The sequence below is a fragment of the Punica granatum genome, chromosome 4 (genome assembly GCF_007655135.1).
Source record: "Punica granatum isolate Tunisia-2019 chromosome 4, ASM765513v2, whole genome shotgun sequence".
NCBI lineage: Eukaryota > Viridiplantae > Streptophyta > Magnoliopsida > Myrtales > Lythraceae > Punica > Punica granatum.
Window position 1 is genome coordinate 12842484 of NC_045130.1, and position 62396 is coordinate 12904879.

Here is a 62396-nt window from a genome sequence, read left to right on the forward strand (position 1 = left end):
CGAATATTTATTTAATTATATTAGTAAAAAAATTACACATACAAAGGTTTAGAAATTAGATCGATTAATTATAGATTGAAATTACTAGGGGTGCTGGCCGGCTGGAAGCCTCCACCGGCAATCTCCCCAAAGGCTTTGACGCTTCTCATTAAGCTTAAAGGTGGTGCAATATGTTGATGTTACGTCAATGTGGCCCTTCTTTTTTTTTTTTTGGGTAGAGTCAATGTGGCAGTTAATGATATAGTTCTTCTGTGCAAGCTTGTTGAAATTTTACTTTTCACTAGCGCTAGAAGCCCCGCACTGCCGCAGGTCGAGAAAATTTTTCATCATTTTTTGTCTATCATAGTAGCATGTGTAATAATAATTTATATATTGATTATTATTAAAGTCATGATAAAAGGTATTTATGTTTGAAAATCATACACTTTTGATGATAGTAAATCATCATGATTTTCAATAAATATTGTACTAATTAATATTTCATACGAATGATGTAAAATTTAACATTACTTCCCACTAATGGTAATTTAAATTATCAATAGTTCTAATTAGAAAATGATGACCAAAATATAAAACAAAATATAAAAGGTCTTAGGAGGTTCGTTACTTTTGATTGGACAAACTTTACTTATAGTAGGGATTTGATATTTATTGAAAGCATTTCGTTCTCACAGCTATTGTCAATAGTCATGCGAGAATTTGTCTTAATTAATAACAAGGTATAATCAGGCGGTCATTGAAAAATAAGGACATTTTTAATCAATGTGGGTTGATTTTATGCCATATGACGCTTTTTCTTTAGGCACTGTTTCCCGTGCAAGTTTTGTAATTAGCAAAAATTCACTATTGGAACATCTTCCTTTAGTGAGTTGACCTAGATTGAACTTAAATAAGTTTGACCAAATGAATTTGTTAGATAGTAGGCGGCGTACATAAAAAAAAGTACATCAAAACAAAAAGATTTTCATATTGAAATCAAATAAAAAATTTGGGAAATATCGTAAAAGAAATAATAATTAGATTAATAAGGGCCATTGAACTTCAAGATAGTAGGCAATGTACCACGGGAAAAAGTTTTGTATATACAATTAAAACTATATTTAAATTAAATTAAGAATTTTTAAATTAAAAAGAATTTAAATTATTAAAAATGTATAGAATACTTCATTATATTATGGAAGAGAATACTCTTTGTAGGGCTACATGCACGATATGTACATGGCCAAACTTATCTTTCTCGTATCTTACAGGATAGTCACCGGGGCCATTGGAATTGTCCGGCGAAACTCTTATACCATTATTATTTAAAAAAATGTGGAAAAGACTAAAAATTAAAAAATTTAAAAGAAAGATGTGAGAGTATAAAAAATATGCTACTCTCTTTACCATGCATATGGACCCGTTTTAATTTTTTACTGTAACATAATTTGCAATATTACTATTCATGCACCTTTTTCATCCGATAATATCCTCCACAAACGAAAACTCCTAACTTGATTAAATTTTCAGTTTGCTAAACTCTATGAGATGAACCTTTCTTATAGTCAAAAAAAAAAAAACTCTCAAAAGTAGAAATTTTCGGTTCCACAATACTTCTGTTTGGCTACTGTCCTTTGGAAGACCTTCATGAGTTACACAGTAATACTATTACATTTAACTGATTGAATGAGATTCATGATCCTCGAGATAGATACGGATTGGACCAATGAATATGTATTTAATACATCCCAACTGCGAATTCTAGCAAACAATACATTTACACGACTCTATCGACCTTTTCCACAGCAACACCCTTGAGCCTAAAACTAACCAACCAATCATTTTCGATCAATTTCGGTGAATCCAATAGTTGTGACACTAATTTGAGCAGACCAAATTGGGTAGTTCCCACTTCTATAATATCTCCAGATGAAACTACCATCACATTCCAAGAGAAACAAGGGAATGTGAAGCGTATATTGTTGACAATTGTCTTTCAAAGCGGTAGCATATACAGCCATTGCATATTCTAAAGATCTTGCAGAATGACCCAGAGCCGCACTAATTTGAGACCGACTTGGAGATTTTTTTTTCAATTATAAATAAGGCTCGTAGACCTAGTACAATAAAATAAAAATTTTAATTAACTAATAAAGGAGTACAAATAGTCTCACTCATGCCTATCGAACCTAAAATCTCTTTGTTACCAGACGAAAGTTCGTGTCACTGCTTTACACCATCTTTTGATGAAGAAACTTATATGTTTGAAACCCACGGACCATCCTACAAATCCATCCATGTCCATGCTGATATTGACCTATACCATAATGGGCACATTTTCCGGAGAGTCTTCGCATTTCAAGTGTCATGTGCTCCGATGGCGAGCCAGTCCTACTTCTAGAGTGAATGTGAAAGAGTTCTAATCAGTGTCGATATGCACATGACCTATCATTATATGCTTTTTTCATCTTCAGTGCCATCATGAATGATAACTCCGCGCCGCCTCCCGAAGTTATGGTGCTCACATAAGGTCGTTTGCAATAGTAGCCACGATGGGAACCTTTTTCACAATTGAGGTGTGTGTACTGCAGTGACCGACCAAGAGAGGGAGAGAGCCGGAGAGGGTGAGAGAGAGAGAGAGAGGAAGAGAGAAAAATCAGGGTGATAAAATTGTAATTATTGGTTATATTTACAACTTTATCATTTATCTTGTGATTTATATTAATTAGAATTATATCAGTAAGAACTTTTTGAAAAATTGAAAGTGAAACAGAAGAGGTGTCCCTTACTTTAAAATTTAGTTTTCATTCCGTGCATTAAATAGGTTCCCTGCGCATATTTATTTATTAATTTCTTATAGAAAATCCTAATATTGAATTATGAGGAATTTCATTATATAAAGTTATGATTATCCTTGATTATTATTTAAAGCACTTCGAGTATTTTTATCATATCATTAATTGATTATTTCAAATTAAATTGCAATTATTTAAAAAAGTTCATACTCTGATTTTTTTCTAATAAGATTTTGTTTGGACTTGTATTTTTCAATTAAATATATATTGAAAACTATTACATCTAAATAAAGTATAAGGTTCGAGTCTTATTAATGGAGAAAATCCACACTGATAGAGTTTTACCCCTTAATGGACCAATTTGACTTGACTGGAATAGTTATGACCGATTGAACTTCGAATACCATGGTACATACCCAAAAGAATTACATTCACGTCATATCATTTCCAACAATAGACATTAAAATAAGAGTTAATTGCCATTTTGATCCTGAAACGATTTGCCAACCTTCACTCTAGTTCTTTTTCTACTGTCAAAACAGTCCTTAAAAGTTCATTCCTTCATAAAAAAAAATTTCGGACTTCAATTAACCGTTACGAAATGCTGACATGGCATGTGACGCCGTTAATTTTTTTCAGAAACAAATTAAAATAATAAAAGAACGTATTTTTGGCCAGGCTTTATATCTAAAAATTGAATCCAAAATCAAAGGGATTATCAGTTTTGGCCGAGCTTTACATTTAATTTTGTTTTTGTTAAACTTGGTCTTGACAAGACAACGGGTCACGGGTTAACCAGTCAGGTCAGGCAAGGTTTTAAAACATAGATTTAATAGTGAGATGCTGACTAAAAATAAGATTATAGCACTAATCCTCCACAAACATCGAGTGATATTCACTATTAACTATTAACTTTAACTATTATTAACTTTAATTAACAAAAGATTAACTAAAGATATGATTATAGGTCCCACTCTCCTTTTTCATGGAGATTACCTCCTTTTTTCCTATTCTCATAAGTGAGCCTCATTTTTTCCCTCTTTATTACCCTCAAATATTTTTATTTTTTTTTATAAAAATACATTAAAAGGTTAATATTAATATGATTATAACCTTTTTTTTCAGGTATTGCAGTCTCTCTTTATCCAGATTTCTCTCTCCCTCTCTCACAACCTCTGCCCAAACCCTAACCGCAATCCCTATTGTTGGCATCCAACCACCACCATCGGGATCGGAAAGTTGGAGTCCTCTATCTTCTAGTGGTCTCCACTCTCCATTCTCAGTGCCCCTCCTTTTCTCTCTTCTCCTTTTCTCCTTTCATCCCCTTCTCCTTCATCGGACAATCGAGAAAGGCTCGAAGGCATTGCCGCTCGATGGTACTACTACAGACTGCGATGACGAACTCCCTGCGTTAGTTGCCCACCGATCCAGTTGCGGGTCATGGTGTTCCTCATGTGGCTGCTCCCTACCTCAATTTGGCGGGGTCTAGATACCATCCTAAGCATGGTTGTCAGAATCGCGATTCGAATCGTAGAATCGTACGATTCTACGATTCAAGGAGGATCACCGATTCTGATTCAGCTAGGTGAGTCGAGATTGTAGAATCGGAACCGAATCGCGTGTTGAATCGTAGCGATTCTACGTTCAGGCTGGATTCGGCCCAAGCCCGAGCCCAATAAGCGGGCCGAAGCCTGGACCCGAAAGCCCAAACCCGAAACCCCTCTCCCACCCGCCCTTCTTCCTCTTTTCCTGTCATGAAACCCTAATTTCTCCCCTGCTGAAGTCCTTCCAATTCGACCTTCGAACGTCTTCGACGATATCTTCGATAGTTCCACCTACTTGCTTCGATTGACGATCCACCACCTTCTTCTTCCGAGAAGCTAACTTGTCCAAGCTTCGATTGCAGTTTGCGGACCTTGCGGTTACTTCCCTTGCCTTTTTTCCAGGTATGAAAAGTGTCGAGTACTTTTCCTTTTACCCCAATTGCACAGCCCTTTCGCGGTTGAATGGATGTATCCTTCATGTTCTCTGCTATTTCCTTTCGATTGAGTTTGATGGGTTAATGTGTTTCCGATGCTTTTGTCGTCGAGGTTTATCAGCATTTCTGGGAATTCTCAGACTTGCGAGTCGCGTTACTGCAGCCAATCTTACCCGAAGTCTCATCTTATTCCTCTTTGCCGTTGTCTTTGCTGTTGTTGAGCTCGCTGCAAGAAATCCGGGTCAGTGCATCCTCGACTCAAACGGCTCTGTTTTCCCTTTTAGAGTCCCCATATGTGGTGCCATGCCGGCTTACAGTCTTGTTCGTTACTATCTGCCCGTTCTTGTCATGTGTGGTTGTCCGATATGTGTGTTTGGATCGAACCACTTACTGTCAAGACATGATTTACAGTATCAATTTGGCCCATAATTTGATGGGAAGAAATCTAGCGGTTTTAACTAATCTCTTCTGTCATTTATTTTTCTGATATGAGTGCAAGGTTATTAATGGTTCCAACTGGAAATTCCAAGATTAAAATATTGAAATGCTGATCTTCATCCTGCGCTGATGTCTGAAAACTTATGTTATCGGTTTTTTCTCTGTTATTTTCTGTTCCCTGTCTCTTCTTTGTAGGTTTGTGTTTTTATTTGAATGAACAAGAATTAATTTTTTTTGCTCAGAAAAGTATGTTACATATATATATGTCATTTTTTTTAATTACAAGTAGAATCTTACGATTCACGATTCGAATCGCGATTCACGATTTTACGATCCTCGACCGATTCTAGGTAGAATCGCGATTCTGACAACCTTGATCCCAAGTCTTGCCGATTGTTACCACAGTTCTGATCGCGAATCTTGTCAGTGGCCCCCCAAATCTTGCCCCAGTCTCTATTCTTCACTTAGGCCCTCAGTCACGAATGATCCCAGTCTTCGTAGGCCCCAGTCGTGGTTGGCCCCAAGCACGGATGACCTCTGTCATTGTTAAGGCGGCTTAGCCTCTCTGCTTACAGCCTTGCAACAGACCATCTCTTTCTCCTCTCCGTTTTCCAAGGGTGCGCGAGGTGTCTCCTTATGGAATAGTCTCTCGTTCCCGCTAGGGCTACGTTTTCTCCCTCTACGAGCAGATCTAGAGCGGAGAGTGCCAACAGCCGATGCCTATCAACATCCTGACCTGGCCAAGCTGCCACCCCATCTGTCATGCGTCATCCTGACCCAACCCCAATTGTCTACTAACTTGCCTGCCAGCAAGTTGTTCGCCCTCACTAGCAGCTGACTTGCCTCTCGCAAGCTACTTGCCCCTATAACCAATACCCTTGTCAACGCCAGCCTGGTAACGCCTCTTCCAGGTCTTCTCTATCCGATTGCGTCTCCCATTTCTTCCCTGTCCAGATGTTTTCTGCTTAGTTTTCTCCTGGCATGGGCACTTCTGATGGTAATAAAATGGGAGTGGCTTCTTTGTCTTTGGTATACCGCTCCATCACCCACGCCCCTCCACCCCTTTGCGTTAAGGAATTGTCTCGCTCAGTTAGAAATTAATCACTGCGAAGTAAAATGGTAGATGCTGGTTTGATTGGCAGCCCGGTATCTTCCCTGGCTCGGTCACTAGTCTGAGCTGATCGAAATCACTAAATTAGGCTTGGTTTGACTACTTGGGATTGGGTCTTAGGGCTACCTTACGTGGTCACTGGTTTGAACTGATCGTGGTCCCTTAACGTTTTTGGTTTCACTTTGCTGGATTGGTCAACAGCCTTCCCCGGCCCTATCGGATTAGTCAGCAATTTGGTGTCTTCCCCAGCTCGCCGGATTGGTCAACAGCCACCACCAACCTAGGCTCTAATTATTCTTGTCAGTAAAGTTTTGTGAAGATTTTCCATGACGCTTGAGTTTGGCTCAAGACTCCCTATGCTTTGCTTTGTTGGCGATGTATCTTATGAACATTGTCATCAGATGGCTGAGTTCTACGTGGAACATGGCTTGAGGACCTTCCCTTGGTTTAGTCGGGACTCATGTGTGACGGTAGAGGGTTTTGATTGGGATTTCGGAATGCTGCTACATTGTTCATGTACTTATATTGTTTGGTGTTTTCTTTCACCTTAATTCTGTTAGTATGCCTAGGATGATTTGATTTTTTTTGATATTGTAATATCGATTTCTTGAGTTTTTTGTCATGTACTCATCACTTATAGTCGTTTTATGTTATGAATAAATCCTCAAGATTCACGAGCAAAAAAAAAAATGAGTACCTTCTTTTTCCTATCCTCATAGGTAAGCCGCATTTTTCCCTCTTTCTTACCCTCAAATATTTTTGGATATAAAAAATACATTAAAAGTTATAATTAATATTAATATTAGTATAACTACACAAAAATATAGGTGTACAGTTTCATCCATAAATTGATACTATCGGGGACGGACACAAGATAGAACTCAGAGGTTCGTGAAAGAGGGAATGGGAAGAAATTTTTTTTCATTAAAATTGAAATATAATATATAAATTTTCTTAGAAAGTCATAATTTCAAGAGAGCAACAACTGTCCCCCAACCTCCCCTCAATCCATCCCTGAATACCTATAGAATATAAAATCCTATATATAATCAAATTATATTTATAAAATATAATTAAATTATCATTATATTTTAGGGTAAATTACACTGGTGGTCAAAAAGTTTCACTAATGTATCAAGTTGGTCCAAAAAGTTTTTTTGCTACTTGATGGTACAAATGTTTCAAAAGTGTAACATGATAGTGCAAACCGTCAAATCGCAACTAACGTCGTCAATGACGCTGACATGGCCAAAACAGTAACCTCTCTCTCATGAGTGCACTCAAATCGACTAGTCGTCAAACTCATCCAACAGTAACCTCTCTCTCTCCTCTCTCCATCTCTCTCTCTCTCTTCTCCTCTCTCATCTTCTCCCGTTCATCCCCTTCCTCTCAATTCGAGGGCGTTCTCGTCCTCTCTCATCAGAGATTTTTCCTCGCTCGTCTCTCTCCTCTCCCCCCTTACTTCTTTCTCTCTCTAATCTTCTTCTTCTCGTCTTGCTCTGCTCCTCCCCCCCTCCTCCTTCCCTTGCCCTGTTCCAAAGAATCAAGAAGAAGAAGAAGAAGAAGAAGAAGAAGAAGAAGAGAGAGAGAGAGAGAGAGGTTACTGTTTCGGCCACGTACCTGACACGTTTGCACCACGTCAGCGTCGCTTGACAGCGTCAGTTGCGATTTGACGGTTTGTACTATCATGTTACACTTTTGAAACATTTTGTACCATCAAGTAGCAAAAAAAACTTTTTGGACCAATTTGATACATTAGTGAAATTTTTTAGACCACCAGTGCAATTACCCCTATAATTTAATATGCTCCCGCTGCAAAGTGCTGGATTTTACCTAGTATAATGCCGTTTAGCAATAAAACTAGAGAAAGTCGAGCTTCTAATATATGGTCACAAGTAAACAGAAGCTTCACATAAGTCTCAAATTTGGGGAAATATAAATAAAAGGAACACACTTTGTGATAAATCTAAAAGCTGTATATCTCGACGAAATACAATACGAGGATTAATTCCGCGGTCCCTGCTGATCCGCACTATGCTGATTCACTTGATTATGACACTCTGAAGAAGATTAAATGAACCTGATTTGGTTGCATCAACATGCAATGCATGCATTAATTTAATAAATTGCCTTTTTAGGACATATATAACGGATTTTCACAAATTACAATCTTGCTTTTTGGGGATCTTTTCGCTGGACAAACAGATTTGGTGGCGATAGTCGTACTAAGTTGGTGATGGACAGACAAATATTTCACTTAACCTTTTTTGGTGAAGGCTCGAAGAAGCAACAAAGTGTTGTAGGCCCCTCTCTCCATGTCTTGTTTAGTAAATAATTAAAAACGTAAGATTGGGAAGTGGACAAGTCAATTTGTGAATAATATTCTAGACAAGGCCTTTTGCTTTTGTTCCTTTTACCATGGTACTTGGTTCCAGCTATGTACAACATCCCACCATTGGAAAGGTGAATCATGTATGAAATGGACGTCCACCTTATTCGAAAAAAATTAAAAGGTTCAGGTCTCCACTCGATCGCGGGAGATGTATTATCTGTTACCGTGAATTTATCAAGTGGTTGTTTTTAGTGTAAAGTGACGCACGGGACATGGCAAGCAGATCTACAATGGGATCAATTCCCACTAGAACCGATGGTGTCCTATATCAGTTATATCACTATTCTAACAACCCAATCTGGTCTACTAATTAAAATATAATCAAAAGAAATCTGAACTAATATAAATGGCAGGGAATTTCGCCATTCACAAAATATTAACACGAAATCTAAGAAAAAAAAGTCGAGCTACTTGAACAATCCAAATATATGTCAGACCTTACAATTTTACTTAAACATTAAGGAGAAATCTTTCGATGGGGTTAACTTCTAGAATTCATATTATGTATATATATATATATATAGAGAGAGAGAGAGAGAGGATGACGACTCTCTCTTTATCTCCAATGTGACCTTTCCTGTGGATATCTTGTTGCGGCCAGAAATAATCTATATTTTGGGGGCCTTATCAAGTCAGAGTCAAAAGGACATTTCCTGAACAAATTATTGGCAACAGCTTGTAATTGGTCCCCTGTATGTCAAGTGATATGGATATTTTTTCAAATTTGGGAGCTTTGGAAAAAGGAGAAAAAACAAATATTGTATACAATGGGCAAAACCATGGTCTTTCTTTGCGCCCCAGTTTACAAAAAACCACTGATGAATTATAAAAATAAAAAGGACATATATATTTATATATGTGTAATATTCCAAGGATGGAACAAAACGGTCGTTGGGAAATTATTTATAAATTAGCACATAAAGAAGGGAGTTAAATTTTGTTATCTGAAATGGGGGCCATATATATATACACGCATGTTCTCACATTTAGTCTCGTTCCACGTAGAGATTATTCAGTGATCCTACACCGCCATTTGATGTGAGAAAGAACAAATTAAATTACAATAAATTAAATAATAAGTAATAATCACTCGAATAATTATAATAAGTCTTATTAATTAAAGCAATTTTATTTGTTCTTTTTCATCACATCATTTTTAAAATTTTCTCCTTTCCACAACATGCTTACTTGCATTTATATATATTTTTAGTAATAAATGAGCCACATAAGTTTAGTACAAGAAAAAAAATTAAAATTAAATAAAGTGGTACATATATCTCACTGGTGATGATCGAACCCAAGACCTATTGATTCCGGGCAACGTCTTGTGCCACTGTGTTAAAACTCATTTCCTCCATTTATCATTTATTTATTGATCCCTCCCCTCTCAATCTGATCTAGCTAGCTAGCTAGGTCCTTGTAATAATAATAATAATAATAATAATAATAGTAATAATAATAACATTTTTTCGGTTGCAATAATAATAATAAATTTATTAGTATTATTATCAATATTATTATTGGTGAATCACAATAGAACCAAGGACAGACCATATAGGAGCACGTGGGAATTAATTAAGCTATATTCAATCTTAGCAATTACTGCAATATATGTCAAGTGAGATGTCAGCCACAATTTGGGCACCAGTCATCCCACATGCATGCATGCATTGAGTTCAGTGTGAAAATATATTAAGCGTAAAGAACAATAACTACCTCTAAAGTTTAAACCCGTGAACGTGAGTGCGTTAGAGGTAAGAGGTTTCATAAGCACTGTTTTACTATAATATAAATGAGACCAATGTTCAGTGAGTAATTTTACAATCATGGTTCAGGTAAAAAAATTTCGATCATGAATGTGATTAATTTTCAACAACAGATTAATATGTGAACAAGAAGATTTTTTCTACATATACCATCTTTCAATCATCCGTTTCAATTTAAACCCATCTCAAATGTATTTGTTCCATTTTTTTCCCGGTGAAAATATGAGATGTGAGTGTGCTGGTCAAAAATAAACTTTTTTTACATTTGGCTTAATTCTAGCAGTGAAATTTTTAAGTAAATTTTCCCTTGTATTACGAAAAATTGTAACTTATCATGGAGTCGATAAATATTTCTCAACATTTCTGCTTTGGTACTTTTCCATTAGTAACGCACTCCCTGGCGTCCAAGCTTACATCTCATTCATAATTTATATACGTTTCACTCTGAGTGATCGTGCTACCAATGTTCACGAACTGCGTTGCTTTTGGTAGCCAGGTCAGGGAAGGATTTTAAAACGGGGTTGGACGGGATTTTAATCTTATATTGTCGTTATCCTTAATGTGTGTCCCGATTGTTATCTCATCTCAATCTCCGCCCTTCATCAAACACAGGATAAGAATTTCTTAAATCCTATCCTACTCCATATCTTGGCCACTAAACACAATGTTGACGTTTTTTTATCTTTATCCAAAGTAACTTCTTGCCATATCCTAGCTAGATAAGGTTATCTTTTCATATATGATATACCCCTTTTCATGAGTGGTTCATACTATATCCTTAGCAATAACAAAGTCAAGAATTAATTCTAATTTGATCTCACGTAGTTAGGTCATCAGCCTCTGTAATGAGGTTCTACTTGAATCATAATACATACATTTTGTGCTATGTTGTGCTTATGGAAGCTAATTCTTTGCAAATTGTGGGTTGGAAGCCACATGAAGTTGAAGCTCCCGTAATTTCCTTTGACTTTCTTCAATCTGCTATAAATAAATATATATATATATATACCTTATATATAAGTTTAATAAATCCTAATTAATTAAGATTTGAATCGAATCGATCCACTGAAAGATATTGCTCCACGTGTATCTCACGGCACTAAAGCCATCTTTTGGAGTGAGTTCAAGTCTTGCTGGCTGGCAGGTAAACTCCGAGCCACTCAGGCATTTTTATTTCTCCTTTTCTTTCTTTATTTATTTTTAAAAAAAAATTGTTAGATTCTGTTTAATATTTTTGCTAAAGTTACTTTCAACTTCAAGCAGCACTAAATGTAAGTAAAAAGAAAAGCAGCATTAACACGAAAAATCTTAAAATTGAGAAAGGGATCATGATCAGTGACACAAGGTACAAAGACTCAAATCTAAAGATCATGGGTTCAATCTTCGTCAGTATTAATAGGATTTATGTGCTCATTTATTTCTTATATTTTTATATTAAGATCACAGGCCTCTCTTATCACAAAAAAAAAATTAAAATTATACATAATCTCAACAACTTGGTCATTTCAAATCACTTCTTAATTAATTTCTAATAAGACTCTTCAATTGTGACCTTACTTATGGCTCTAGGGTCAAGGGTCCATTTTTTTTTTCCCTAAGCCAACGGGTCAAGGGTCGTGAAGCCTGTTGCATTACATATTATATATCTCTCAATCTTATTTTTCCTTTTTTTTTCCTCCCTCTCTCTCTCTCTCTCTCTCTCTCTCTCTCTCTAAATTTGAACTCATGATGTGCCGTACACCTGTTAGACACAGTCCATATGATTAAGAGATAGATAATGATATAAAGACTTTGACTAACAATGTAGTAGCTAACTAAAAAAATCTCGTTTAATGAGAATTTCTCAAGACTTTACAGGCAGTGCATGGCTGTTCTTTACGGTCTTGTTGGGACACCCTTCAGTCAAGTTTCAAAGGCATGCACATATATATATGGAATCTAGATATAGCGAGAAAAGAGGCATGCAAAATTTTATATAATATTAAACTTTCTTTGTTGAAACTAATATTAATTAACTTTTAGATACTAGGGTTAGTGCTGGGTTAAAATAATAATTTTAATTCTCATTAAAAAGAAAGATCAATTTTCTGATGAGTTTTAATTTGTAGATTGACACTCACGTTCATTGGGAAATTAAGATGTTTGGAATTTGATTCTCATAAAACGTACTTCTCCCCTTCTAGATATGTAAATCTCCATTGTAATTTATAAAAACTTTTATTTTCTAATTATCGAAAGAACTGGATTTTCTTTTGATATGCCTGTAAACCGGTTGATTCGTTTACTATATTTGTTGTGAAGTCTTTTTATCATTTTATGTTACATTCACATGCAATAGAAATTAATAGTAGATAGCTACAATGTCATATGGAGGGATAATAACTTAAGTTCTTACAGTGCAATATGGATAAATTTGAAAAAAAAAAGTTCTTATTTATTTATTTAAAATACGTTTGGTCAAAAGGTACAAATACATGTACGTACTTGGTGTACTGTTCAATAATTAACATTTTGTCAGGACATTAAGTTAAGTAATATATACTAATTTTTTACATGATTAATGCATGATAAAGAAGAGCTTCCTTGCATGTGTACGAGACTAATCCGATTGATTAGCGAGAAGTCAAAAACCAGACAAAGCCAGTTGGATTGAGGGCAATTGACGGACTATTAAATCCATTGACTTCTCCTCCTTAATCATCCAGCAGACAGGGTCCACTCAGGTTTGGATCTAAAATTTCAATCGAGGACGTACGGGTCCTTAGGGCCCATTTCGAGGTAAATTCCTAAAATTAGATGGCGGGAAAATCAATATTTCAATAAAAAAATTCAATGAACCATTAATTAGTAATAGAGCAAATGGACCATTTGGTTCCTGACTTTGCAATATTACATCAATTGGATCCCTACTTTATTTTTTACATCAGTTTAGTCCCCGCATTTTCTAATTTGCATCAAGTAGGTCCTTGTTCCATCACTTAGGTCCCTCATTTGCAAATTTGCATCAATTTAGTCCTCGAGGAAAAGTGCTACATTGAATAGGTCCATAATTACATCAGATGAGCTCCTAATCACATCAAATGGGTCCCTCAACTTTGAAGTCACGTCGCTAGAGAGATAGTGTTAAACGTCCGTTAAGTTTTCAGGGACCTAGCTGATGAAACAGAAGATCCAATTGATATAATGTTGTTTTCTTTTTCCACCAAAAAAAAAACCAGTGGAGAAGCTTCGATAGGGGCTGCCTCGCCGATGACCTCTCCCCATACGAGGTAGCCGGAGGATACTGAACCCTCTGGCGACCTCCACTGGGGGGAGATCGCAAGTAGGGCTCCCCCACCTACGATCTTCCAAGGCCTCGCCTTGGGGGAGGTCGCCAGTGAGGGAGCCCCCATCGGAGCTCCCCCCTCTATTCCCAGGGGGAGATTTCGATGGGGGCTCCCACCTCAAAACTTTTTTTTTAATGATGTCGTTTTGAATAATTGACTCAAAATGACTCTTTTTTTTTACGTTTTCTTTTCCTTTTTTTTTTATGGGAGAGACCCTACCAGAGCTCCTCTCTCTGTTACCCCTCTTTCAAAAAGAAAGGAAACAGAGGGTGGAGCTCTAGTGGGGGTTCCCAAGCCGAAGCTCCCTTTTTTCTGTCTTTTTTTGGTTGGGTGGAAAAAAGAACGAGAAATAGGAAAATAAAACGAATGAAAGGACTTTTATATGTAATATTGGACTAAAATGATGTAACATTGTCCCCTTATTTAATGTCGTCAGTGCCTAAAATTAACGGAGTGACTTGGAGGACCTTATTGATGTGAAGAGAGATCCAACTAATGTGACAAAGGACCAAACTGATACACAAAGAGGAGCTACATGATGGATTTTTTTTTTCAGTTGAAGAACCTAACTGATGTACATCACATACCAAATTGATGCAATTATTTTAGTGAAGGACCTAAGTGATCTAATAAAAGCCTGCTCGATGCAAATTGAAAAATGCGAGGACCAAATTGATGTAAAAAATAAGTGAGGGACCCAATTGATGCAACATCGCAAAGTTAGAGACCAAATTACCTATTTACTCATTAATAATATGCTTTTGCTACAAGATAAACAAATTTTAATAGGAGCGGCTATCCATATTACAAAGTCTGACTCGGTTCTGCCGATTGTAAATCTCCTGCTCTGACTATTGGATCTAGACCATGTTAATTTGGTTGCTTTTGAAATTACGAGGGTGTCGTTCATGACCAAATTCCCGTAAATTGTTTAGATCGCGCGTTTTGTTTTTGAAACTTTTTTAAGTTTCTTTTGACAAACTCTAAGGCCCCGTTTGATTTATAAGTTTGATTTTAGAATCATGATTTTGATTTTAACTCAACACACTACACAACAAAAATACACGTTTCCCAAGTCAAATTTATAATCTCATCTCATTTGTCCTTTTCCACAATCAAAATCAAAATCAAAATCAAAATCAAACTTACTTTAACTCTAAAATCAAACGCACCATAATGATCTGAACTTTTTTTCTTTTTCCCCTCAGAAATAATGAGATTATTCCGTTACTTTAAAAGAGTACACAAAATGCTCAAGAAAGCGAAGATAACAAGAAAATGAAGATAACAAAAATGAGTATCGAAGTGATCCTCCGATGTCAACGTCGGTTGTATATTTTCATGGTATCCTTAATGAGCGTTGATATATTGTGCATTAATTTTTGCCAAAATGAACAAATTATCTACGTCTTCTTAAATCGTGTATCTCATGCAACTACAAATATTATCAGCCTCATTCTGACACCAAAATAACGGTATGCAAAAACCTAGGAGCCGTTTGGATTCAGAATTAAAGTTACTTTGATTTTGATTTTGATTTTGATTGTGGAAAATGACAAATGAGATATAGTTATAAATTTGACTTGGGAAACGTGTGTTTTTATTGTATAGTGTGTTGAGTTAAAGTTAAAGTTAAAGTTAAAATCAAATTCTTTGAAAACAAAGGGCTGCTAAAGTCTGAATAAGTACATCATCAGGTGGAACCGAGGTAGAGTTAATTTTGTCAATTAGGCCATGATTCATTATTAGAATCAAACTCATGAAGCCTATTTCCTGACCGCCCAGATACGTGCCATTTCAAATCTGGAAATGGGCCCTGACCTAATTTATTGATATAAGTTTATTACAATTTGATTATGAAAATATAACCGCAAAATCTATGGTATGCATGATTTTGATAATAGTCTTGTCTTGGTATACTATAAAATTTCTGCTGTGCTTATAGACAATTGGACACATCTCCTACTCAAAAACACAAGTTAATATGTTGTAACATCTAACCTCTGAATTTGTGATTTTCTACTTTATCTCTTCAAGTGAGAATTTTTTTTTTTCCTTTTACCTCTCAACATACGTGTAACTTGATTTAAATTATTAAATGGAAGACGTACCCGTGCACGAGGTCTGCAGAAGCACATGGTCAAGACAATAGCTGTTGAAATATTGAATTAGCTGAGGAAATAGGATAAGATGTCTGACTGGAAATTCGGTCAAATCAATAAACTTCAATGAAATAATCCAAATTTACAAAAATAAATTCAATTAATTAATAACGTTGCTTAGAAACTCCGGTACAGTTGAATTCATAAATGGATTGACAAGTGTCATTAGGAGAATATTCCTCATGACTTAATTAAGCTTTTTGGAAGAGTTATATAACATAGGATCGAGTGCATCATAGGAATTATTGATGATCCCGATCGAGATAAAATTTAGTTTGCGTCTCAATCTCAATGTAAAATTATATATATCTTAAGTTGAATGATCAGTTCTATGGTCAATTTGTATCTATGTTTTTAATGTTATCTTAGGACTATAGATATATAAGAGAAGTTTATTAACTAAGCACATATTGATCGGGACCAGAAATTAATAAAGTGGAATTAAAGTGCAATTCAATGCCTCTGCCTTTATGTCACGATTTCATTTTATTGGTGATTTTTCATTTTCCTGTATTGAACATATTGTGTTTTCGACATGAAAAATTAAAAGAATACCATTTGGAAGTAAGTAGGTCCATGGACGGGCTCATGCATGCCTCGTACGGGGTGGAAAGACCATTCGGACGTAAGTAGGAATAAGTTGCGGCGATACCACATAAGGTTAGAAAATCTAGTGCCAGCACTGATAAAATCCGCGGGAATCCATCCCACAGGTTGATGCGAAGGTACGCAAGCGATGAGAAAAGGCCTAGCTAAGAGTAGATCTTGCAAGCACTCGATCGAGAGTTTATTTATGATTAAAGAAAGTCGATGTGGGCGCTCGAACTAGATTTGTGTAAATTGACGTGCATGCTAAATAATCTAAGTGAAACACGGGCCATGAATTCCGGTTATTTTTTTATTTTAAATTTTGTTTACCGCCATTTTTATATTTTAAAACGGGAAAATTAACTAGCTGGCAAGACCTAATCTTCTACCCAGAGAACCTATTGATCCATGACTCTGACCGTTATGCCAGAGGAAGTTCAGATTCTTCTTCTAGGGTTTGAAAAAGAAAATAATGTGTGAGCTGTATTAATATTTTCGTCCGAAATTAACTTCTAAGTACATCAGATTCAGATCATTCTTAATTCTTTTACATTGTATTGTGGGGGAGATTTGAAAATTTGTACGCGCATTTCGCTCCAATTTAATTGATTAATTATATAAATGATGATATTCTTTGACATTATTCCATTGCACATTCGTGGGAGAGTGTCGTTGCGTAATCGGTTAAGCTGGAAGCTTAGATCCGACCAAGAGAGTAGGAAGAGAATAGTGAACACACAATAGATGATGAGGTTTGATACATTATCTTTGGTATTTGAGCAAGTTTTAGTTATTATGCGTCATGTGTGGGTGAGTTCCGCAGAATGTTACATCATTTTCCATGGTCGATGCCGTTTTATTCCATTCTATTGATGTCTATCGAACATGTACTTAACATCACTCATGACATGCAACAGAGAGAAGCCACTTCCTCTATCAATGCAAGCCACAGCAAGTGAAGAGACAACTTTTGCGAGTTTGAAAGCAGGTTTTACGTGAAGAAGACCTGGCTCCGCATTTTGTGCTGCCGGCCCCTTGCTTCGATGATCGTCACAAGTATCTACCTATCTATATATAATATATAACAAGTATCTACCTATCTATATATAATATATAATGCCGAGATGATAGCAGGGTGGATCCCGTTACTCAAATTTGAATAAATATCGTTGCTCGAAATTTGTCTAATTGTCAAATTCACAGCTCATGCTTAAGGGACTTTTGATCACCAGTCGGCAAGAGGATGCTTTACTCATGAGAAAATGTAATAATTAGTCCGGTGATATTTTTCAAATTCGATATACCAATTGCTTTATAAATACGAAGCAAAAATTCATCATTTTACATCTTTTTTTTTATTCATGATAATTTTCCAACACCTTAAAATCTCCCATTTTTCTTTGCACCAATGCATATTACGATATATATTTTTCTATAAGGAGGATTATTCGGATACCTCTGACTAATTAGTGCAACCAACAATGAACTCCCTGCAAACTCATGGGATAAGTCCTCTAGCCACACAGGTCTGGGTTCATATTACAGAATCATTGACTCTTACATATGATATCAAATATAATCATATGGCTAGATTACATATTAGTTTGATAATATTTAGTTCTTTTCACATTTTGCCATATTGATTATGTCTATTTGATAAAAATATGATTTTTAACAAATAATTTTTTTATATCTACATATACATATTAATCATATAATTTTTTTCATATAAAAATTGATAAAAATTTACTGCACAACACGCTGATGCCAACTAGTGTTAACATAAAAATAAAGATTGCGCGGGTTCTAAGGCTAGTTAAGTATTAAGCGCGTATGAATTTTATGGTAAAACTGGATCTGTTTCTCGGCCCACTTACTGTATATGTATAGTTTGGTCCAAAACTAGAACAACCCCAATTTTCGGCCCATTAGCCCTATATAATTATCCCTAAAAGGCCTAAGGTGACCCACAATTGAGCCCCAAAAGAGTCGAGGCCCAGGATAAGAGCTTATCCAGCTTAGGCCCAAAAGCCGGATATTCTACGTTCTCCCTAGGCCCAGGCTGGATTTAATCAATCATCAAATAACTATCTAAGAGTGTGTGCTATTACAGAATGAAGTGGACCGAAATTTGCATGTATCATCTTGATTTGTAATAAATATAAAGTCAAGAAATCAATTAAATAGAGGGTTTTTGAGACTTATTTTTGTATATAAAGAATTAGAGAGGGAAAAAAAAATTTAAGTTAGTAAGTTGACCTAAAAATTTCTCATATGAAAGTTCGCATGCTATAATTACGATGTCACACAAGGTATTCATTTTTCGATCTAGAGGAATGGATAAAGATTGTACGTATTAACAATGCGCATCAATCGGGGGAAAAAAAGTATTAACAGTTTCTATACAGGTAACTCCGGATAAGGTTGAGCTTCGATACAACTCGAAATCCGATCCACAATCTGCCTCATACTCGGTCTCCCTTCAATGTTCTCAATCAAAGTCGAATTTGCCAAATCAACCAACACCTTCAGCTGCTCTACATTTGCATTGCCCTTAAGCTTTGGGTCCAGCAGCCCGACCAATTCTCCCGTATCTCTGCTCTTCCGCTGCTCCTCTGTCCACTCGGGCAGGGTCGTCGACCCTTGCATCGACTTAAGCCCTGTGATAAGCTCCAGCAGCAACACCCCAAAACTGTACACGTCGCTTTTTGGAGATACAAGACCCGTCCTGACATAATTCACGTCTATGTATCCTAATGAACCTTTCACGATGCATGGAGTCTGGGGGAAGTAGGTGTCGTGCCCCAGCTTGCAGAGCCCAAAATCCGCGAGTTTGGCATGGTCATTGTCAATGAGGAGGATGTTGGATGACTTGACGTCCCGGTGGATGATGGGCGGATCGGCCCCGGAGTGGAGGTAGTCAAGGGCCCGGGCTACGTCCAGCGCAATGTTGAGGCGGTTCGACCACATAAGCGGCCCTGCTGCCTGCCCACTGTACGTGTGCATTCTATCGAAGAGGCTCCTGTTCGGCACGTATTCCAATAATAGAAGTTGCTCTCCTACATCAAGATGGAGGTGGAATTTAGATAAATTTCATAGATAACTATAAATCAATAAATAAAGTTAAAACGCTCAAAATATAATTTTTCTTGATGAGACCACAGATATTCTCAACTTATGTACTCATTTGGACGATATCTTGAATCAAAGTCCATTTTATGTGTTGACTCAACTGACTTACCTGCCTCCAAGCAGAAGCCCATCAGTCCCACCAAATTGGGATGAGAAATCCTCGGAGACCTCCCATCTCTCTCCCTCCATCACCCTTTTCACGGCCCCAAGCCTCCCGTCCCCCAGCTCTGCCAGGTACACGAACGATGTGGCTCCAACACCGATCCTTATGCGGAAGTTCCGGGTCGCCATCTTCATCTCCTCAAGCCCGTATGTCCTGATCACGGCACTACAGCAAAGACCGCGGTTCCCTTGCTTCGATTTCTCGCCTTCCTCTGCATTCCCCCGGGCCTCAAGACACAGCGCGAATTTCCTAAGGGCTACGGCCAGGAGAATCACCAGGAAGATTGCCCCGAGTATCAGAAAATTCCTCGGGTTATTCGTGGAAAATCCTAGGAACCACATAGTTCAGTTCTCTTCATTCCTAGGACTTAATTTCCCTCAACGCCATTTCCTATGTGGGTTCTTCTCGTATGTGTTTTGACCGTACATGGAGCAACAAGAAGCAGACGAATTTTATATAATGAGGAGGAAAAAAAAAAAGATATAACCCAATGAATTGCACGAAGGATTCGTCTATTTATAGGCTCAACGACATAACTAGGAAACAAATGATCTCAATATATCAGCAATATAATATCAAAAATAGATATGTTTCAAAAATATCAACTAGTCTAATTGATTGATGCGATCTTATTTAGAATTTCTAATTCCCATATATTAGAATCGAGGGGACGAGAGGAAGAGGTTTGGTTTCAATCGAAAATGATCGAAAAGATTCAGTGTCTTGGCATGTAGCATTAGAGAATAAACCAGCAATTAAGGGTCCTAACAGTGTCCTTTTCGGTTTGTCCTTCTGTATCCGCATTTCATGATGAAGCGTTATGGATCTCGGTTTTTGTCCGAACTCTATTGTATCAGATTACGGCTCAATCATGAACTTGAACGCCAAGTGAGAGGATCATTTGGCCGCGTGCATACATAATCTAATTGATATTCTTATATTCCTATACGAAACAAAATTCCCTTCTTCAGTCTACGGATCGATACATCTCATCGCATAGCTGGCCGCCTCTTCAATCCCATCAATGTATTCCGCCAGCATTATTTCATTTTGGGGAGGCCGTGTGCACCCAAAACGTTACACGCTCGACTGAATTTTAATTACGTCACCGGTAATTTCGGACATACGCGTTCTTGTTGTTTAAATATCGATATTAGTACTCTCGTGCTTTACTTCCTTATCTGAAACACCCTTCATGTTGCCTGCTATAAGTTCCAAGTTTTCCGTAACTCGCTAGTATTCAAACCCGTGCGTTACACGGTTTTGTTTTCAGTGGTAATTAGTCAAAATTTGTAAAGATTAATTTACTTTTCAAGAATAATAAATTTTTGTACCACTAACTAAAAATTTACAATAATCCTAATAATTATAATAATTTAAATGGTTTAGTGGCAATTTTGTGACTAATTATTTTTTTTTTACAAATTACAACAGGTCCATCCTTGAAAAATAGCGAGTAGAGGAGATTTTCATACATGCCTCTTTTCTTTCAGTTTTTAACCTTTTTGTATTTTATTACATGCTTTTCCCTTTTTTCCTCAATTTTTAGCCTTTTTTATTTTATCAAATAATTTTCTTTTTTTCATTTTTGGGATAACAAGGGTGTAAGGGTTTAATCAACTATTCCCCATGATTCTCATTAACACCCTACAAGTACAGTAGACATATTAATTCGACCACTAAGAAGGGGTCCAATAGGAAATATTCTCTTACATGAGCGTGAAGTATACATGTTTTTCAACATTGCTTTTAACTACTTTTCCCATATTTGTACCTGTTTCTTTAAGTATTTTCTCTCATTTTCATATGCATAGAGGAGAATACATTCGTGCTATGCTTGGCAACATAAAAATTCATATCAAAATCACGTTTTTTGACTAAATGTTGATTTAAAGTAAAAAAAACATTTGTTGAAATATATAGTACATGGTTAAAAAAAGTAACAATTTATTTATAAGTTTAAAGGAAGAAAAGTGGCTAGCACTTTCTAGCAACATTTGTTGAAACATTTCTAGCAAGTACTAATTTTCTTTTCTTTTCTTACCAAAATATGTGTTCTAGCCTTCTAGGCTTATGTGAGCAGCGAGAGAGGTCATATATATGTAGTTTCTTGAGAGTTAATAATTTTTTTAAAATTATAGTGACGCATCAATTTGGTTATTTTATTTAACATTTTTATTATAATTATAGATGTTAAAAAAAATTTGAACACCATTTACTTATTTAGACTATTAAATATAAGTTCTAAAAATTATTGCATTTTAGATTTTATTATATCTATCTATATATAATAAAAATAAAATTTTGATAAACAAAAAAGAGATATTAGTTTTTATATCATGTAACATATATTAATCAACGTACCTTATAAAAAGTTCAAAAAATTTTACTAACAATTAAGAGCTTCTAATTTAGTTCTATTAGTATATGTTGAGTTTATATATTATATTGAGTATTGTATGAATTACGATTATGATATTATTAGCCAAAAAATCTTAATCCCACGGCACTGTGCGGGCACTTTGCCCTAGTCTTATTTAAAAGGGTAAATTACAAAAAAAATCCAAATTTTGTAAAATGTCTCAATTTTGTCCTAAATTTTGTTTTGTAACAAAAAAAACCATAAATTTTCTAAAATGTCTCAAAAATGACTTTCGTTATAACTTCCGTCAATTTTTGCTGCTGATGGTGGGTCCCTTTAACAGTCCACGTAGGCAAAAATTGACGGAAGTTATAACGGAGGTCATTTTTGAGATATTTTAGAAAACTTATGGTTTTTTTGTTACAAAACAAAATTTAGGACAAAACTGAGACATTTTACAAAACTTGGGTTTTTTTTGTAATTTGCCCTATTTAAAATACATCCGACTATTATTTAATTATTTCACATATCATATTCACAATAGGTATTATGTGCAAATATATAAATTTTATTTTGAAAATAATATTTCATTATATCCTTATTTTCATTTATTAATCATCTTTTACTTTTTATGTGATCTTAATTCATAGAATTCATGTTTTACACTATTTTTTTGAAATCGCTATTCAAAATCCTTATTTTCACACATAATTTTTTTTAATATGCTCGTAAATTTATATAATTAGTTGATTGTGGTAGTTTTATTTATGCTTAATTAATTTTAGAGAGTGAATAATTTTAATATCTATTTTCATATTTGTTTTTTACAGCCTCATTGTTTCCAAAAAATTTTAAGTGTAATTGTTATATATATTGATAGCATTTATTGCAGAAAGGTAGTCAATGTGTATTATTTAGTAGGTAGTTGCTTATAATAGTTAAAGTCTCTCACTATTTTAGGCTTATTAAAATGGATTAATGAATATCACCAAATAAAAATATTATCAATTAAAATTATCAAAATTTTAAAAAATAATTTATTTCCATGCATTATTACGAATAGCGATACTTTCTAATAAATTAAAAACGCATATAGTATAAAGAAATAAAAGTTTTTTTTAATGAATTTTGGGTCATTCTAACCTCTATTTCGTATTTTGTTGATTCTTATTTAGGCTTTTTCAATCCATTTTAACTTGTCATCATTTCATAAGATTTTCAATCCGAATGCAACTAATTATATTAACCCGATTTGATTAACTTTTTTAAGAATATCATATAATCACCTTTTGTAATGATTTTTCTTTTCTTTTTTTTAATTTCAATTGTAATTTGAAATAATACAATTGTGTAAAAAGTTGAAGTACAACCATCAATAATTTTGGGAACCAACTCCCTTTCATTTTATCTTGTAAAATACTTTTTCTTATCCTTTATTTGATTTGAATTTTTTTATTACAATTATTAGAGAATTCAGCTGCATTTAATAACATTTAGTACACTCCAGTTAATTTTACTATCTATAATTTATAGATATAGATGTGGCCTGGCATGAATATGTAAGGACCACTCTGCCTCCTAAACTTTAACTTAAACTTGGATTATTGAGCATATATGAAACAAGGTCAAACTTTAGTACCTAAACCCCAATATTAGATTTAGGCCAATCCTACTTTGATACCGACTGATGGACGGAAACCAAAATATATATAGACTGCATCTACGTACTTTTGAGATATGAGGTGAATAGAGCACACGTCTAGACTCTATATAACTGTAGCAAAATATCTCAAATGACCATAAACGAGATCGCAATTCTGAAAGACTTCTAACAATATAAATTACTATGAACTATATACTGAGATAGCCCTAAATGCTTATAGTTTAAAAAAAAAAAGAAAACCAATTTATCATAATCTAATTAGAATTGTTACATTACTGAATGAAATAAGATTGCTATGTTAATTCCATCTAATTAGCTTCGTCCATAGGCTATAAATAAGTCATATCCTCGGACACTGATTCTTTTTTCTTTTCTTTTCTTTTCCATTTTTTCACCTCAAATGCCTAATTTCTACTTCCAGATATGCGTCAAAGGGAATTGATAGGATGGACCCTATAATTGTTATATTACTTATAAGATTCTTTAATATTTCCATCTAAGTTTCGTCCATAGGATATGAAGCCAATGCTCGTACCTTGGATTTTTTATTTATTCACCTCAACTGCCCAGATATTTTACCCCAGAATGCCTCGAGGGAAATGATAGTACAGGACCATTCTTTTAATTAAGAGCTTGGAAAAAAAAATCTCCTCGATAATTAATATTTCATGTCGAATGTCAACTTAATTTCATTAGCAATTCTTTTTCCTAATTCATTAACAGAGTTGTTCATTCAGCATAAAGAGAGTTATCAAAGTTTCCCTAGATTAGTTCTCTTGATTTACATAAAAAAAAAACTCTACAACTTTTATGGGACAGGTAACTCCGAGAATGTGATCCATACGGATAGCCACAAAGTTTATATTTTATAAATAGTACACACTTTGATCATTTATGATGACTCCTCGAAATAAGCAAAGACTTATCGTCAAATGTCTCTTCTATTTTAAAAAAAACTACCCGGTAGCGAAGTTTATCTAGGGGATGTTTTCTCCGTTTGACTTCGGCAATTCGATCACTTGTTGATATAGATTTATATTAAAGCGGCTAGTCAACTATAAAAGCCGGCCAGATCGATCTCGAGGGGATTGCAGAAACATGGACCATGTGTGATTGGTCAGATCTTCCTCATCATCTTTACCGAATTAATATAATTCGCAATCAATCAATATAAGTTAATTCAAGCGATTCAACACTTATTTTTCTTAAGTAAAGTATCGAGTTCGAGTATTGTAAATAGAAAAAATTCTTACCGGAGAGCTTTACTCCCTTAGTGAGCCGACCCGGCTCGAACTGAATTAGTCGGGACTCGGTGGACTTCTGCATATCTGGGCATACAAAAAAAAATGGCAATCATCTTAGTTTATGTCTTGAAAGATCCCTTTTATATTACTACGAATTCGAATATGACATGCCATTTCATGTATATTAATATCATATGGGGCTGTGCCGTGCGCTGGAACACTAATAAATATCATTTATTATATAATAATAATAATAATAATAATTAATTCAATTTAAAAAGGAAAAAATTGTGGAAGAACAAAATAAAGAAATTTTTTAAAATAAGAAAATAAAATGTTGATTGTTTTCAAGAAGTTGAAATAAAATTAACATCCATTATCGACTCGTTCAGCTCTTTGAATTTGAATCTTCTTAGTGTGCATTAGCATAAGATGTTTTCTTTATATGGTTTCAATAATAAAATAAAATTGACATAATTTATTCACTTAAGTAAAGAAAAAACATTGTAATGGTGTTTGATAACTACTAAATTTAATAAGTGTTTAAAAGTTAGTACAAGTTAATTAATTAAGGAATTGAATGGAAAGAGAATAATAAGGATGAGAAAATTTTCATGAGTGTTTAAGTGCACCAATAATAAAAAGTAACTCATTTTATCAAGTGAATTCCAGTCTCCTTTTCATTGAACGATTAATTACATAGAGCTGAGGGTTTTACGTAGCAAACAAGTCTTCACTCGCAAGATTTATATATTATAGTTGATAATTGATAAAGAGGGTATCACCGTAAAATATGGAAAATCCCTAATCATTTAATTGATGAAGTAAAAATATTAACAATTTTTGTTAATCATAATATTTGATAATAATTTCATTAAATAAGTGTTCAAAAACAAATTTTAAGTTTGTTATGAGGAAATTCGAATGGAAGGAAGAGTGGGAGTCCGAAGATGATAGAGTGTTTAACCTAATGATCAAGTGGAAAACCAGTTTTCCGTTTAAATGAACTTTTGTTATAATTTATTTGTATTATATTCAATGAATATTTTTGTATATATATATATATGTGTGTGTGTGTGTATTATACATTATATATAAAAACGGAGACAGTGAGTTAGCACGCCATGTAGGGCGGAGTAACATTTACACCGAGTAACATTTCGTTTGACAAGTAATAGAGAAGTGATCACTAGTGGCTCAATATAGCATGTTGTCGGAAAATTCTATGACGGTACGTACTCATGTATTTGAAGGCTGAGATGTAATTTTGGAATTTCAAAAATAAAACTTCAAAATATTTCAATAGTTGAGATTTTCTGTATGGTACATATACCTCTAATTGCATGTATTGTAGACTAATCCCATGTCACCTCACCTATGAAAGTCGAAAGGACAAACGACTAAGGCTAAATATCTATATTTATGACCAGCTAAATGTGATTATTAACCGGGCGGGTCCGAGTACCACCGGCCGATCTCTGACTTTTTCGGTTCAATTTTTCTTACCCCTAAAACCTGCCCAAAATGACCATTAGATTTTTCGGGTTCTGTTTTTTCAGTTCAGTTAGGTTCAAATTTTTTCGATTTTTCAGACTATGCTTCATTTGGTTTATTAGTATGATTTTAAAATCACACTTTAACTTAATTCTACCCACAATAAAATAAAATAATTCATACAAAGTCAAACGGTGACCCCATTTATACCTTTTTTTTCCACAACAAAACAAAATAACTCATACAAAATCAAAAAGTGGGCTTCATACATAACCGTTTATACAACTCTTTTTCAAAATCAATATCTAATTTTAAAATGTTACTTACAAATCAAACGGAGCAATTACTTACTTCCCTAGTTTATAGGTGGCAAAGCTGCACTTAAATTCCACCTGTAGAGGGGAATGCGCTTAAATTATGAAAAGGAATTATATACTATAAGTTGGGAATATTGATTCAGTCAAAGAAAACAAAGTTGGGATTGAGTTAGTACTTTCTGTTGTGGAGGTAATCGATATATTGAACAAGTTAACTTATTTACAAAAAGTGAAAGTTGAAAAGTCTTATATATAGCTCTAAAGAAAAATAAAAATTCACCATTTCACTCTCGCACATCTCAAGAATAATGTAAAATATATAAACACCATCAAAGATGGCATATCATAATGATACACGTCCTCACCTAATAATTAAAATATTTCAGATTCAATATTTAGTGGGACTACCATGCTCTTTTATTAGATGTTTAGAATTATCATTTCATTGTACTAGTTTATGAGTCACTTTTAATTGAAAAAAATAAAATATCTAAACACCTATAAAGGTAATTGTCCTCAAATCTATACTCTATATAAAAAAAATGTGAACTCAATAATGTATTTTTACACATAGGGACTCCAATTGATCCTCTTCTCTCTAATTGTGCCCCCACTATTTGAATGAATCCTACCAATTGTGTTTCGTTATTCCAAAATTACTTTTGCTCCTCTCCGACGACATCCTAAACTACGTGTCCAATATAAGATTCATGATAGCATTTTTTTTTTGTCAATTTAAACATGCATGATAATTGGGGGCAGAAAAGGAGTACCAATATTTGAGATGGAGGAAGTATAAAAAAATCTCAACTCATAGAAGAGGAAATCAAACCTTACATCTGGTTCAAGGACCAAAGAGAGATCAAAGTCGATGCATGAGATCAATGTAGCTACATATGAAGCCCAGGCATCCTTTGTTTATTTTGATATATTTATTTGTGGTTTCATATAAAATGGCATCCTCACTCAGTGTAAGTGCAGCCTGGAAGTGCAAGAGAGTTGCTCGTGGCTAGGGAAGTTGATCATTCAAAGGAGACAATGACTGCCAACCAATTTCAAGCCCAAGCACGAAGGAGATCAACCATGAAAAAGGTGGATGCAAGCAAAAAAATAGGACTGTAGTCATCTCAAAGGAGTTCAACTGGAAAATAGCGGCTCCACTTCTTTATTTTTGCTTTGATTAGCATTAAGTGTGAAATTGTATTTAGTTTGCTCAAAATTACTCTGTGTTTGGTTTGTGTTTTGAGCTGCATATAAGGATGTGGATCAACTTTCTTTTGTTGTGCTGAAGTTGAACTTCCTGAAGCACTGGTATGAACTTCCTGCAGCATTATGAGTTATAATGAATATCTGCATAGTTTTTTGTTGTATTTTGAGCTGTGAAAAAGAATTTCCTGTAACATTAGTATGAACTTCCCTTAGCATTATATGTGAACATCCTGCAGCATTATGCAAATTCAATATTTAGTACCCTCCAATTGACATTATTTAATCTTATTATGATTATATTTCATCTATGTTTGGCCATTATTTCATCCTATGATCATGTCTCATCTTATGAGCAGAAGATTAACAACTATGGCCATAAAAGATTAACCTTGTATTTCATTATCAAGAAGGGAGTCGAGTGCATATATACTCATATAAAACAAGATATCCAAAACTAACAGAAAACAAGCTTACCGCATCTACAAATGAAACCATATCACGCCTTATTATTTCATAAGTCATCATACTAAATTTACACCCCAGCCACATCCCAAACAAGATTCCGATCATAATAGAGAGGCAAATTGCATTCACAACTACCATAACATCACAAGAATGCCTTTTTCGGTGCTTTAACTCCTCCTCCAATTCTTTAATCTTTAATTTCATATACTTTATTTCTCATTTAGACGAGGAAACTTCTTCTTAAGCAATTTCTGAGATTGATTTCTGCTAAATAGCTTCAAATGGATGGTCAATCCACCTAAAATAGCCACACTCTCCATTTTCCCGGTACGTTGGCATCCAACGAATCTTCTACATGGGTTGTTTGTTGTGCATGATATCTTTTGTTGAACTCGCAATCCACAGCTACATAAGTGCGTGTTGCTCCCATAAAAGATTGAAGATACTTTCACAAGCAGATGCCTCTACTCTTCCATGGTTTCCTCTGGAAGCTTGCTTTCTTATTCCTCATCGAATGATAGCTTCCATATAGCTTCCATGCCAGTAATCAAAGAACTTTCAATAAGCAGGAGAGGATTTAAGGGTTTCAATTGCTTTGTTCCAATTTGGGGATTTTGGAAGTTTACAAAATTTAGGGTTCTTACTCTCAATTGGGTAATAAGCGGGAACTAAGTTTTTCGTGGTTTTTATTGGGGTTAATGTCGAATCGGGTAAAATGATATTAAGTAAATGGGTATGGTGATATCAGGTTGGGTTGATAAGGGATGCCATGTAAGCGAAAATGGATCAGATGTCACGGATCTCACAGCGTTTTATTCGAGTCAACAACTCCGTCAAGGTCCGTAATAGAAAGGACCAAAACTATTACATTTTCAAATGCTTTAGGATTGCTTTTTGTAAAGTAAAATTTATAGGACTCAAGTTTAATAAACAAAATTATAGGACCATCCCTGCCTTTTTCCCCGATTTGAAACAAATATAAAATTTGTGATTCTTTAAGGGAAAAAAAAGTAGATATAATGGATCTAAGAACAAAATATAAACTCATGATTTTACAATTATATCCCCAATTTTCTATTGTGTAATTGATTGATATGACAAGCACGTTTTGGTTTTCTTGTATTCGACTTCGTACGATTTTCTATCTCATTTCATCTACCAAATATACATATACATATAGATTTTCATTACAATTTTATTCTTATCTCGATTGATTTTTTTTTATCACAAATACTATTTCATCGAACATAACAGAACAATCTCCTCCACTTTGCTAAATAATGCCAAAACATCTTCTGATGTTTATTTAAGTCAATCAATACCAAAAAAAGGATTCTTACAGCCAGGAAAAAGAAAAATAAAAAGTATGATACAGTTACGCACGTCCTGATAATCAAGAGGTTTCAGATTTAATATTCAATAAGATAATTTCTGTCCTTTTATTAATTGTAAAAGTTTATATTTTGTTGTTTAGGCCTAGGTACGTTGTTTATAATTGGAAAAACAAAAACAAAAGGGAAAGGAAAATGAACAGGAAATGGGAAGTGATTAATTAATATAATATTTTAGAGAGAGAGAAAGTCAGACAACTATGGCGGTTGACCTGGCGAGCCTGGGCTGGTCTAGTGAGCTATTCACTGATCTGTACTTCTTCCCCGCTGAGAGGAGGAGAAGGAGAAGGAGAAGGAGAAGAAGAAGGAGTGAACGAATCCTCCATTTCGTTCTCCGTTGTTAGGGTCTCTTGGGTTTCTTCTTCTTGGATGGCGAATTCGATGGATCAGTGAGTTCTGGTTCAGAGCTTGGAGAGGGAAATGACGCTGAAGGACACCTTCCAGGAGGTGGCCAGCTCGAAGCCGCTGTTCTTGACGATATACACGACTGTCATCGTCGGCATCGTCGTCTCCTCCTTCTACGTCTTCTCCGCCGTCTACTCTGCCGAGGACTCCTCCCCTAACTCCACCACCTGGGTCTCCTCTCCTCCTTCTCTCTCCCGTAACCCCCCCCCCCCTCTCTCTCTCTCTCTCTCTCTCTCTCTGCTCTTTCTTTATTTGGCTTGGCTAAAAGTTCCGGCAAATTCCTATAAATGTGTTTCATCTGTATATCGAATTTTGAGAGGAACTAATTTCGGGTTCTTTTTTAATTCCAAAAGGAGTTTTGTAGCTTCTTCGTGATTGATTTTTGTGCTTTCTGAATAATGGTTGCGGCATGGTTATGAAACTATTCGACAATTTGGCTTATCAAGAACTGGAAAGATTGCTTCAATTTATGTTGCTTGCTGCAGTTTTTCGTTGCTAGAATTTCTGGATGTTCCTATGTTTAGATCAATCTTCTGCTTTCGGTCGATTACTATCATTGGAGTAAAACCTGAAGACTATCCTGCGAATTGCGAAATGAATCTTCTTTCGAATATCTTGCATGTGTCCTGTAGGCGAGAAAAGCTGTAACTTTGGAAATCGTTTACTCTGTTCATGGAGCAAATGCTGGCTCTTGTCTGCTGTCTCCATGTGACTTTGTTTCTGCAGATGCAGACTTTCATCAGGTATCCAATTCTTCACCACTTGCAACAGCGGTTGCCGTTCCACCTCCTTTGGGGCGACCCGTTAGACCCATATGGGGGGTTCCTCCGCGAAATAAGAAAATGCCTCCCTTGAAGACATTCCGCTTGACCAAAGAATTGGTTCAGGAAAGGGCTGTAGATAACGTCATTATAGTGACTTTTGGTAACTTTGCTTTCATGGATTTCATCCTCACTTGGGTGAAACACTTGACAGACTTGGGTGTTTACAATCTTCTTGTTGGTAGGCAATCTCACTGCTTCATCAGAGACATACTAGTGATTTTTTCATTTCTTGAATTTGTAATAGCTGGTTCACTCATTGCCTGAGCTTCTCTTAGTTGGGTAACTTAAATTGTTATCGCAGGTGCAATGGACACAAAGCTTTTGGAGGCTTTGTATTGGAAAGGCGTTCCAGCTTTTGACATGGAAAGCCACATGAGCACGGTAGATGTCGGCTGGGGTTCACCAACATTTCACAAAATGGGGAGAGAAAAAGTTCTTCTCATAGATGCGATCCTACCTTTTGGTGTTGAATTATTGATGTGCGATACCGATATGGTTTGGCTAAAGGTATTTTATTATTTTTTCTAAGCAGTTTTCGTGCGAGATTTGAGTCCCTCTTGTCTAGTTCATTCTATTACTTTGCGTCTTCTGCTGTCTCGGTGGTGAATGTCAACGTTTTAAGTCTTTCACCATCGCATTAGTCAATTTCAAGGACAGGGAAATAGTGTAGTAGTACATATGGAAAGCACCTGGGTATCATATGATTGGTCAACTGCATGTTGTTGAGTTGTTTTTTTTCTTCTGATTTCCCCTTGGTTACGTTTGAATTGGTTTTGGCATCCCCTTGGTGCTTATCTGGGATATATTTATCTTTACCATTTAAAAGATGAACAAAATATAAATTACTGTAAGGCTGGTCATGGTGTATGAAGCTGAACACAGCGTTTTTGAAACAGTTTGATCAATTTATGTAGCTGAGACAAAAATGCATTATTCGCATCTGATTAGCAGCGAATTGACAAATACGTGAGCAGAGTTATGAGGAGTAGTTGAATAGATTCAAGGTTTATTCATATGATGAGCAAAAGTTGTGGCTTTTTTATGTGCTAAATACTGTCCAATGGAATTTGATGAAAAGTGAGTTAATTCAAGTTGAAGGTTCCAATGGCATTAGTCAAAGACCCAAAAATATGATGAACTGGTCCAAATGGACTATTTTCTAAAACTCTTAGAGAAGATTTAGCTTTGCATTAACTGGAACATTACTGGACGATTCATGTGTCTGCTCTGGTGGATTCTTAAAATCATAAGTAGAAAGACATAAATTTTGTAGACCTGTTAAATGGTTACTAATATATGGGCTTTATTCTATTTGAATCCATTAACACAAGAAACAGGTTTTACTCTTGCTGTATCACAAGGTTTTAGGCTTTAAAATTTCCTTGACTTTGCCTCATATTCTTTGTCAAACAGAATCCCCTTCCATATCTTGCTCGATACCCTGAAGCTGATGTGTTAACTTCAAGTGATCAAGTTGTTCCAACAGTCATTGATGATAGTTTGGATATCTGGCAACAAGGTGATGATAGTCTGTTGTGTGTCTCACATTTTCATCAAGACCTGCAAGATCCATCTTCTCCGGTTGTCTCGTATACCTTATGAGGAGAAGTTCATTAGACTACAAAATATTTACAGCTTGCTGAATAATATTTGCAGCTTTCTGATTAGTACTAATATCTTTATATATAAATGCCAAGTAAAAGTGGTGCTTGGGGATTGCCTTACAGAAGACAAGTTCTCTTCATTGTTTTCAGTGGGTGCTGCTTACAACATTGGAATTTTTCACTGGCGTCCAACGGAGTCAGCAAAAAAGCTGGCTAGAGAATGGAAAGAAATGCTTTTGGCTGATGAAAAGATATGGGATCAAAATGGATTCAATGATATAGTTCGTAAGCAATTAGGACCTTCTGTTGATGAGGACAGTGGATTGGTTTATGCTTTTGATGGTAATCTTAAGCTAGGAATATTGCCTGCAAGCATCTTTTGCAGCGGCCACACCTATTTTGTCCAGGTGAAGGATCTCTCTCTCTCTCTCTCTCTCTCTCTCTCATCCCTCTCCTTTTTGGGGTTGGTGGATATGGCTGGGCTGGGGCTGGGCGCTTTGTTCAAAGTTGCAGCATTACCTTTTCAATTTGCCTGTTACTGGTACTAAAATACATTAGTTCTTGTGGTTTCCCTGTAGTGAGTAAGTGCTGAGGTAATAAAATTTAATACAATTAAGACTTAGAAGTCGGGCAGACATTGGCTAGGGGGACAAGCGAGGAAGAATAAGGGTTACAGATCTATACGGACCAATTAAGTAAAAGATCCATGATGTCCCTCCACTGTTTCTTGTCTTTCCTCCTTTTTGTTCAATCATTTTTCATCCTAAATTATTCTTAAGCATTTTGTATATAGAGATTTGTTAAGCTCCATCTAGGAATAGAGCATAAAATGTTTATGTTAACATTCTCTTAATCATTTGCATATGCGCAGGCCATGTATCAACAACTAAGACTAGAGCCTTATGCTGTGCATACCACCTTCCAGTATGCTGGCACTGAAGGGAAGCGTCACCGTCTGCGTGAAGGCATGGTATTTTATGATCCTCCGGAATATTTTGATGTACCAGGTAAATCATTGTCTGATACCAAGGATCTGGCTGATTTTAGAAAATAGAGAGAAGTTTCGTACTTCTTCATTTTTCTAGTTTTTCAAAGGAAAGATGTAAAGAATGCCAGATCGTGTTTACTGAAAGATATTATTTTTCCTGAACAATATTAAAGTGTAAATTTGACCTGTTATTCCCGTATCATAATCGATTCTTAGAAAGAGAAACCGCTTGGTGTGTGGGGGGAACATAACTCTGTGCATCCACTAGCCTACATATACTGTATCTATGCATAGATGCACCATGGTGGCTCTTTTCTTACTATGGTGGCATTTGGATTGAATATAAATAATTTCTCATAGTTAAAGCTATTTCATGAAACTCCGCAGGTGGTTTCTTGTCGTTCAAGCCTTCCATTCCAAAGAGTTTGTTATTTGACGGGGAGCACAATATTCAGTCCCATTTCACTCTGATAAACTACCAAGTATACATTTAGAAACCCAATCCTGATATGTTTTCCCATTTGTTGAACTTAAGATTGTGCTGATTCAGTAAATTGTTTATTCAGATGAAGCAAATAAGGACAGCTTTAGCTATTGCTACGGTCTTAGACCGAACGCTGGTGAGAATACCTTTAGTCCTTTGACATTTTTCTTCTAGGTGGTCTTTTTGCTATATATATTGATGTTTACAGGCACACAAATACTCGTAAAACATTAAGATGTATACCATGCAATCTCTGTGCCGGTTGAGAATATAATTGTCCGGTGAATTGTTAGATTGATGAGAATTTCCGGCCAGTTTAGCCCTTACTTTAAATGCATATGAAGAATATAGTCATGTGGCTTTCTTAATCTCTTGCATTTATTTCAGGTTATGCCTCCTCTATGGTGCAGAATGGACCGACTATGGTTCCCTCATCCTGGTGTTCTTGAGGGTTCTTTAACTAGGCAACCTTTCCTTTGCCCTCTTGACCATGTATTTGAGGTACAATAATTTTCGAGTTTGAAGTAATCACTAGGATCTGTTTCCCCATTAAGCAAGATCAGCCACACACGCACACACGCACACATAAACACAAACACCCAACCCCCCCCCCCCACCCCCCCCAACATACCTTGATGAGTGGCTTTCCTTTTAATGAGAATCACCACTAATCCCCACTCAAAAAAAAAAAAAAAAAAAACAGCCACACCTTCTCTTGATTCACTCATGGTGTTTGATGTATACCATGCAATCGTTGTAGGCCAGGAAAACCTTCAACTTATCCATCTATCCCCAAACACTTCTCTTTTATGCAAGTGTGAGCTCGTTTATTGCTTTTCTAAAGTTGGCTTCTTAATGAGCATCTGTAATTTACTTAATTGCAGATCAACATAATGTTGAAAGAACTACCAGAGGATGAATTTGGCCCGCGGATTGGTATTAGAGAGTACTCTTTCCTTGACAATCCACTGATGCCCAAACAGGTAATCTAAAGGCACCCTCCTATTGAACATTCACTACAAAATTTCATCGTCAAATCACACTACGATAATTGCTTATCTTGCCTAAACTTCTCAGGTGAAAGATTCCTGGCTCGATGTTCAATTATGTCAAGTAGGAAGCAAAGATTGTCAATTATCAAACAGCACAAATTCCAAAGGAGTTCTCAGACTTCCAAAACATAGCAATGAAGAGACGGTACGTGTACCCCTTCTAGTCCTTTCAGAAAATTCTTGACCATTACACGAGTAATTTTTACATATATATATATATATATATATATATCGCACAAATATGATTTGGTAGTCAAAGTGACTGTTTATTTGCAGCAGGACATTTTTTAGATAGATACGAGCAACAAGAATCAAATATTTTATCCATAACTACTTTGATTGATAACTCATTCCTTTTCTGCAACTAATTCTCATTTTTTAGTTATAGCAAAAGCCACAATCAGATTAGGCCCATGAATCTCTTGATTTTTAACTTTAAATTCCCCTTCCCCCCCCCCCCCCCCCCCCCCCCCCCCCCCTATTGTGCTCATTTCCTTCATGCCCCTTGTCAGTTTTTGATTCTACAAACGGAACTAAATTGCCCAGATCAATGGAAACTCGGCTAACCGCTACATCATATGATATTCTTTAAATGGTGACTCTCTTTGTACATCTTTCTAACTAGCAATCAAACAGTTGAAGGGGGTGTTCTCTAATTTCAAAGACATCAGAGTGATTCAGTTCTCCTCGATGCAAGATGCTTTCTTGGGTTTCACAGACCAGGTATGCTAATACTTCATCCCACCATTTCTCATCTAGATATTAACCCTGACTCAGTTATTAAATTGAAATGTGTATCACGTTATCAGGCTAGGGAAGATAGATTCAGAAACCGAATGAAGCGTTATGTGGGGATATGGTGCTGCACAGCAGATCACGATCCGGGGCACATATACTACGATATGTATTGGGACGAGAAACCCAATTGGAAACCCGTTCCCCCGCAAACTGCAGAAGAAGATCACCCTCCTTTGTGAGAGCCTCTTACCACGGTAAGAAAATCCATTGCCCTGCTTAGAAAAGAAGATACACCTAGTTGGGGACTATCGGGTTCCATTCAGGCGATCTATATGCACATACATAGAAGAAAGGAATGAAATATAACTGTATCCTCAGGAATAGTTCATTCAGCTTCTTAAGAGACAAGGTACGCAGTTTTCCCTTTTATTATTTTTATCCTTTCCTTTGTATGTGTAGGAGAAAGAGGTTCACTTGTAATCAGTCCCAATATTATTATTGCTCGCACTCGAAGAAACTCAATGTGAATTGTGAACTGGGACGAAAGATAATAAACTTGCTGATCTATTCAAATTCCATTCTTAAATATCTGTAATTGAAGCACCGATTCCTCTAATTTTTCAGTGAGTTTGTTAAATTCTGAGTGATGAGGATCTCTGGTTTGCAGTGAGTTCTTCAATTCCGATCCTACCCATTAAAAATGTAGTCAAGGAACGTTTCCAACGACAATTGTGACAATTACATGACAGCTGCCCTATCGCTTTATTTAAGAGGCTGCCCCAACTCTTCACTTCAGATGCTTGCCATTAGCTTTTTTTCGATAATGAGCGATGTCCAGGCTTCTCCAACTGATCCCCACGGCCCTTCGCTTTAAACACTGTGGTCGACAATATATACCTTGCTCTCCACTTAAGGGAACAGATATTGTAGTCAATATATTTCTGGCAAGAAGCAGAATAGAATCATATATGTTATCTTGAAATTAATATTTAATATAAAGAAGCCATGGCGCATAACTCAGCCCCAACCTCAAGTACAGAAATATCTTAATTCGAAATAGTAAAGGAAAACCAGATTATAACAGAAATTAATTACTTAAAAAAAAAAGGGAAATTGTGAAACAAATTATTCTATATCCCATGAGGAAACGTCACAAGTTTGAAAGGAAAACTTATAGAAGCATCCCCTACATACCATGACTGATGTTTCGAGTCAACCATCGGTTCTAAATCCCCCCAGGCAATGAGAAACATCCTATCAACCTTCTAGGCATGAGAGTGCCGAGCGCATCATTAGGTCATCCAACATCAAGCATCAACGGTTAAACGGAACATGAACTTCGCTTGCTTGAGAGTTCAGATGTCACATTCCAAACATTTCTCGTTGCTTCCAATCTCCCATTTCCAACATGCTTCATCCACTTGGAAGAATCAGCAAAACCTCAGGACGGCATCCAACTCCTTTTCATCAGTGCAGTTGTATCCCAAGAGATATGCTCGTGCTGTGAGATTAATAAAATAGTAAGAGGAATGAAAATTTGAAAAGAACACCAGGGGAGGTGGTTGAGGGGGGTGGGGAAGTTGATTTACCGAAACGACCAGATCCCATGAAGGGCTCAGCTTCGTCTGTCACACCACCTGTTTGCTGATCCTGAAACTACCACGTTTAAAAGGAATTAACTACTTAGCGAAAAGACCCAGAATTTTGCCAATATAGTTGATAACGAGACTTCTCGTTCAAAAATATAGTTGATAACTTGATATCATAACAGAAGCAACTAAGTACATGTTGTACTCACGTTATCTGGTTCCATTTCAGCAGGTGATAGTAATCGGTCAAAACAGTGACCCGATATAGTACAGACCAACAGCTCATTGGCAGGATCCATAACAAGTTCTCTGCATGTTTCATCACATACTGCAATAAAGGAGAGCAAAACATACTTCCTCTTAATACTAAAGTCATTCTTGCCAATGAAGAAAAGGGACATTGACCAAAACTTATTTTAGTAAGCCAAAGATGTTGTACCATGAACATGTCCAGTCTTCTCACATACATACACGTCTCCAATTCGGTTGTAAGAGCATGTTTCACCAGAACAAGCATGATTTAAGACCACTTTATCAGTGAAACCTTTGCTGGTTTTCCACATAGAGACCTGATCTGCCACGGTCTTGTCTAGGATTATCCTGTCATCATTTACCTTTCCCAGAAAATACAAGGAATTAGAAAGTCCTACTTGTAAGTACCAACAATTTAATGTCTAAGGAAAACTCAGATTCAAACAAGAAGCTACCCCTCACCCCAAAATAAAAAAAGAAAAAGAAACAAAAACTTGCAGCTCCCACCATTATATTTGCAAGAAAATATAAAGCAAACCAAAAACACTAACACCAAAGCTGGGATCATCAAATGGTTTGTTTCCCACTAGAAAATAACGCAGTAGTTTCAATACGCCCGAGTAAGCTGCTACCTGCGAAGGAAGGGGCGCTTGGCTCCTCTTTGCCGCCTGCATTTGAATGTAGTACTCCTTAAACTCGGACTGGCAGTTCCTCACAAGTTCTATCATGTCTTCTTCATCGCGCTGCAAAAAAGTTCATTTATGCAAGAGAGGGTTAGTACCACAGTTGGATCTGATTGCACATGAGAAAAATGCAGGAAGAGCTCATTTTCTTCCCACGAGTTTTATGACTTAGGTAGAATCTATTTGCAGAGAGATTGAAAGAGAGTCAGGATTCCCTTATCTAATGAGAGAGAGAAGACAATTAAACAAATCAAAACATGAAAGTACCTGAATGTATAGCTTCTTCCATGCACATTGTCGCATCTTATTTTCCGAGGATAATAGACCCCACCGAATACAATAGCTGCAAAGATGACATTACCAAGAACGGAAATGAATTCTATATATGCATACAAAATTGCAAGAACAGGAACTATAGGGTCACACCGCATTGAAGAAGATGAATACTAATATCTGATGGATTCGAAATGGTGACGAGAAACTAATATATACAGATATCATAAAAAACGTTCATCCGATAGGCATAATTTCTTTTCTTTTCTTTTCTTTTTCCCGGTTTCAAAAGGAAATTTGTCTTGGGTTAAAATATTCATGGGGGAAAAGAAGAAGGAAAAACTCACAGGCGACGCCATAGGGATTCATCAGATGCTGCAGAATTCAGGAATTTGCAGACCATCGAGCACGACATAAGATCCTAAAACCAATCATACCACATCGAAATCATCCGACTTACTTATCGCCAAAAATCAACAGAATAACATCGAAAAAATGAAAATTTGCAGGGATATTATTCAGACCTCAGAAGGAAGGAATTTGAGGATGTGAGGGAAGAGTTCAGGAGGCAATTTGCTAAAGACCCCAGAATCTATCCTCTTCGGCACCACCGTCCGGTTCCTGCTGCTGTTGCTCTCGTCGTTGTCTGCACTGCTGCCGGCACCATTTCCTCCTCCTCCTCCTAATCCTAAGCGAGGCCGTTTCGCTTCCGGCTCATCTGCTTCTCCAGCATCCTGCGACGGAACGAAACAATCAAGCCACAGCTGTAATTTCCGCGGGGACGATCGACAGGATTTTAATCAGAGAGGTGAGAAATTCCGAAATTCGGAGGAATACCTCCGAGAGGATCTCGGATTCGAGGAACTGAGCCAAGCTCTCTTCATCGTTGCTCAGCATCATCGCCGGGAACTCGCGATCCTATGGGCCGTTAGTTACCGATCCGACGGCGGCCGCTTTGCCGGAGATTGGTCGGTCACGAATTGACCGATGCATACACGGAGAGACGAGAGAGAGACAGCAATCGCCATTGACGCTAGGGAGGAATCTCCATTCTCTGGCTCAGAGATGGCAAACGGGATTGGGCCAAGCCCATTAAGAAACCAGTCCAGCCCATTAAGCCCGTTATCGCTAACACAGATGTTACTCCCCTTGTGGATGGGCTAGGCCTAAATGATGAGTGGGCCTCACGAGGCCCAATTATGTTTCCTTCTCTATCTCTTGACCCGGTCACCGACTCGGCAACGTCGGTTTTCTTCATCCTATATACATGCCTGATCTCGTGATGACATGAAAGTTCTCTGCTCTCTCTCGATCATCACAGCTCGTCACTGCCGCCAGCCGCTCTCTTCATGGTTTTCTTGAAATTGTCCCTCCCCGGTCTGCATTGTCTTTGCGATCACTTGTTCCTGTTAGTGTTAGTGTCATAAAGCTCGACAAGGAGAACAATTTTCCGTCGCTTGACTTATAGACTTGACACCAATTTCAGCCAGTTAATGAGCTTTGTAAATGGTTCTGGGGGCAATCGTCCGGTCAGAAGCTCAAATTCTTTCTCTGTTTTTTTAATCCGTTTGACCGATTTGGTTTGGTTTTACTTTTTCTTTTTTTCCGTGATTAGTGTTGGATTTAAGCTTAGTTTGGGAATGCCAATGGAAAATATCAAAATAAATTTATTTAAAGTATTTGTTGATTTTATAATAAGGCAAAGTGCTTGAAAGATATTGATTTTTGAAGTTTAAATAGATGATTAATTAATTAGTACTTATACAGAGTAAATAAACGTGTTTAAAAAAAATCGCCTTTACAACTGACGAATTTCTTGATGTCAGTATCTCCAACAAAAGCTCTATTGCTCTACTTTTGCTTTCGCTACTTTTGCATAAAAGACAGTGGAAAGGTGCTTGTGGAATCTCCCACTGAGTTTTGAGCATACTGTTATTCTTTGCATATATGATAGCGATGAATTCTAAGTTTTGTATTGCTTTTCGGGATTGTGCAGCGTGTCAAATTTTTCAAGTGAAAGATGTATAATGGGATCGGATTGCTGATCCCCAGAGGGTCCGGGACAAGCAGTTACCGTTCAGGATATTAATTTCACATGAAAAAGATGAATAAATATTCATTAGTTTATATGAGACTTTGGTACTAAGACTTATCAACTTAAGTTTTTTTAAAAAAATTGGTCCGATTCTGTATACGTCCATGGAAATTCAATATGATATCGGAGTCTAAATTAGGCGTATGCGCGCGTGTGCACCTCATACCACGCCAGGCCCAATATGTCCGAGTGCAGCTAGGAGTGCGCCTCATATTAGTCCTCTCTCGCCCAAGCACGGAAGATGAGCTCAACTTGAGGTCAATTGTTTAGGGCGGATGTTTAAGGGCACGTGACAACGTGTAGGTAGAAATAGACCACACGTTGCACGTGAGGGCAGGTGTTGATGATATTAATCCCGCATTGAAAAAATGAATTAATATTTATTGGTTTATATGAAACTTGGTACTAAAACTTATCAGCTTGAGTTTTTAAGTGGAAATGAGCCCGAACCCTTATAAGTCAAACGGAAATTCAATATGAATGAAAAAATAACAATGGGAGCCAGATTACGCGTGTGCATGCCAACTCGCGTGTGCGCAACCACACCACGCCAGGCCTAATATGTTTGAGTGCAGTCAAAAGTGCGCATCGTATTAGTCCCCTTCGCCCGAGCGTGAAAGATTGGGAGCCCAGGTTATACGCATACGAGCCAACGCGCGTGTGTGCACTCACACAATGCTAAGCCCAATATGTTCGAGTACAGCCAAGAATGTACCTCATATTAATCCCCCTTCGCTTGAACACGCAAGATTGACAGCCCAGGTTACATGTATGCGCGCCAATGCGCATGTGCACACCCACACCACGCTAGGCCCAATACGTTCGAATGCAGTCAAGAGTGTACCTCGTATTAATCCCCCTCGCACACGGAAGATGAGCATGTTACACGTAAGAGCAGGTGTTGGGAATTATAAAATCTCACATGGAAAAAATGAATAGGCCCGAATCTGTATAAACCCAATGGATTAAAAAGTCAATTTGATAAGTCTTGGTATCCAAACCTCATAAAATGCAATTAATATTAATTCCTTATTTTCAGGTGGGATTAATACCCTCAACATACATTCAGAAGAACAAATTCCTCTTGAAGCCGAGGAATGGGAGGGTTGCTGTTGAGCCCACCAAGGGGTTCAAGAAAGATCCGGGCACAGCTGGAGTCTCTCGTGAGCCCAAAGGAGATACTTGAGCACGATCGGAAGGGGCAGTTTGAGCTCAAGCTCGTTTTGGTCAAGGAAAAGCTCGCTTTGCTCAAGGACTAGCTCATTGATCAAGGATACACCGGAAGCTGAAATTGCTGGGAAGCTCGAAGGGGTTTGGCGGGCACTAGAAGCGATTGAGGGTCTTGAAGGATCCAGCAGCAGGACTATATCTGACAGAAGGTGATCTTTCTTTGTTTTTTGTTTTTTGTTTTTTTTCATTAGCACACAACATAAAACAGTGTCAGCATAACATGAAAATTGTCGTTGCATAGTGCTTTAATGTTTGTTGGTCTCTCTTTCAGGGTGTCCGATACTCAGACGCACTGATTTGCTACTATAAAGGAGAAGCAGATGGAATTATTGCGGGCTGCTCTTGGCATAGGCCCTTGCAAAACCAAACTAGGAACAGGTGCAAGAGGATCCTGCAAGAGCCCGAAGAAGCAGACACCAACATTGGAGATGGGAACATGCGTTCTTGGATAGGGAGTATAGCAGGAAGAAGCAGGATGAGAAGTCAAAATCTGGAAAAGATGATGGAAGAAACAATGTGAAGAACAGGAAGGCAGATGGCCAAGATTTATGCACGAGTAGTTCAGAGAGTGATGCAGATGCTGAGAGTAGTGGATTAAGGCACAAGAAATCAAACAAGCAAAGAAGTTGGAAATATGATTCTGAAGAATCTGATTCCAGTACAGATCATAAGGAGGCTGACGGATACAATAACTCAAAGATGCACAAGAAAAGCGAAATTGAGAGTCCATGCCGCAGTGAAGCCGAATCCGCTCTACCCAAAACGAGTTGCTAGCTGGGCTAACGATGGTGGGATCTCTTTTGTTTTTTTTTTTTTTTTTTAATTGTTGTTAGCTTATTATTCATAGTTGTTTTGCCTTGGCAAGAGCATGTCAATTTATTTGGATTCAATTTTGTGGTTCCTAATATATTCAAGAGGACTATTCTGGTATTCCCTTCCTGATCATGGTGCAGACGCGTGGTGGTTTGCCGTTAATGGCGTACTCATCTTTTGGATCATTTTTTGAAAAGCTTCAAGGTGCTTGTCGGGAATTTCTTCCTTGGATGGTTTTTAGAGATTTTAATGTGATCGAGGAAAATTGTGGAATCTGGAATACTGATGACAGCAATCCAGCGGGAAATGTCTGAATTCAAGATGCTGCTGGAGCCTGGAGCATGTAGAATTGCAAGGACACCAGTCGGAGTGACTGAACCATCTAACGGTGACCATCGCACTCCACTTAATAAAAACGGACACCAAATATGAATTTCGAAAGCTCCTATGATTTTTCACTTCACAAGACCATGAAACCGCAGCAACTTCACGACTGTTACTGCCAAAAAATCATCCCTTTCTGACCTGAACTTGAGTTACTAATCGATTCAGATCGCAATTTCTTGACTGCAGTCTTCCATTCCAAGCAGGGAAAAAACTATTTACAAACCAAAAAGAATAAACTCCATCTTGGACTGAAAAACAAAGTCACCTAGAAGGCTCGGGATGCAAAGTGACCGATAATACTGAGCACATATAAAGCTTTGAGATGGTAAGGTTTGAACATTTCAAGAGTCGATTATCAGTTCACAGACAATATCAAGACAGCTGAATGCTAGAGCAAACTGGCAGAAGAGAGTTGTAGCAATTTCTCTCATTGCTTCTAAAGTTAACAGTCTTCCTTGATAGGTAGATAAGTAAAAGCACCAAATACAGCCCCTTAGAAATCAAAGCACATTCCTATACATCAATTCCGATTTTACACCAGATGAACAAGGGATGAAACAAGAAGCAGTACCCAGATTTTCCCTAGACGAAAGACTCGAGCTAGTCATAAATTTCAGAGGCTGAGGCAGAGGTTAATTGGATTTGATGAAGTGGGCAGAGAGCAGCTTAACTATCTCGGTCAGCCCAACCGATTCTTTCCCACCAAATATGGTCTTCAACGTCTCATCACAGCGGATTTCCTTTTTGTTTGTTGGATTCTGCAATATGATTCAGAGCAATGTCAAGCAAACAGAGCGCTAAGAATATATACTTTTACCGAAGTGAGAACTTTTGATCAGATCAGCCTGTACCACCACTTTCTGTATCTAAGGGCTCAATTTCTTTTACATAACTGATTTTTTTCAGGGGGGAAATTGTCGATGGTGAATGCACTTTCCTGCAGAGAACTTGATTACTTCGTACATCATTCTGCAACATCGGAATTGATTTCTCGTGTTTTACCTCCCAGAACTCGCCAACCTAAAGTCGCTGCCACCACCACTTATATCAATGGAAGGCCAACCATAGCAGTTACGGCATACGCCGAAGGTAGCAGCCGCAAAATGATGCCATCATGCGGTTAGCCACATGCTGACCTCGTAAATTAATGGAAGTTTAAACCAAATGAAGAATGACACAAATTTTCTAGTTGGACGAAGAGGAATCCGTCGAATAAATAGTATTCTTCCAAGCAGCAAAGCTACAAAATGCCGAAAAACTCATTCTTGGAGAACCAAGTACTCCGAAACATTACAATTACTGACGGCTAGATAAGCAATCCATTGATCGAAATGCCATGACCGAATAGTTACACTTCAGTGTTGGAGAAACGGAGAGAGAGAGAGAGAGAGAGAGAGACCTGGAGGTTGTGGAGTTTGGCATGTTCCCAGACCTTCTTGACGGCGGCAGAGCGGGTGGCTTCGGGGACCCCGAGGAACTTGCTGAGCTGAGGGGACACGGGCACCAACTTCTGAAGGCCGCCACTCGAGCGACCAGTAGCCTTCCCACCGGCAGCGGATGAGGCTGACTTGGCCGCGGCCATCAACCCCCCGCTGCATCGCCCCAGAATCCCCGACGCCATGAGGCTTTCTCACTTCGCAGTGTCAAAAACCCTAGGGAGGAGACGCTTTCACAATCTCCGGGGCAGGAACCAATGGGCGAAATAATATACGGAAGAACAGACCGGTGACTGGTGACTGACTGTCGAGGTGCAGTAATCAAAGGGTAATGTTTGAATCACTGATTTTCCCGGGTTTGATCACTTGCCTCCTTAAAATATTTACAGATGGGGAAATTCTAATATGAATGACACGGAGCCTCTCACCGTTGGACGTTATAGTAGGCTGCAGTATCCTAATAGGAAGATTTGTGTTACGACGATACAGAGTCATTAACAAATAAATGAAGAGAGAACGTGCCAGATCTGGGTCGTGTCCAAACACCGGCCAACATCATCCAATCCCATTAAGGTTAGTAAAGGTCCCCTTTGGAGGTTTTCGGACCACTTGAAAAGGGAGAGGAAAGGCAGATTCGAGCTTAGCAGTTCGGGTTAGACCCAGTCAGTCGTCTCTCTTCGTCTACCTCTCTTCTGAAATTTCAAAAACTATTTCATGACAAATATTATTTTTGAAACATCTACCGAGTAATTGCTAACATTAAGAATCAAACTGACACTCTTGCAGATGTTAACGACTTAAGTGATACATGAGATTCGATGCATATATCTGAGCTCCTTCCGACCTCCACAACCAGTCCACACCAACACCCTCCCAACAAACCAACTCTTTTGGTCCACATTTCTCGACAATCTATCCGCCTTGCCTACGGTGATCAAATGAAAATCTATACAGAGCAGGAAGAGAGTAACAGTATAGGAAAACTCAAACAAGAAGATCCCACTCCTCTTTGATATTTAATCTCAATGGTGATGCCGTCGATGGCTTTTCCTTCTACGATGATCATCTGAATCGAAATTTTCAGATTTTCTATGCAACCTCCTCTCTTTACTACTACTCCTTCGGTGTCCATGAATGTGCTGCCTATCAATGTCATCTTCGGACGAACTAGAATAAGAATGTCTCTTCTTGTTCTTCTTACTTCTGCTGTGTCTCTCATATGAGTCATACTCCTTTTCCAAATAGGCATCAGTTTTCCTGTTCCTGCGAGTTCTATCATGCCTATCTGTACCATCTTCGGATGATTCTGAAAAATAATGCATCTTCTTGCTCTTCTTACTTCTATTATTGCTCTCATCTTCATCTTCTGATGAACTCGAATTCGCATTGGTTTTCCTTTTCCTTTGAGCTCCATGGTGCCTACCAGGGTCAGAATCTTCCGATGAATGAGACCGCCTGCCCCTGCTCTTCTCCCGATGCCTCGCTTTGGGCACCGAATCTTCAGATGAAGCAGACTCAGAATCGCTCCACCTTTTCTTGTGGTGCTTCTTGTCTTGTTTGTCGGACTTCCTCCTCTCATTTTCAGAGGGCGGAGATGTCTCTCTGTGCTTACTTTTCTTTGAGGACTTCCTTTTCTTTGGTTTGCTTGCAGAGAAGTTAGTAAGAAGATCAGGAATATTGATGCTCTCACCACCAAGAAAGCCTACATGTATATTAGATATAACACTTATAATTAATAAGAAGATCAGGAATATTGTTGTTCTTAGAACCTAGCACAAGCTGACAAATGAAAGAGTGAAAGTGGAAGAGATTGAAAATCGCATACCTCCATACTCATCGAATATGTCCTCAGCGACTATTTGCTGGTTGGGATCGTCAGGATCAAACCCTCCTCGAGGAGGACTCATTCCAGGTCTCTGTTTCAGCTCCCACTTCAGTGGCTGCAATTTCAGGAAGACATCAAAATATCAAAACTAATAATAAGAACCAATCACCCAGAAAAACAATGTGTCAGCTTTCCAAAGAAAGGAAGGACGTAGTATGTGCTCGTAGAAGTTCGATTGTGGATGTAATAATCAACCTAATAGAACATCTAAGTTCTACATGATATTCCTATTTGCCACAAATTTGCACATCATGACAGTTGCGCTCAAGTTCAATCACCAGCTAAGGCATCATGAAGATCAGACTTCAAAATAACACCAAAAACGGAGAAGACAAAAACATTCACCTGACAGCTAGAGCTAGGTGTAAAATGCTTTCCATAGCACACCTCCATCAGAAAGAGAGAAGGTGCAAGAGGCGGTGACAGTGTTCCTATGGAATTACTATTCCTCACATCTAACCAGAACTATGACTGGCCAAGGGAAACGAAAGAAAATTACCTTCCTATGGAATTAGTATTCCACACATTTAACCAAAACATCCTGTACAGGATCGTAGGAAAATGAAAGAACAGGCCCTTACAACTGGCCTCTCAAGCAAAAAGAAAGAAAATTACTTAGACTCACCTCAGAAGGATCCTGCTGAGCCAAGATTGCATTCAAAGGATCATCCCTCTTTATACGGCTCTCCTCATTGGGCATTATCACATCCTTCAGTGGGCATTCACGATCACCGCTTTGGTGACCATAATTTCCACATCTTACACATTTGACGTTACGCACCTCAACACCAAAGGGCTTCGCCCTCGCAGCAATGCCAGTATCTAGCCTGAAATAACACCATAATATCAATGTATTAGATATTAGACAGTAACCTCGGATATGATTAAAAATAACTAGGGAAGCAAAATTTCCTAAAATCCCAAGTTTCAACTAAATAATTGTTCACTACATGAGCGAGCAGCCTTCACTAAAATCAAAATAATTGCAAAATTCTACAGTGCAATGCAACTCTGACAAAAAATTAGATGGCACATATGAGAAGAATTCTTTGGTTTGTCAATAAATTGCTCAAAGTTTTAGCACTCCTAACTACATATTAAGGCATTCTGTTTAAAGGAAGAACGATGCCCCACGTTATCACAGAAATGACAACAATGCCATCTCAAGTAGCTCACATCCATTGCCAAGATTTTTCATCCCCAAAACAATGCTTAATACTTGTATTCGAACAACTTTCATATCATTGCATGCTTAACTCAGCTATTATTCCACAAAATATGAAAAATCAAGTAAAAACTAAAACAAAAAGAACGTAGAAAACTAGTTGAAAGGTCCAGCTTTTATATCATTGTAAAATGTATATCTTTGTTTATTAACTGGCAAAAGAAGATAAACATTTATTGATGGTCACCAAACAGATGCATTTCTATTGGTGCAAACATCAAATACAGGATGGTGGACTATACCTGGGAGCATTTTTTAGTATTTCAAACTCTTCTTCAGTTGGCAGAGGACGTCCAAAAACATCCTTAGGCCTCGGCTTCTTCTTTACCTCGGCTGGTTGATTTGCAGTAATAGATTCAGGTGCCCTATCAATAGTAGAAGACTTTCTGTATTATTTACATGGGGAGAGATGTAATCAAGAAAAAATGCTGCTCAACCGCCAATTAAATGAAAACTTGAAAGAAGACGGTCCCAGCCAAAAAAGTAAATGCAAGAAGTAAGGTTTACTTTGAACTGGAGGGTTCATTTTGGGATGGGTTTCCCTGCTCCTGCTTTTTCCTCTCATCAGCAATCTCCGCAGCCCTGGCACTCTCAGGGTTATAACCGGGTGGGCGAACATACATAAAGCTAACAGCTTTCATCATCTCTACCTGCAAGAACACGACAGGTATAACGCACCAAGTGGAGAAAACTCAGTTATGCATTACATAGTAGAACTACTAGCAGCACTTGGACTTGAATTCGATCAATGATTTGTTCCCTTCTCGAAGTAAACTCTTGCAAATAAGAAATTACAAACACTTAACACTTTATACCGAACTTCAGCATCCTGAAGGAATTTCTTCCCTATCTATTCTGGTCCAGTCAATGTAGTCAAGATAGGATAGAATACCCAATGAAATAAAAAAGAAAAAAAATCCTAACACTTCACCGGAATGCTCGGCTCAGATAAAAATCACCACACTTCTCTTGACTCAATAGCAAATAACAGAAGAAGAGACTTCGTCATAGAATGAAGCTGCTGCAGCTTTATGTTCGTCGAGCAAAATCCTCACTAGTTTGACTAGCTCCAAATCCGAGAGTAACTGGAAAACATATCAAATCTCTGCAATAGAGACCAAAGGTCAAGTGTTTTACCTTCTCCTTCTCCTTCTTGGAGACGAGAGCGCTCTGACGGAAAAACTCCTGTTCTTGCGCATACTGCAGAGGCACCAAAACGAAGACGATGAGCTAACTAACCCCGTAATTTCGGAAATTTTAGGGCAAACACGGAAAGACCGAGAAGGGATGGGAATCAGAAAAGGCGAAACCTCCCGAGCGATTTCTTCGGCACGGCGATCGCGCTGGGCGTGCAGCTGCTCGGCTATCCACTTGCGGCGCTGATTGGGGTAAGAGAGAGGGTGCCATGGCTTCTGGTTGAGGTATGAGTGGCTCCAGGCGGTGCCGGACTTGGTCTTGTAATCGACCTCCCCGCTGCCGTTCTTGTCGGAGAAACGCTTGCTCAGCCTTAGCCCTTCTCCTTCCTCTCCATCCATCGCTCCTCCCTCTGGACCAATCGATGGCTGGTCAGGGTATTGATTTCAGCTTCCTGCTCCGTCCGCAACTCTTCCTTCCTCTCTGGTCTCCTCCAACGGTACGTGCTGGGTGCGGGTGGATGGTTCTTTTCTTGTCGAGCAGCAGGGTCGAGTCTATAGTAGCGATCGGCTCGGATCGGTACGGCTTCCCCGACGTTGCAGCCGGTTTGGTTTTGCAATCAAGATAACTTTAACTCAACAGTGCAAAATAAAAATCAATAAAATCATAATAATTATTTTGTCGAGTTGCTATTTCCCCCATTAAATTGAGCCATTTTTTTTCGAATGGATCTGTTATCTGGAAGTCCAATTGAACTTCAACTAATTCAGTCGAGTTGACCTATCAAGGGTAATGCTATCTCAACGTTAATTAATCACCTTAAATATATTTTTCTTCTTAATCTATATTCATTTGCAATTAGTCTATCCCACTTTACGAAAAGCCCCTATATATGGTTCTGATCATTCCCAATAATTTACCTTTTTTTATCCTATAGTAATTATATATTCACTCCTTAGATTATAAGGACATAGTACTTTCACCCCTAAATTATTTTTTTGGGCACTTTTACCTCCTTAATTATAGTGCAGGATCGGCAAAAGCAATACTATGGCGTGGGAAAATGTACCTACACAACTTTGAGGAAGGGGTCTTAGTGTAGTGATACAAGGCTCCGCTCGGAATTAAAAAAGTCTTGCATTCGATCCTCACCAGGGACTTATGTGCCCCTTTTTTTGGTTTTATTTTCCTTATACTAGGTATATGTGCCTCACTTATTACCCAAAGAAAAATGTACCGACACAACTTGCATCAAAATGAAAGGACGAAACACACATAGAAAGCTGTAGGTGGAAAGTTCATAGGAAATCCTACTTCTATGTGATAGGAAGTTGTAGCCCATGAATTTCTAGGGTTAATGCAAGTGGATAAAATGCGTGTATATTTTGTGAGTAGTTCTCGAGAATTGGAGCATCAAATCTCCCCTTACACACGTAGTCTTTGTGAGACCACCCACACACATGCTTACACTTAGATTTATGAAGTGTTCATGGGATAGGGAGAACAAACTTATCATCGAAAAAAAAAAAAAAAATAAAGGGTTGTAGCCCATGGCAAGGAAACATCGATAAGCACAATATAAGTACCATATCTAAGCCTTTTAAGCTTGAAATCAACTAGTTTTGACGAGGATAGCCTGCTACCTTCGTCGTATGAAGACCATAATTCAATGGTAATTACTTGAACGGGGAAACACGTGGCGTAACTTTCGAGTCTTATTGATGCATTATACCAAGGGAGTAACAATGGAATTGCTAAATAAACAAAATATATCTTGCTTGTGCATGTCTCATTAACCAGATGCATCATCATGGATCGTCTTGCACTCGCTAATAGCCATAGTGAATCCCTTCCAAACGCAAGTGGCAATCGAGTGACCAAAGCACCTTAGTGTGCAAGGCCGGTTGGGCTCATCGTCAGCGTCCTTCAAGATTGTGTACACCACTGCACCTGTGAGAGCCCCCAACATAGGTGCAACCATGTATATCCCTAAGCTTGTGTAATGCCCTGTGGCCATTGCAGGGCCAAGGGTCCTCGCAAGGTTCATTAATGCACCCATATACGACCTACAAATTCAATCAACGAACGCCAGAGTCGGTACAAGGAACGCAATGGAATGAAAAGTAATTAATTCTATACAAATACAATGCTAATGGTATTGAATGGAAAGATTTATTTCTTGGGTTGGTATTAAATATATTACGTATTTAAAATTATAAGGGAAGACTATTTATCTTCTTGGTTCTCAAGTAAGAGTATATGTCATTGGTAAAGGTATGCATGGGTATGAAATAGAATCGGAATCGGTTGGAACCTACCATAACAGGTAAATTTTGGGTAATACTTGTTAAGAAAATGATAGGATCCGGATAGGAAAATTGAGAATCAGTGAAATCCAGTTCTGATTCCAGCTTATAAGGTACTCAGAACCTAAACCGAAATCTAGAACCAAATTGTTCTCTATATATGTTACTATATTACGTATGTGTATATATATATATATATATGTTATGACTGAAAAAGGCAAATATTACTGAGGAAAACAAACCTACCAAAAGAAAAAATGCAAAATTGTATCATTAAAAAAAGAAGGAAAAAATATATGACATAGGAGAAAATTTAAAATGATCATATCTCAAATGACGTGGTGATGAAGAACCAATAAAAATTTTTTAATGAAGAATAATTATGGAAATTATCCGAGTGATTAGTACCAAATTCCTAGTTTCATGCAATTTAATTGGTGTTTCCCCACGCCACATGACAAGGTAGAATCACCTAATAACTTCTCATGACATAGTAACCTTTTGCTTTTATATCAATTTTATCACAACCTTTAACAATTGCACTATATAACACATCATTTAAGGTGTAGTATCAATCATAATACAATCTTTGCTTTTATATTAATTTTATCATAACCTCAGCACATCGTTTAGAGTATAGTATCAATTATGGCATGCATGACGTCAAATTTTTCTTAAAAATTAAATGGAATACTGATATGGCGTATTTGTGGATGAATAGTGGGTATAGACTCTTGCCACACATGAAATTACCCATATTCCGACATATCCGGCGCCCTTTTACCCACTCGACTCCCTCACCATCATTAGCCCAATCCTATTCCCGTCCTTCTACACATCTCATGCATCACTGCAGCCCCAAATTTCTCTTAAGTTTAGCCTTTTGCCCTTTCTTCCCCCTCTTCACCCACGAGCTTGTCAATATCTCTCTCTTCACACTTCTACCTCGTTTGTTCCCATAGAAGAAAACAAATTAATGTTTGCATTTTATTTGACAAGTATGAGCTTTCCTTTTTTCTCCCTAACAATTTTTCATCCATTATTCACTATATAAACTGCAATAAGTTCAGTATGTGATTTTTTCATTTTATTGATGGTGTTGTTGTTTTTCAGAAAGAGTAATTCCGTATGTAAAGAGCCGGGAATGAGATTCGAGTATTGACAATGAAGGAGTCGGGTGGATAAAAGGACACCGGACGGGTTAGAATATGAGTTATTCCGAATGTGTTAAGACTCTAGACCCACTATTCATCGACACATGCCACACGTCAGTTTTCCATTTAATTTTTACGTCCTTAGACATCTCTTCCATGTGAGGAATATTCAACTTCCAGATAGAGAGCTCACGTCCATATCTTCCATGCAATCCGCTGCAATGAAGTAGAAATAAGATATTTCCAAATTATGATGCACACTACCATCCTCTCCGCTTCGTGCAATATTTGGACGCAATTTATGATGATCTCTCGCATGGAAATTACTTATGGCACACTTAATCTGCGTACGTGCCCAATATCTCTTCCACATTCGTTCTTGCCAAGTTTGGAAGAGTCCGCAATTTTCCTCTATGAGCTGCCAACCCATTTCACATCGGTCCGAGTCAGGTGTTGCCGAGACTTTGGATCGGTTTTATCAAGGGTTTCGATCATGGGCCACTCCTAGTTGGGCCGGTCTCCTGGGCTTTATACGTCTAAGCCTCATTTATCGCGAAGTGCGGAAAATGAATGAAAATAAAATCTAGCAATAAACTGAGAACCGAGGCTTCTCTCGTACTGCGGTTTGGAATTGTTCCAACCGATACGATGATTGTTCAACACAGACCATTGGCAACAATAAAATGAGAAAATACCTCTCAGACATTCTTTCCACAAAATAAACTCAAATTAAATGTCATGTAATCACAGACAACCTCAGATCATACCAGAGGTCCATAAAAAAGAAACATAAATTAAATACAAAAATAAAAAAAAATTCAAATAATCGGGTTGCACATAGGTATAGTTTCACCACACAGTATGGATCATGTACTTTTTGTTGGCTCAGCCAGTATCAATCATATACACTCAATACTATGTCCTAGAAATACATAAATGGATGATTTACAAAGCCACATTTGTAAGCGACGAGCACGCTAGATAAGTTATTTTGGACAATAAATGGCCATATTTGATGGAGTTTTCCCAAGGCACTCCGGTGAAGACCTGCATAAGGCGACGGATGAGGAGATCTTCTCGTTCATAATCTGAAGCACGCGGCCAGCAGAAGGCCTGAGCACAGGCGACTGGTTGAGACAAAGCTTAGCGATACTAAGCATTTCCCTCGCCTCCTCCACGTCGAACTCCCCTGAGAGCTTTGGGTCCACCATCTCCATCACCTCCTCTGCTGTTCGGCGAGCCAGGTCCTCGAGCACTGGAGCCGCGATTGCAGCCAGAACCTGGCCCCTGTCTGTGCAGAACGCCTCCATCCCCATCACCATTTCCAGCACTATCACACCGAAGCTGTACATGTCATTCTTCTTCGATGCGACCCCCGTCCTCAGGTACTGCGGGTCCACATACCCTGGAGACCCCATCATCACGTGCTTTGACCTCGGAGATGGCAGCACCATCGAGGAGAAGCCCAGCTTGGCGAACCCAAAGTCACAGAGTTGGCAGTTGAGGGCGTCATCGAGGAGGATGTTTGAGGACTTGAGGTCCCCGTGGACGACGTGAAGGGCACACTTTTCGTGGAGATACTCCAGGGCCTGGGCCAGTTGGAAGGCTATCCGAATACGGGCCCTCCATGGAAGAGCCGGATGCTGGCTGTGGAGTTTCTCCTGGAGGTTCCCGTTGGAGACGTATTCGAATACAAGCGCCCCGGATTCTGGGTCATCACAATACCCTAGAAAGCCGACTATGTTCTCGTGGTGGAGACGGAGCAAGATGTCCAGCTCTTGCTTGAACGCGAGGTGGATCCGCTCGCTGCCGTAGTGGACTTTGACAGCCGCCAGTCTAGCAGCCGGACCAACGCCACCAGAGAGCCGGCCAAGGTAAACGGTGCTGAACCCTCCGCACCCTATTACCGTGGCAAAGTTCTCCGTGAGCGCCTCTATGTCCGCCCAGCTGTACCTCTTCACCAACTGCAGACTCAACTCGCAGCCACGGCCCGAGCAGCTCTCACAGTCATTGTCTGCAGCGTCACCCCTAGTCGACATGCCACACCGTGCAGCGAGCTTTGACCGGAGATACCTGAGGAAACGCCTCATCTCACAGGAAACTTGGGAAGACAGCAGAGAGGTTGTAAAGAGAGTTATGAGGTCTTATTTTGTAGGATAAAGAGTGGCTGTCACGTCCTTGTTCTGCTCTAAATTGAACCACTCGGAGGGGCTTTGTGTGTGTATTGTATATATACAGAGTAAGTTTGATTAGTACTAAAACAATGTTGTCATCAAAAGATTATTGTATTTTCCTACCGAAAAAAAAAATTATTGTATTTGTTAGTATATGTTGTTGGCATGTCAGTACAGTTAAGCTTATAGGAGTGGTTGCGGGCTGAGGAAGCTGCTGGGGAAGGTGAGTCTGACTTGTGTGTTTTCAAGACATGAGTTCTCATAATGGATAAGAAAATGTATTTAAGAAATTGGATGGAAGCATAGATGACACCGCAACCCGCAGACAGTTCAGAGATCTACAAGAGATACGTATTGGTTGGTTTTGGGTTTGATTGTTTGGGCAAAATGATTTTTATCGGAAAAATGTTGGACTGAAATCGATCGACTCAATTAGTGCTAGCGTATAACAATTTAGTGTCATTTCGACTGAGACAATGATGGTTTGATACGAATCATTAGCAATAACACATGGTTCATCCCCAATTGTACTGTTTCCAAATGGTAAGCTGTCTTCTGGGTGGTGTTACGATATTTAGTAAGATATGTGGTTCGGTTAATTTAGCTGCCACTGGATTGTACGTGGCTCGTCATTGTGGAACGAAAGCATAGACACGCTTGGAGGGTGTGGTTAATATGCAGTCGAGGTTCCCGTGGGCTAGCAGACAATCAATGCAAAGTAATAACCTCAATTATTCAGTATATCGAATTTGTTCGATTGATTGGGAAATTTCTCTTTGATATTTCGCCGCCTACCAAAAAAAAAAAAAAAGGTGGTTGATGAAACCTAAGTAGGAACTGCAAAGGTTCATCCATCCATCTTCATGTAGGAGAACCCGTACGTGCACAGAAAGGTAGAGAGGTAGGCGAGAAGGCAGAATTAGACATGTATGTCTCGGATATCCTCGTCATCTGCAATTGGTGGAGGGACATGAAGATTGTGAGATGAAGCTTCTTAAGTTGCTAAGGGACAAGAAAACATGTGGGTGGATTATATTGGTTTTTGCATATTATAAATAATTAATCATTTTGCCTGAACAATGAAAAATCTAAATAATAAAGAATAGAAAAGATAGATCGCGTCTTAGAGGAAAGAGACAATTTGCTTGAAATCTATTTAGCCAGTCATGGCAGGCGGCTTCTGTATCATATTTTATTTGTTTTTGTTTTCTCATTGGGTTAAGTGATTTAGTTAACATGACTTCGTGTGATCATGATACGTTTAATATTTTCAGTTTAAGTGTTTAGTATTTTCAATAATCATAATAGATATAAATGTTTTTTTGCTTCTACTTTCAATTTAAGTATTTAATATTACGATTGAAATGTTTAGTATTTTATATAATGCATCACAAATAGCAAAAGTACTACACATTTAAACTAAAATGTTAAACATTTAAACTAAAATATTAAGTGTGTCATGGTGACACGGAATCATATTAGAAATTTCCTCACGTTAAGATATCAATTGTACACTTTGCCAACACAAGGACTTCTTTTTTGCTGCGGGATGGGACTTGAGAAATCCGTATCCTGCACTTAGTGGAGATCAAAATGAGATAATAGGAACTCATTAACAAGATAATCCTACTTAGTGGGGGAGTTGATTCGGATTAGGATGTAATTTTTCATGCTTTAATTTTGAATTTACGAAGTTACCATCAAGGGGAGTGTACCCAAGGGGGAAGCGGAGAGGGGCTATGTGGCAAGAGCTCACCAGGACCTTGGGCTCGGGGTCCAACTTGGTTGTTTCTGCCGAACTAGCCAAAAACTTGAATTCCTTGTATTCTCTGAGTTTTTTTTTTCTTTTTCATTCTAGGCAAAATTATAGTGAAAATCTTAAAACACGCAAAAAAATTGAATTTTGATCATAAATGTATTAGTTTGACTTAAATAGTCCTAAATATTTAGTCCACTAGATACTTTTGCTCTAAAATCAGAACTAAAAGTTAACGGCATTAAATCAATCACGTGGCACCTCCTGGTTGATTGCATAAGATGCTTCTGGCGACCTCCGTCCGGGAAGACTCCCCTCCCCCCTCTCTTTTTGATTTTTTTAATTTTACCTTTTTTTTCAAAATTTTTAAATTAATAATATTATTCAACAAATTAGGGAAAACCGTGTGAATCGATTTAACACCGTTATCTTCTAATTACGATTTTTGCCAAAAGTATTTAAGGAGCTAACCTTTAGGACAACGTGGGCCAAACATACATATATGACTAAAATTCAACTTTTTGTATAGTTTTAGTACTTTTACTGTAAATTATCGTTCGTTTTATTGTTATTTTCAATGTATTTTTTTTTCTGTGTGAACTATCTTTTGTGTATAATTGAAAACCCATTCTGACCCATGAACACGTCCCTCATTTTTTTCTGCATGCGATTAATTGTGTACCAAAATCCAATTACATATAATAATTTAAATTGATTCAAGTGATTTAGCATCTGACCTCTTTAATCATGATCATAAGTTTGAGTTTTGTTAATGAAGAAAATCTATAATAGGGAGAATTTTAGGTTATAAAATCTATGACGACCCACCCAGTCTGCACAACAATTGGCCTCTCGATAACGATGCCTGATTATCTCAACAGTCCGTTCCTTCTCCAAAGGGCGCCGAATGCAAGCATACCGGAAATCAAGTTCTGCACCACTTCAGAGTCTACCTTGATTGTCAAACACCGGAAATCTAAGTTCCAAGCATGCTCCAGGCCGATAAGAGCCGTCCATAGCCCCGCCGAAACTGCCAAGGCCCAACCAATATTATGAATGAACCCTAAGATCCAGCGTCCATTCTTATCCCGTAGCACTCCACCACAGCCAGTCAGCCCTGGATTACGTCGAGAAGCTTCGTCCGTGTTGAGTTTAATCCAGCCAGGAGGGGGAGGCTACCACTGGATCCACTTCCATCCCCTCTCAGCTCTAGTAGCTCTCGGAATACACTGCCCAGCTCGTTAGAAGGACGAGGCCACTCTCAATATCGTCGTACCCTCCCTAGGTGGTCTCCTAAATCCTCCTCAAATAACTCCTTATTACGCCATGAGCAAAACAGCCAACATCCCACAGCAAAAACTCTCGACCGACAACTCTACTGGTACCTTTCTTCAACAATCCGGCCGGGAAAGGAAGAGAAAGGATGGAATGTAAACGAGCGAGACAATCTTTAGGCAAACATCGCGAGTCTTGATGCAGTCATGTAAGACACGTAGGACAGTCTCCTCGGCACGGGAACAACGATGGCACACTCTTGAAGTAGAAATGTGATGAACAGCTCGAAGAGCGGAAGAAAAGATTCTTGTGGATGAAAAGATTCTTTTTTCTTACTAAGTCAACATATGATCAATGGATGGATCGTTAATATCTGTCAAAAATGAGGTTGATTGTCGTTTAACAAGACCTCAAGGAAAGAGCTAGACTACATTTTACCCTAAGCGGCCGTTTGGTTCAATATAAAGTGGAAACTTTACATTGTAAAGTCCAACCTTTATATCATATTGTATAGCGTTTGGTTATAAAGCCGACCATTCTGATCACTTGCCCCAGTTAAAACTTTGTAATCACTTCCCGAGTTAAAACTTCACAACCGTGATTGGTAAATATTTGCATCCGAAGCACAAAAAATTCTCAAATTACAATAAAATTATCGTTATGGGACATACACCTTATTTCTATAAAAATAAATCATTTATATTTGTCACTCACATTCCCTGTAATTCAATTTATTTACCAAACATAATAATCTCATATTTGACATGCAATCCGGAAAAAAATAATTTCATAGTCAAAATATTCCCCGATCATCATATTATCCGTAATTTAACAATACTTAAATCAAACGTCACCTTAAAAAAAGATATGGAAAAACCCCTCAGGCAACTCATGGCGGCTATTTATGCATTTCAGTGACATTAGGTTCAAATTCCCTTGGACAAGACCACAATATCTATTCCTGTTAATCCCGTAGGTCAAACTTGAATAATTTGCCTTCGAGTCACTCCTATATGAGAAGAATAGCTCGAACACCTCCTAATTGTCCAAAGAAGAAAATAGTGAAATTAATTTAAATGGGGTGCAATCAGGATCAGGCAATTCTTCCTTCCTTTTCTTTCTCTTTTTGAAATTTCTATGGTAATATGAGCTGGCCATATAGACCCAGCATGCCTCACCGTTGAATCTCATGAGTTATGACAGATAATTTTATGAGATCCAACAGATAAATCCCGAGATCACACATCCTCCAAATGATTTTGATTAATTTTACTGTCACTTTTAATTTTCTAGACTAAACTTATTGATTTTTCTTCCAATGCGAGGGAAATTTAAAACTAAAATAAAATACACAGATAGTTCCATTGATAATATACTAGCATAGAACTTCTTTTTATTCTTAGATTAGAACATATACCACTACATTACAATGTCTTCCTATTATTGAATTTTTCAACTTTGTTGTGATAGTTAACTGTGTATTTTTGTATAAATCCATATTCAAAACAATTTTATTATTTCCGTAATTTAGCCCAATTTAAATTTTGTTTCTGACAACATATATGCGATAGAGACCAGAGAATATGCACACATATTCTCCATGCAGGTTATTAAAAGAATAACCAGCAGTGACAAAAGTCAGAGTGCGTTTCACCGATTAGAAGCTAGTCATTTTCTCGATATATGGAATATTGGATCATATACATAAAGGGTTGGTGTATGGTATACAGAGTTGAAAATGCAAGTACAGTACATGTAAGTAAATTATTTGTACTTTTTAAAATAAATTATATGATCTCAAATAAATTTTTTTGAGTCATATATATTTAATTGAAAATTTTCAAGTAAATATTTGTATGTATTTTATATGCACGTATCATAGTATTTTCAATATATGAGCGGTCCGCGAGGTCTGACCCGATACTTTTTAGTACAAAAAAAAAATGAAGCCATACATTTGTACGAAAATAAAATGAACCCATACATTTAATAAAGTTGCATAGTTGCAGCATGGCCATACGGCGAAAGTTTTTTGTTGTTGGATGCCTCGTGGCGAAACTTGCTTAAGCAAAAGGCGTATAAGATTACCAATTCACCTATATATATATATATATATATATGTGTGTGTGTGTGTTATTAATTATAACAAAATTATGACGAGTCTTTCTTCGTGACGAAATGGCACCACGCTCGGAGAATGATCGATTGTACCTTATGATGTGATATATTTTTTTCTTTAGTACATTTAGAAGGTTAGCTCCTATGGGGAAAAAAGAGGCATTGTCCATTTACAAAAGCCAAAAGGCAGAGAGTTTTTTTTTTTTTTTTACCTTCTCTCTCTTTTTTCTCCTCTTTTTCCTTTTGGTGCCAAAAGAGGAAGAAAGAGTGGTTAGGGGATGATGATTTCTTCCTATTGATTTATCAAATGGAATGTCAAAGTTGTTAATGAAGGAGCAACACCGTTATCATCATCACATATCACGTATTTTTCTTCGAAATATATAATGATGTTTTATATCTCTCATCCGTCAAACTATATTTTTAATATGACCAATTAAATAATATTCATCACATCATACATATATATATTTTATATATGTTTACGTAATGAACATATTATGTATATAGATGTATGCACATACATATATATATATATGTATATATATTGTGTTTCAGAAGGAACGCATCTCTTGTGATGCTTCTTACTTCTCTTGATTAAGCCATATGACATCAGGCGCAATTTTTCCTATATCAAGAATGCCTAGCATCCTGAATGACATAATAACTTTGTTTTTTTTTTTTGGTCAATTAATAAATAAATTAAAGTTTTATTTTAATTACATTCGAAGCATGCCATTCTTCCTTGTTTACTTTGAAGAGTTCCTACCAACATCATCTTCTAAAATTCCTTTCATTATAAAATTTAATTTTGGAACAAAGACATTCTGAATTCTGTATTTAATATTTGAATTCTTAATGTTAAAACTGGCATATGTTTATGCCATTGCATTTGATAATGCGACCTACTATTAATTTGTTATCACTTGTCTGAGCGCAATATATTAGTCCACATTTTCAAGAGAACATTTTTTCTCAGTCATTTTCAAGAGAATATTTCTGCCTTCTTCTATAACCAATATTAATTACAAATATCTAACTATTTTCTCTAACACATTGAATAAGTATTTGCTCAGCTAGCCATGGCTCATGATCATGGTCGTATCAACATGGCGAGGTGGCTCAGGTAAACCGAGAGGAAGTGAGTAGCACTTTTTAACAAAAAAAAAGAAGCGAATAGTATTAAAAATGACCAACCTAGATTTTTGTTCACGTGATAAGAACCATCTTAATTCCTCTTCCGTGATGATCTATCTTGAGTTCCCCAAAATTTATTCTCATTCACATTTTCTTTTTGTAAAATTTTACTGATCCTATAAGTAATTTGACCTATTTTCAATCCAAAAATTTGAGTTAATAGATTGTGATACCTAATTTCTTATAAACTTGTAAAATTCCACTTATATTTTTGATGTGGGTCTTAAGTCATTCTTAACTCTCAACACCCGCCCTTACGTAGCAATGTGTGGTTCATCACGTGCTACGTACTCTTAAATACCTGCCATCAATAACTGACCACGAGCCAAGCATATTTTCTTCCGTGTTCGAACGAAGGGGGACAAACCAAACTAACCATGAGTCCTACACTCATACTTGACTTAACATGAGGCGTATTCTTGGCTTGCCTCGAAACTGGACTTAGCCACACTTGGGCCAACACGGGTGCATTTTTGGCTACCCTCACAAAAATAGACCTTAAACCTGACGTGGTGCAAGTTCATGCATGTGCACGCGGAAGTATAATCCGCTCTAATACCATGTAAAATTTCACTGGACTTAGCCACACTTGGGCCAACACGGGTGCATTTTTGGCTACCCTCACAAAAATAGACCTTAAACCTGACGTGGTGCGAGTTCATGCATGTGCACGCAGAAGTATAATCCGCTCTAATACCATGTAAAATTTCACTGGACTTATAAGTAATTGGGTCAACCTCCAATCTAAAAGCTCGAGCTAATAGGTTGTTATACCCAATCTCTTATAAACTTGTGAAATTCCTTTTATATTTCCGATATGAGACTTAATTCATTCTTAACTCTCGATACCCACCTTCACGTGGCAATGTATGGTCCATCACATACCACGTGCCCTTAGACATTTTTCCTTAATAACTAACCACGAGCCGGGCATATTCTCTTACGTACTTGAGTGAGAGGGACAAACCAAACTAACCATGAGTTTCACACTCGGGCATGTGCTAGTTCCACGGGGCTAACGGAAGCGGAAAAAGAAACAGAAATTCAAAATTTCCTACCCGTGAAACTAATTCCAAGACCTACTAGAAGAATAAGAGTAAATAAAAGCGTACATGGAATATTTAAAATTGTCGACCGAGCATCCCACGCGTGACGCCTCTACTGGAATCCACACCGATTTTGTCGACGAATCTTCGAGATCGGCGATGCTAGCGGCCAACACTCGAAAGAAATACCGATGCGACACCCGAAATTTTCAGACTAATGGACCTAATTTGAATTGAACAATTCAATTCAAATTATTTATATATATATATATATATATGTTCACATATATAAAGCATA

At 37.5% G+C, this 62396-nt stretch overlaps 5 protein-coding genes and 1 pseudogene across 10 annotated transcripts; 1 reads left to right on the forward strand and 5 right to left on the reverse strand.

Annotated features, from left to right (window-relative positions):
• Positions 1-18865: 18865 nt before the first annotated feature.
• Positions 18866-20267, reverse strand: LOC116206115 (annotated as a pseudogene).
• A 9911-nt stretch (positions 20268-30178) lies between these two features.
• LOC116203710 (arabinosyltransferase XEG113) lies at positions 30179-36646 on the forward strand. Of its 3 annotated transcripts, none has more exons than XM_031535588.1 (13): positions 30182-30576; positions 31107-31382; positions 31506-31711; positions 32618-32723; positions 32959-33215; positions 33680-33815; positions 34184-34278; positions 34363-34416; positions 34668-34781; positions 35165-35263; positions 35358-35477; positions 35969-36055; positions 36142-36646. In XM_031535588.1, the coding sequence occupies exons 1-13, from the start codon at positions 30396-30398 to the stop codon at positions 36307-36309; spliced, it is 1899 nt and encodes a 632-aa protein (XP_031391448.1). In that variant the 5' UTR covers positions 30182-30395; the 3' UTR covers positions 36310-36646. The 3 variants fall into 3 exon arrangements, with proteins under 3 accessions (XP_031391449.1, XP_031391448.1, XP_031391450.1); XM_031535590.1 differs by having other exon boundaries at positions 30413-30551; XM_031535589.1 differs by lacking the exon at positions 36142-36646 and having other exon boundaries at positions 30179-30576; positions 35958-36055.
• Positions 36619-39909, reverse strand: LOC116203712 (F-box protein SKIP31-like). 4 transcript variants are annotated; one of them, XR_004156298.1, is made up of 10 exons: positions 39705-39909; positions 39392-39601; positions 39215-39288; positions 38862-38937; positions 38544-38654; positions 38099-38273; positions 37869-37987; positions 37660-37720; positions 37265-37571; positions 36619-37011 (listed from the first exon to the last, which is right to left on the reverse strand). XR_004156298.1 is itself a non-coding variant. In XM_031535592.1 (9 exons), the coding sequence occupies exons 1-9, from the start codon at positions 39765-39767 to the stop codon at positions 37501-37503; spliced, it is 960 nt and encodes a 319-aa protein (XP_031391452.1). In that variant the 5' UTR covers positions 39768-39909; the 3' UTR covers positions 37040-37500. The 4 variants fall into 4 exon arrangements, 2 of the variants coding, with proteins under 2 accessions (XP_031391452.1, XP_031391451.1); XR_004156297.1 differs by having other exon boundaries at positions 37660-37726; positions 39705-39908; XM_031535592.1 differs by lacking the exon at positions 36619-37011 and having other exon boundaries at positions 37040-37571.
• A 3797-nt stretch (positions 39910-43706) lies between these two features.
• LOC116204781 (upstream activation factor subunit UAF30) lies at positions 43707-45323 on the reverse strand. Its single transcript, XM_031537065.1, has 2 exons — positions 44792-45323; positions 43707-44150 (listed from the first exon to the last, which is right to left on the reverse strand). Exons 1-2 carry the CDS (start codon positions 45011-45013, stop codon positions 44025-44027), a joined length of 348 nt encoding a protein of 115 aa, XP_031392925.1. The 5' UTR covers positions 45014-45323; the 3' UTR covers positions 43707-44024.
• A 229-nt stretch (positions 45324-45552) lies between these two features.
• On the reverse strand, positions 45553-49666 carry LOC116204780 (uncharacterized zinc finger CCHC domain-containing protein At4g19190). Its single transcript, XM_031537064.1, has 7 exons — positions 49249-49666; positions 49076-49138; positions 48446-48588; positions 48181-48303; positions 47339-47540; positions 46654-46768; positions 45553-46530 (listed from the first exon to the last, which is right to left on the reverse strand). Exons 1-7 carry the CDS (start codon positions 49471-49473, stop codon positions 45851-45853), a joined length of 1551 nt encoding a protein of 516 aa, XP_031392924.1. The 5' UTR covers positions 49474-49666; the 3' UTR covers positions 45553-45850.
• A 3710-nt stretch (positions 49667-53376) lies between these two features.
• On the reverse strand, positions 53377-54720 carry LOC116205314 (probable receptor-like protein kinase At1g33260). The gene has a single exon (XM_031537884.1). The coding sequence runs from the start codon at positions 54620-54622 to the stop codon at positions 53519-53521; it is 1104 nt and encodes a 367-aa protein (XP_031393744.1). The 5' UTR covers positions 54623-54720; the 3' UTR covers positions 53377-53518.
• Positions 54721-62396: the final 7676 nt, after the last annotated feature.

Excerpts from the sequence above, each read along its gene's own strand:
- LOC116203710 (XM_031535588.1), top strand. The coding sequence starts at position 30,396 with ATGACGCTGAAGGACACCTTCCAGGAGGTGGCCAGCTCGAAGCCGCTG. Across the intron at positions 31,712-32,617 it reads CCGATATGGTTTGGCTAAAG|AATCCCCTTCCATATCTTGC; the intron begins GTATTTTATTAT and ends TTTGTCAAACAG. Across the intron at positions 36,056-36,141 it reads TCTTGGGTTTCACAGACCAG|GCTAGGGAAGATAGATTCAG; the intron begins GTATGCTAATAC and ends TCACGTTATCAG.
- LOC116203712 (XM_031535591.1), bottom strand. The coding sequence starts at position 39,767 with ATGATGCTGAGCAACGATGAAGAGAGCTTGGCTCAGTTCCTCGAATCC. Across the intron at positions 39,602-39,704 it reads AATCCGAGATCCTCTCGGAG|GATGCTGGAGAAGCAGATGA; the intron begins GTATTCCTCCGA and ends GTTCCGTCGCAG. Across the intron at positions 37,727-37,868 it reads CTGAAATGGAACCAGATAAC|TTTCAGGATCAGCAAACAGG; the intron begins GTGAGTACAACA and ends TAAACGTGGTAG.
- LOC116204781 (XM_031537065.1), bottom strand. The coding sequence starts at position 45,013 with ATGGCGTCGGGGATTCTGGGGCGATGCAGCGGGGGGTTGATGGCCGCG. Across the intron at positions 44,151-44,791 it reads CCAAACTCCACAACCTCCAG|AATCCAACAAACAAAAAGGA; the intron begins GTCTCTCTCTCT and ends ATCATATTGCAG.
- LOC116204780 (XM_031537064.1), bottom strand. The coding sequence starts at position 49,473 with ATGGATGGAGAGGAAGGAGAAGGGCTAAGGCTGAGCAAGCGTTTCTCC. Across the intron at positions 49,139-49,248 it reads CCGAAGAAATCGCTCGGGAG|TATGCGCAAGAACAGGAGTT; the intron begins GTTTCGCCTTTT and ends GTGCCTCTGCAG. Across the intron at positions 47,541-48,180 it reads ATACTAAAAAATGCTCCCAG|GCTAGATACTGGCATTGCTG; the intron begins GTATAGTCCACC and ends GTGTTATTTCAG.
- LOC116205314 (XM_031537884.1), bottom strand. The coding sequence starts at position 54,622 with ATGAGGCGTTTCCTCAGGTATCTCCGGTCAAAGCTCGCTGCACGGTGT.